Genomic DNA, 72,089 nt, shown 5'->3' with positions numbered 1-72,089 from the left:
CTGCACGCTATGTCTGAACCAGACGATTATAAAAATCAAATGTACATCGGATTTTTTCTCGCTAGAGATCAGTATTTGATCCATATTTTCATAATTGGAAGGTTTTAAAATATTCTGTCGGTGAAATTTTGATTTTTTTCATCTTTCACCTATTTTTCATACTAAAACCCATGAAAACCTCGTTTTTCGGCGCATTTAAGCCCATACAAAATGTATGGAAAAAATTTCACCGATAGAATATTTTAAAACCTTCCGATTATGAAAATATTGATCAAATACTGATCTCTAGCGAAAAAAATCCAATGTACATTCGATTTCAATAATCGTCTGGTTCAGACATAGCGTGAACTGTGGAAGTGCTCTTAGAATACTAAGCTGAGTAGCCGGCTCTGTCCCAGTGGGGACGTTAATGCCAAGAAGAAGAATCATTTTAGAAGATCCATTGTGAAACAAGTTCATTACTCTGAAAGAAATAAATTACATATGAAATTTGATAAAATTTGAAATGTATCATTTTTTTATATAATACATCAATAAGAACAGAGTCTTATGCACCAGAAACATCAAGAAAGGTAGATACCATGTCTTGTTTCCTGTTAAAAAAAGAAGCAGAATTTGTGATGCAGTACAATCACGAGTACCACAATCTTTCCTGAAACCATATTGTGATGAAGATAAAATGCCATTCAAGACTATTCAAAATCATTCTCTCCATGAGTTTACGTAATGATAATAAACTTATGGGCCTTTGACTGTCAGCCAAAGAAGGATTTTTACCTGGTTTCAGTAAACTAATGTCGTTTTTTATTATTCCCGACGGTGCACCGCGCGAGTGTAACAATTGACACCGGAAAATAGAACGGTTTCGGTGCAATGTTTTGATAGCGTATGATGGTGTTTGTGGAGACGTCATTCAAAACGAAATGTCATTTTTCAAACAGTTGCTGTTATTCATGATTTTCTGTTTGGGATTCGAAAATATCAGATTCGTTTGTGCTTTGTGTAGTTTGTTAACGGTGTTTACAGCACTGGCTATGATCATTACTATGCCGTGGACGAAAATGAATGTTCGGTATATGAAAATAAATTAATTTTTCCTGGGAATTGATACCATAATACATGTTTCGTAATTCAATAAAACATGTTTAAAATTCAGAATTTTCTTATTTCAATACTGTAAAGACTTATTTGACTTCATCGATCCTCTCTCTCTCTCTGGGTAATAACTTCGCCAAAACTTATACTTCCGCAATGTTTCTAGCTCACAATACAACAGATGAATCAGTTTTTTTTGTAATAATACGTAAAAATCAACTTAAATCGATCATTGCATTACAACCCTAATGAAAAATCAATGTGGATTCTTGTCAATCGACTTTTTTTTAAATATAGTACTAGAGATTCTGTGATCCCAGTTTAAAATATGAGATGTTACAACTCCAGCCGCTGCTGATTCTATTTTGTTGACACCCATGTTTTTTGTTGGTGGCTGTGCGCAAATTTCGGAAAATTTGACTTAAATAAAATGTTTTTAATGTAGTACTTACTGGTATACATGTTATCCAAATATCTGAAAGAAGAATTCAATTTTCTGACATAAGCTGCTAAAGTTCATTCAAGATAGGACATTGTATTGTATTTTTGTATTATTTATAAATGCTTAGAATAATTCATCTTTAACTGAATAAAAATATTGAATCCTGAAATAAATCCATTTTATCCACGCAGTCGAAAATGAGCATAAATGAAGCATCTTGTTTGTTCGTTACCTAAAACAATCAAAACAAGGATGCCACTGACAGCTAAGAACCATATATGTATTGGTAAAAAGAGTGCATTACCTGCTACACCCATCTCGATCAGGGTGTAGGATTTTCTGCACCGGTGGCGATCGAGTGTAAAAACGGTGTGCTACCTGCGGAATAAAAGAACGGTTTGGGTGCAACTTTTGCTACACCGGTGGGAAAACGGTGCAGGCGGTGCAAATAAAGAAAAACGACATAATAACTTTAACGAAACGCCATTTTGGTGGGAATATATTTTTAAGAAGAAAAGAATTACAGTGATACCTCCATCAGAGTGGATCTAGATAAGAGTGGCGTCAATGTCAAAATTGGAACAGCGGCGAACTGTCATTTCCATACACATCCGCGTTCCAATCGAGCAGGAGACCTGTCAAAACTGGAATATGACGTCACTCTTGTTTACAGCCACTCTAACCTCCATGAGTCGATGTTCCATGACTCGATATCGACTCATGGAACCATATTGAAAACAAAATTTCATGGTTACTATGATGGTCCCCTCAAACGGCTTTCCAAGGCATTCGTTTCCACGACTCGATATTTCCATGAGTCGATGGTCCCTTGAGATATCGACTCAAGGAGGTTTGACTGTATATAATGAAAGTAAATGCATTTTGCCTTCAAATGGAAAATTTTGTAATACAATAAATTTAATTCTATAAATTTCCCGAGAAGTATTATGAGTTACAGATAAAGCCAAATTAATTTCTTCCAAAGAAAATACTGCACTAAGTTCTGGAAAATAGTTGAATGTTTGACGAGTTTTTGAACTAATATTTTGAGGCACGAAGTTAGGACAAATTGTTGATGCAAATTTTTCTATCCACTCTATAGAATATTCCAAAATAGGTTGAGCAGAAAATTCATAATTTCTCAAATTTTTTGCAACCCTCCATAAAGTGGATGATGAAGATTATCTATCCAGATTTTGAACAACATTTTTCCAATAATTTCTTTCCTTAATTTGGTAATTCTAGTAAATTGAGCTTCATTTTTGCAATAGACACAATAATATTCCCTAGATCAAAATCTTAGCAAGTTCTTAAATGCATCAGATTTATTTTTTTAAAGCTAATGAACAATCATTATCCCACCAAAATGTCGGACGTTTTTTAACAGGAGATTTAGAAGTATGTTTTTTCGTTTGTGATTTTAATAATGCTTCTGTTAAAAGCATTAAAAACATTTTATAATTTTCAAGTGCAGTTGTAGAATAATCAAAATGTATTAAAAAAAGACACTAAATCAGAAAATATTATCCAGTCAACATTTTTACATAAGTCAGGAGACTTCATTAAAGTTGATTTAGAATTACTTTTAAAGCCCTGTATTTGAATGAGTATGGGTAAATGATCACTACCGTTTGGATCATTAATTGTTTTCCAGGACGAAATAAAAGATAGATTACTGGAACAAAATGATAAATCAATAGCTGAATTATGAGCCGGAGGAACTGCAATTCCTGTGAATATGAATGATCCATCATTCAAAACATTCAAATTTAATTTATCTATAAGATCCATTATTAATGAACCTCTACCGTCAATTTTATCACTGCCCCATGCAAAATTATGTGCATTGAAATCGCCAAGAATATAAAAAGGAGTGGGCAAATTTTCCAAAATATTTTTAATTTCAGATAATGAAAAGGATGAATGTACATACCTAAAATTGAAAATTAAGATCCATCATATTTGACAGAAATAGCAATAAATTCAATATTTGTATTAAGTGATATATCCAAACAATTAAATTCAATATTATTACGGATACCAATTAAGGCCCAAGTAAAAATGGTGCAAAAATCCAAACTGAAAAAGCAGTTTTCTCTTTTTAAATAGACAAATCGAAGAAAATAAAAACACAAATCCCTTTTATTAGACAAATAAAAAGGCTGTGTGTTTTTATTTTTATCAATTTGTTGTTTTAAAAGGAAAAAAATGTTTTTTCAGTTCTGACTTTTGTGCCATTTTCTCTTGCGCCTTAACACTCCCCCAAATGGTACATTTCTATCATGACGAACAACATGGTATGATGGAACACGGAAAAAATTATCTTCGGTGAGCCAAGTCTCGTTCAAACAAAATATATCTAAATCATAATTTAGCAACATGGCTTTAAGCCTATCAATTTTTGGAAAAATACTGTGACAATTCCATTGCAAAATCTTCAAACCTTCAACATTTTTTAAATCCATTGCGAAAATAGTGGAGACTAAAAGGGAGCAAAAGAGTTAAGTTTCTCAAAAAGATTTGCAATAAAGGGTAAGAATTTATTTATTATTTTTTTTCCAAAAATCACTAATACCTAATAAGTTCAATATTTCTTCTAATATGCTCAAAATGAAAAACATATTGTTTTCACTATCTGAATTATGATCATTACGATTTGCATCATTGTTACATTCATCCTGTGATGTAAAAGATGTATTTATTTTCTGAAATCTTGGAATATTTTTTTAGGTTGATGGAACCTTTATGGACAGATGAAATATTAGGTCGTTTTCTCTTATTTGGCGGTTTGTATGTATACTTGTCATAATTATCAAATGTACTATCGTTTTCAATGTCTGATAAAGTTTCATATGCATTAGGTGAACTAAAATCACCAGAAGTTTTCAAAATCTCCGAATAAGAATATTCATTTTGATTTTTATTTTTTTCAATAAGTTTTTATTATTGGACATGTATACTGAACAATTATTAATTGAATTATGTTTTTGTTGACAATAAATACAACTATATGATTTTAATTTTCATACTGCTGCAGAATGAAAATCTCCACATTTTGAGCATTTTTATTTGTTTGAGTAAAAATTGGGTACACAAACAGAAGACATCGGTTGCAGTGCATTAGTTTCGAAAAATAAAGCCTCACGCAAAAAAAAACATTGTCAATATTAACAAAATCTGGCAAAACAGATCCCGCAAATGTTATTTTAATACAGTTGGAGTGAATGTATTTTGATACTCCATATTCATCAAAAAATAATTTTGACAAACGTTCACATTCCAAATTTTGAACTGGTTAAATCGATTAATTTCTAAAAATACCAGAGCCATGTGATCTAATATTGTCACAACATATTTTTTTTTATTAATATCATTTCAAACATTACATTCATTTCTTATATCTAGGTGTTCTGTGTTATTAGACAACACTATCATCCTTATTTGGTAAAACAAATTTAAGATTTTATTAACATTTTGTTAACAACATATTACATTTCATTTGCCGTAGCAGTTCAGATTTTTAAGTAGGTTTACCTGCTTATAAGAGAAAAAAAAACGCTTTGAATATACTTAACCTAACTTAACTTAAACATATAACGCATTAATCGTGGCAATAGTAATAGTGGCAATTGTAACGATTTTTGCCAGAAATTATTTATTATTTTATTTGACATTTGTTCCAATGTTTCAACATTGGATATTCTATGTAACTCATTGGTACTATACCAGGAAGGAAGTCTCAGAATCCTTTTCAAAATTTTATTTTGAATTCTCTGCAGAGCTTTCTTCCTGGTATTACAACAGTTAGTCCATATTGGTACAGCATACAACATGGCTGGCCTGAAAATTTGTTTGAATATCAAAAGCTTGTTCTTAAGACAAAGTTTTGATTTTCTATTAATAAGGGGATAGAGACATTTTACATATTTATTACATTTGGCTTGAATGCACTCAATGTGATTTTTGAAAGTTAAATTCTTATCTAGCATGAGCCCTAGATACTTAACTTCATCTGACCAATTTATTGGAATCCCTCTCATCGTGACAACATGTCTACTTGAAGGTTTCAAATAAAGAGCTTTTGGTTTATGTGGGAATATTATTAGTTGAGTTTTGGAAGCATTAGGAGAAATCTTCCATTTTTGCAAGTATGAAGAAAAAATATCCAAACTTTTTTGCAATCGACTACAGATGACACGCAGAATTCGTCCTTTGGCGGAGAGGCCTGTGTCATCCGCAAACAAAGATTTTTGACATCCCTGAGGTAACTCAGGTAAGTCAGATGTGAAAATATTGTATAATATTGGTCGCAAAATGCTGCCTTGAGGAACCCCAGCTCTTACAGGAAGTCTTTCAGATCTGGAGTTCTGATAATTAACCTGAAGTGTACGATTTGATAGATAACTTTGAATTATTCTAACAATGTATGTTGGAAAATTAAAGTTTTTCAATTTTACAATCAAACCTCCATGCCAAACACTGTCGTATGCTTTTTCTATGTCTAGAAGAGCAAGACCAGTAGAATAGCCTTCAGATTTGTTGGAACGGATCAAATTTGTTACACGTAAAAGTTGATGAGTGGTCGAATGTCCATGGCGGAATCCGAACTGTTCATTGGCAAAAATTGAATTTTCGTTGATGTGGGCCATCATTCTGTTCAAAATAACCTTTTCAAAAAGTTTACTGATGGAGGAAAGCAAACTGATTGGATGATAGCTAGAAGCTTCTGCAGGATTTTTGTCTGGTTTTAAAATTGGAACAACCTTAGCATTTTTCCATTTGTCAGGAAAATATGCTAATTGAAAACATTTGTTAAATATATCAACTAAAAATGATAAGCTACTGGAAGTTTCTTGATGAGGATGTAGAAAATTCCGTCATCGCCAGGAGCTTTCATGTTTTTGAATTTTTTAATAATAGTTCTCACTTCTTCCAAATCAGTCTCCCAGGCATTTTCGAAAACGTTCTCTTGATTGAGAATATTTTCGAACTCCTGAATAACTTGATTTTCAATTGGACTAGTAAGTCCTAAATTAAAATTGTGCGCACTTTCAAACTGCATAGCAAGTTTTTGAGCTTTTTCGCAATTAGCTAGTAATAATTTGTTTTCCTCTTTCAATGCCGGTATTGGCTTCTGAGGTTTTTTCAAGATTTTAGATAATTTCCAAAAGGGCTTAGAGCCAGGGTCCAATTGAGAAATTTTATTTTCAAAATTTTTGTTTTTCAATCGTAGATGGATTTCTAGAAGAGGAAAAATATGTGGGGCTATCAGGGTATTGAATTGAGAAATATCCTGAAGAGCAATCATCAAATAAAATTCTGCCGTTGGAATTACTTTGAGAATTATTCCATGACCGATGTTTGGCATTAAAGTCACCAATGACAAAAAATTTTGACTTATTGCGAGTCAATTTACGCAAGTCAGTTTGGAGCAAATTAACTTGCTGCCCAGAGCATTGAAAAGGCAAATAGGCAGCTATGAAAACTGTGTTTCAACAGAAACACCTAAAGTTTCAAAAACTTTAGTTTCAAATGATGAAAACAGTTGATGTTTTATACGCCTATGAATGATGATTGCAACTCCCCCACATGCCCCATCAAGTCGATCATTACGATAAACAAAAAAGTTAGGATCTCTTTTGAGTTTAGATCCAGGTTTTAAATACGTTTCGGTAATAACTGCTATATGCACGTTATTAACCGTAAGAAAATTAAACAGCTCGTCCTCTTTACCATTCAGAGAACGAGCATTCCAATTTAAAATATTTAAATTATTATTTGGATCCATTAGAAAAACGTAATCCAATAACAATTTGATTAGTAAATTTTACACCTACTTGGACTGCTTCAGTCATAGTGGTGGCTTTAAACATTGCATCAATCATTAGATTCAATTGTTCAGTTAGAAAATTAAAATCAGAGGCAGACATGTCATGTGATTTCCCATTGGAATTTCCGGTAGACGAAGAAGCGGAGTTACCTGTGGCGGTAGGGTTTTTTCCATTTGATTTGAAACAAGTAGAATGGGTACCCATGGATCGAACAGGGGAAGAGTTCGAATTTCCTGCTACGATATCGGATTGAAAGATTCGAACGGCTACCCGACGGATTAAAATTAGTTTGTGAATGAGCATGATTATGATCTTCCTGATGGGTATGATTCATGATCAAGCGATCGTTAACTGAAAAATGAGCATTGTTCGACCAGGCAAATTCCGGAAACGACCGTTATCGTAACGGATATTATCTTTCATCTGCCTGGCACGAGCCTCAATGACCCTTTTGCGTGAAGGACAATTCCAAAAATTGGACTTATGGTTAGCCCCGCAATTACAGCATATGAACTTGGTGGTATCTTCCTTCACTGGACAAACGTCTTTGGCGTGAGAAGAACCTCCGCAAATCATGCATTTAGCATCCATGCGACAATTTTTTGTACCATGACCCCACTTTTGGCACCGACGGCACTGAGTGGGGTTCTGGTAATTTCCTCCAGGTTTCTGGAAATGTTCCCATGTCACACGGACATCAAACAAAAGTTTTGCTTTTTCTAAAGCTTTAATATCATTTAGTTCTTTTTTGTTAAAGTGAACTAAATAAAATTCTTGAGAAAGCCCTTTCCGAACAATGCCAGATTGGGTTCTCTTTTTCATAATGATTACTTGGACTGGGAAAAATCCAAGTATATCATTTATTCCATTTTTGATCTCTTCAGGTGATTTATAGTCACTTGAGAGACCTTTCAAGACAACTTTGAACAAACGTTCAGTTTTGTCGTCATAAGTGAAAAATTTGTGCTTCTTTTCTTCAAGATGTTTGAGAAGAAGTTCACGATCTTTAAGAGTTTCCGGCAAAACGCGACAGTCTCCTTTCTTTGCGATTTGGAAAGAAACCTTGATTCCCCTAATGGAGTTCAAGATCTCCTGCCTAAATCCCTCAAATTCGGAACAACTGACCACGATAAGCGGCACTCTTTGCTTCCTCACTTGAATCAAAGAGCCTGGGCTAGAGGCTGCTTCGATTTGGTGTTCGGAAAATTTGTCTAGAGCATCGAACTGATTGCTCATTTCGATACAATTATTCATTTCACCCTTGGAAGAAACTTCGCATTCCGGGGAAGCTTCCTTTCTTCCATTCTTGCCACGTGTAGTGACAGTTTTAAAACCCACTTTTTTGGAAGGAAGTAGTGAATTCAGAGATTCACCCTTCCTTTTGTTAGTTGTTGATACCATGTTTAGTTAATAAACGAGAAAGACGTGACCTTCGAGAGGTTTTTTCCCAAGACGGTGTCCAAGAAGGATTACCACCGCTAGCTTTCGCCAACGGGTCCAACGAAAAATCGAAGGCACGGGTCCAAACAAGGATCGTAAAGGGATCAATAGTAGAAAAAATAGTACTGAAAAGTACTGTTTTAGTAGCACTGAAAAGTACCGTTTTAAATTTTAGCACTGAAAAGTACTGTTTTATTGCTTTACAGGGTGTCCGCAAATTATCCGAACAGCAAAATATTGGAAAGATGATCTCGCATTGAAAACAATGAAAAATCAATGTCCATGTACCTTTTATAATACATCTATATGTTAACACAAAATACAACTTTAAAAAATTTCGAATGGATTGCTTGTTACTGAGATAGGCAAATTTATTTTTTTCGGAGACGTTTTTCCTGAGGGCCGCTAGTCATACTGGAGATGTGTTATCCCTAAAACCTAAAAGAGATGAATCCAAATGTCCTATTATTATTTGAAGTAATCTACAGGTTAGTGGCTTCAAGTTAGACTGGAAATAGAAAATTGTATGGTTCAAATCCAGTGAGTTATATGGACATTTCTCTTCCACCATAAAGCTCGGAAAACAGCTCCTTTTAAGACACCTTAATACATTTGGGTTTATTTTGCAATTATTTGAAATCGGAAATGTGTCAAACTTACTTCTTAAGAAGATAATAAGCCAATGTTTGAAACCATGCAAGGAAATTGAGTTTATTATGCTTGATTGTATAGAGCCAGGTCTTCAAAGTTTGTACGGATAATTTGCGGACACCCTGTAGGTAGTTTTTAAGAAAACTTCCAAGAGCAGAGAGAATTCGTGTACGCACAGCACGAAGGTACGATGCGCACTGAGTGAAAATAATTGGTATATTAAACTCAGTATGTGAATAACCGCTTTAAACTCATGCGTAAACCTTTGAGGCCATTGAGAACATTACGATAGGTAAGAGATTTCGGAAAATTTTCAGCCATTATTGCATACTAGAGCGAAAAATCGTTAACCTGTCAACTATCACTCCGTAACAAGTTGGCGGCGTGCAATCTTATTTCAATATTTTCCGCGGATAAAAATTGCGGAAAATAATTTTCTGTACCACCTCTAAGTTGTCCCCTCTGACAGTTTTCAACTGCAATAAAAAAAGTTTTAGAATTCATTCGACGTAGACCTAAAAATAACTAAATTGAAACATCGTCGATTTTGTAATCACGTGGGGCAAGTGAAAAGTTTCTCTTTAGAAATTGAATTTGTGTTTTCTCTCTAGGTAGCTATAAGTATACAAGGTTCGCAATTATCATAGAACAACAGAAAGAATATACTCAAAGCGTTAAATGCTATTATCATGGCCAAATCATGGAACTTCTCTAAAAAAAAAGGTTGCCAAATATTACGATATTAATATGTTTACTTCGGACAGCCGATTAAAAGGAAGACGTTGATTGAAAAGTCCTAATATAAAAGAACGCATGTAAATCTCGTGGAATGTCTATGTAAAGCTAGTTCAAAACATAAAAAATGGGGTATAGGTGTATCCACATGAAAAAGTTTCTAAACACTTTATTGAAGGATTCCGTTTGAATTCCCCCGATGAGTTATCCGACGTCATATCCGATTTTCTCAACAAATAACGAGCGGTGTAAATTCTACAGAGTAGAAATTCAATTGCTGTCCCATGAACTAACATTGGAAATGTTGCAGTTATAATGTTGTCGAATCATTCCAACAAACATAACTGAGCAGAAGAAAATTCAAGTAACAAGAATAAAATTTTCATTGTTTACATGTTACTTATGTTATTGTTCATTGGGACGCCTTTACAAATGTTAAAGGTAATAAAAATCCTGAATATAACTGTTAGTTTTTGAATTTATTGTTCAAAACGATAAACTTTTCACTTGCCCCACTTGTGGGGCAAGTGAAAAGTAAGGAGCACGGTGCCCCGATAGACCGTTATTATGCAAAAAAATTGTCCATCAAATCTGAGCACAGGGCTCGATTTCTGAGGTCATTCTGCACCTCTGAGCCAATTTTTAAAAAAATCCCCAGGAGGAATCTCGAGAAATCTTGATTTGATGTTTTTGACTTAAAAATTCAATATAATCCTTAATAAAATTTTGCATTAGCACTGAAAAAACCTACAAAAACGCTCAAAAAGTTGGCTAAACTGTTCTCAACTAGCATATAACTGTTACCATTGTTATAATTAGAAATATTTAAAACTGACTTAACATACCAGAGTGGATTAAGTATGTTTTTACATGGCTTAATCCAGTTAGCTTAGTTCAATAGAATGAAATCTAAGCAACAAATTCTTATATACAATTGATATTACGTTTGATAAACGTGAAACATTCAATGCTGAATATAAGTAATTTACAGCTTATTTTTCGACTTTCACACTAAGTGACCAGCCCACCAAAGTCTGCCGGATTTATTTTGCTTAAAAAAAATGTTTCTACTACTTACTACTCTTGATGTTTACGTCTAGTTTTCCGCCGAGTTCTGCCCTCACCATTCTGTGTAAAAATATCCTTTTCAATACTCCAGTCACAACAGGATTATAACTACACGGGAAACATGATTGTCATATGTCACAAGTGTTCGAAAATTAACAAAGTCTTTAACAACTTCAAACAAATCCTCAATGAGTATTTAATACTTTAAATTAGCATCACCAGGAATTCCACTCTATATACCTGCAACAATCTTCGTTTTATTTTTTTTTTCGGAATTTATCGTCAATCTGTATATTAATTTCTAGATCACGATCGACTCAGTAACGAAATTCTGCTGCAGGTAATATCAAAGGCTTAAAAATAAAACATAAAGCTGATAGGCTGGCAAATACAATGAAGTGTAAGAATTGTAGACGAGGAGCCTATTTTTTTTTTTGGAAAATTACATGGAATGGAAGGAGATGAGTTTCAGAATTTACTGTACAATATTGCGTTGTGTCGCATATACTCCTTGATTATGCAGACGATGACTTTATTGAAATCGTCCGCAGTACAGTAAAGCAGAGTTTCACTATTTTAAAGGTGGACAACTAGGATAACCTTGTCATATCATGTACTCTACCCAAACGTATATGGTTGCATGTAGACAAAGAAGGAAGTTCAGATTTGATGGTGCTGAAGCAGTGCTTGATGGAGATGTACAGTTGTGTTCAGAATAATAGTAGTGTAAGCCGATTTCCATACAAAATGCTTAAATTTGGCATTCTGTTACTTTCTTTCCATAGGAGCAATCGGCATGAAATTTTGGCAGTAAACTACAAATATAGCCAATTTCATTATCACATAATTTGTTAATTTTCACACTACCGGTAAAAAAGTTAAGCACCAGGCGAAATCGTTCAAAATAATAGTAGTTTTCATTATTTATATATCTGCTGTATTTTGAGTTTTTGAATTTTTCTAAATTTAACGCCGATTGCTCATAGCGAAACAAAGTAACAGCATGCCAATGTTGAGTATTTTGTAAGAAAACCGGCTTTTACTACTATTATTCTGAACACACTTATGACGCATGATAATAATGATAACACACGTGTACTAGCTGTGAATATCTCCTTTTGTGGACTATGTTACCAGCTTAGGGACCTACTTGCTTGATAAAGGCTTATATAATTACATAGATCAATTATTTCGTTAACAACTTCGGCAAAACACCTCGCGACCCTTTATCGCAGAACACTGAAAAGTGTTTCGAAAACTAAATCAGTTTTCAATAAAAATGCAAACAGAACAACGATGAATGCAATTATGCCTAAATGAATCACCATTGTCAATATGCCCTGTATAAAACGCTTATTATTGGCTCTAAAAGCACATTTATTTGAGAACAGGAGCGAAAACTATTGTGTGAATAAAATAGGCAAACTTCAGTGAGCTGGTCATTTAGTGAGAATGCCGGAAGAAAAAGTTACATCATTCAGGTGGAAGTCAGCGGCCCCGTGAAATACATTCGTGTATGTTCATGTGTATTGTACCAAATTATTCCAGATTTGAAACAAATGATTGATACTAGCTCTAAATCGACTATACAAGTATAAAAACTATAGAAATCTATGAAAAAAAAAATCTTAAGTAACTCTGGTAAGTTTAGTTAGTTGTTAATGTCTAATCATAAAAACGGTAACAATTTTATACTAGTTGAGAACAGTTTGGCCAACTTTTTGAGTGTTTTTGTAAGTATTTTGTAATATTTTAATGAGGATTATATTGAAATTTTAGATCTAAAACTTCAAATCAAGATTTTTCGAGATTCCTCCTAGGGACTTTTTTAAAAATTGGTCCAGAGGTGCAACATAACCTCAGAAATCGAGCCCTGTGCTCAGAATTGATGGACAATTTTTTTGCATAATAACGGTATGTCGGGGCACCGTGAGGAGACGTGTTTCAAAAACTTTTTCTGAACTTTTTTCTTCAATTTTACATAAAAATAAAAATAAGCATACTGCTTATATTTGGTGGGAGTCAAGCTGAAAAATATACACGACCTCGTTTGTTTTAATTTAAAGCCTCTAGGATTTGAAGAATCCCAACTATGCGAAATCCATTACCCACTTGCCCCACGGTACCTTAACATAATTAATAATTTCAGGCAAAAAATCGTAACAATCTTCTATTGCCACGATTAATGCGTTATATATTTAGGTTAAGTTAGGTTAAGTAAATTGAAAACGTGTGTTTTTTCTCTTATAAGCAGGTGAAATCAACTCACCTGTAAAAAATCTGAACTGCTACGGCAAATGAAATGTAATATGTTGTTAACAAAATGTTAATAAAATCTTAAATTTGTGTTACCAAATTAGGATGAAAGTGTTGTCTAACACAGAACACCTAGATATAAGAAATGAATGTAATGTTTGAAAAGATACTAATAAAGAAAAAAAAACAGGAATAGGCGTGATGGGAAACCTACGCTAATGGCTACAGTACTTGTAGGTAAAGTTTTGAATTTCGGTATGTTTTCTATGAAATAAATGCAACACCACAATTCATTGAATGTTCACAATATCCCTCTGTTTTTTTATTTACTGTTATTACTGATTTCTTACACATATTAATGCTTTATATTCGGTAGTATATCGTAATATGTATATTTTATATTAGTTCAATATATTAAACAATCTTATTTCCAGTTGTCAATAAATACAGAATACAATGCATCCATAATTTCGTCGGATTCACGAGTTTAGATAGTAAAGATCAACGAAAAACAAAAAGAAGGAAACAATTGTTGTTGTTGTTGTTGAATATCTAAAAACAGCAGCAGCTCCTTCCGGCTCGATGAAACAAGAGTCACTGTATATTGAAATAGTGAGATGTTGCTAGCAGTTTGAGTTGTGTGGAATTACTTTGGTTTCATATTTATAGCATACGGCGCACCATGGCGCCGAATCGCCTTCAAGTTTTTCAATTTTCTGTACAGTGAACAAGAAATGCTGTTGAAAAAAAGAAACGACTAGTCTAACCTTTTGTTTGTTTATGCAATTCTGTTTGTCTTTTGCTTTCTCTAAATCTGTGCGATGAAATGTTTTTATTCTTCTTTTCTCTGTGTTTGATATTAGTGTCGTTAAGTTCTCAAGTTCGTTCAAGTGCCTTAGACTCTTATAAACGTTATATTTAATTTAGCTTCAGAGATTTTCTGGAAGAAGTGTCGTATGATCAGTGTAATTTTGTAGAGTGGATTGAAGTATCGTCATATTTGTTTCAACATGTTCATATTGAAAGCCATGGTTTGATTAAAACATGTTAAAAAATGTCATAACGTTTGAATAACGAACGGAAACGAAAATTTTTACTGAAGTGTTTGAAAAATGATCAAGAGTTTCACGGGTCAGGTCTTTTAGTTAGGTTATTTATATTTCACAGCAATTTGACCATAGCTAAACATCGGTTTCTGAATTTATGAACTTATATCGTGTAGTGGGATTACTATTTTACAGTACAATAGATTAATTTCAATAGTTTCCATGTCACGTTAAAGGACTCGGTGTGTCAATACATGAACAATGATAGATTAGGTAAAATGTTCTTTTCCTCGCCGAGAGGAGAATGTTCACCAATATGAGTACCGTTCAACATTTTACTATTATTAAGTTGCTAAGTCTTTTTTCAGCAATATAACTGTAGAACCAAGTGAGAAAACTCTGAATACTTATTGAAAGCTATTTTGGAAGAAGTATTGTTTAACAATCGATTCGAATAATGGCTGCTGGACAGTTGTACGTACGTACATCCTAGAAGATTTTAAAAGAACAATTCGTGAGAAAAAAAAAGTACGTGTTTTATGCAAAAGAACAATGAAAGATGAATGTCGGCATATTTAACTTGGTTGCTTCCATCACAGTCTCATGAGTATTGAGTACCAGATGAAAGTTCGATATTTTTTGTTTAGACCTGATTTCTTGCTTCTTGTGGATCAATTACTTTGTAAAACGATGTCTTCCGGAGCAGTATTTCATGAGCATGCACAGATAAAAGTACATTTCCAGAAAAGAAATCAACACTAGTCACGACTGACTGACATAGGCAGTCAAATTACAGATAATACAATTAATTCAACCGAAATCAGTTTTATCAATAACTTGTAAACCAAAATGGAAAGATTGAGGTTATTTTTTAGAATAATAAATAAACATTTGAATCATTTCGCACGAATGTCAAACCGAAAAATTATCTACAGCAAACCTCTCAGCTATTCTAAACACTGACAAACAGACACCCAACTCTACTGATATCCCACTATTCACGTGTTTTTGAACGGGATTTTCAATAAGTATAGGTAAGTGGACCATCAGATCGTTCATATCATTTTTGCTGACAAACAGACGCAACGTTTAGAACAGTTACCGATTCAACACAAATATGACGAAAATTATTCAATTGTTACGTTTGTTTGTCTATGAACACTGTAGCATTGTGTGGTTTTATACAGGTGTAGTTATACGCATCTCAATAGAAAACGAGAGTACCACACAAAAATTGCGAATTTGTATGTATGTTTCTCACAGCGTTTGAGTTGCATAATGCCACTGATATTCTGAGCGATGCGTCTGTCTGTCTGTGCACTGAACAATATTAACTACCAGACCTTATTCACCTATTTACATTGCAGTTCATCACGTTACAAAGCAACTGATTGAAACATTCATTTTATTTCAAATCAGTTTCGTCGTCCAGCAGCTCGTCGACGTCTTTCTCCCAGTTGGTGCGATCATTTCCATCGTTAACCACTTCGTAATCCTGCAACTCCGCCTCCAAATCCTTTTCCCATTGCTCTTCTACGAGTGAAGTGTTCTCGGCGTTGAAGGTCCATATCGTGTTTTTATAACAATGGCGTGTATTCGGTGTAGATTGATGGTGTAGATGTTCGAAGAGGAGCAGGAAAACGAAAATTACAAGAACGAAACAAATTGAGTAAGCAAGTCTTAACCGATAGCCCACAACGAAAATCGTCCTTTTCCAAAAGATTCAACAGCAAAGCAAAGTGGGTTTGAAATATCTCGTTAGATTTGTTTCCTACTGTGGCTATAAAGCACTGTCCTGCGGTAAAGCATCCATTATTTTGTCGTCTATTATTGTACTATTTAATCTATCCGTATCTACGTTAACGTTATGAACCTAAACGATTACCAGAGTTACACACGTTGTTGGCTTAAATCACGATCAACTAGTTTTCGAATAAATAAACCTTTGAACTAGCATCACGCCCATCTATTGCCATTATAGAGGTATCACATACAAACGGATGCAACTATTGAGATTCATCGTTTATTCAAACGTTCGAGAATTGGCAACACTGATGCACCGAAAGAAAATAACTCTCTTAATGCACATGACTTTGCACATCTTGAAAAACCTGATAGATTCTTGTAGTTAAATCGATACTGCTATCTACTTTCAGTGTTCTAGTGCATGATTACTTACATCACATGCTGCATCCGTTCATCTATGACAGTCGACTAAAAATTAAAATATTCTTTGCGTTTAGCGCTGTGCTAAATATTAAATGTATAATAAAACAATCGTAATTGAATCTTTCTCTTTTTTTCTCTAGAACTGTGTGCCGTAAGTGGAAGCGGCGATGTATATGTACACATCTACACTTGGATGCACCACATTTCCCGATGCATTTCGCTTCGTTTAATATAACTTTCTCTTTTGTGGTTAAAATAAGTGATCTGCTAGCTTCGTCTGCCGACCCGGTAATACACTCTCTTCATTGTAGTTTCCAATGTTTAATTAATCACAGCTTATTTTTAATTGCCTTAAAATTTATTTGTCTATACAGATTATTGCGTTACATAATTTTGCTATGAAATTATACGACTGATGGTTTGGTAGGCAAACAGAGGAAAAGCCGCGTTGAGAGGAAAAGGTAAAATTACACAAAAATCATATGCTAAACTAAACACGTTGTCGGGATTAACTGAAAGCTGATATTTGCTTCAATTTAGGCGTCCGAATCTTCTGTTTTTAGGGTTCATAAGTTAGAAAATGTTAAAAGTTTGTGAAAGTCACAGCAATTTATCACCGTTAAATCGTAAAAAACGAATTGATTTGTTAACTATTAATACGAGATGTATACAATAATAAAATGCAAGATTTTAATACAATTCTGCATGAAAAACTTACAAAAACATATACAGTGAAACCTCCACGATTGTACGCGTCATTTAACGCTTTGATGAAGAGAAGATCATCTTCTATCGCATAATGGTTACCCATGATTTCATGACCAACGGGTGTTATTATAGATTAAGTGAGATTTCATAGCTCCTATGATGGTCCTATACGTAATTTGAGAGCACTACGCATTAATGCTATTGAACAGCCTACCAGTAGGCGCAATCTGAGAATTTTTCATGTTTGTGAATGCAGATTGCAGAGGTTTTAATGAATACTGGAGTAAAATTACTTTGACAATATTTTCACAACATTCTGAAAAAAACCCTAATAGCTTATCGCATTAGCGTGTTAATATACCAAAAGAGTTCATCCTTGAAACAACTGCAACAATATCATCATATCATTTTCGAAGCTAGGAGACTGTAGGTAGACTCTAACTCAGATATACTAGAAATAGTATCTGTTTCTGTTGGCAATGTTGTTCAAACCTAACGAAAATCAGACGCCTGAACTCGGAAACAAATCAGCCTCCATTCATCTTATTTTTGAAATACAAGTCCGGTATGTGTTCGTGTGTGTGTGTGTCTTTCTGTATGCGTTCGCAGGAAAAACTTCAAATAAATCGACAGCAGACAATTGCTAGTTGCAACTAGTGATCCTTTATAAATCCTTTATAAAGGATTACTAGTTGCAACTGAACAAAAAAAAAAAAAAATCTCAGATATTTCTACTTCTGTACACTGCATGCCGATCGGAAAACATCACCACCGTAGATATCTGTTTCGATATATCAACCAATCTGATCGTCAGCTTTAGTCGTCTCCTGGATGCTTTTCGCTTCGTTTCCACACAATTCTGACAGTTTTATTCACCTATTTTACTTTGATTCATCTTGATGCTCAACGACGTTGTTGGTTTTGTATTGTCTTTTCTCTTAAATTACGTGTGGTTTCTCTTCTTTGTAATTGAGTTTTAACGAATTAAATATTTTCTTTAAATAAGTACATATATTAATATTTGTATGTTTAATATTTCCCTTTATCAGTTTCTTAACATCCTACACCCTTGAATAATTAGTTTTAGCTTTCTCCTCTTTTAATGTTTTTGTATATATTATTTTGTCGTCAAAGATGTATAGATTTTAACGAAATGCACAACATTGAAAAAATCTTTACTTTCATTCCCTTTTTTTCGATTTGTTAGTTTAAATATGAATACTGCTATTTAATGATAATCTTTCGTAAAGTTCAACGCGAAATATGTGATTTTTTACAGACTAATCTTGGATTTTGTCATAGCTTAGCGTCTTGAAATGGCATTCACGCGGAGTTTAATCCGGGTCAAAACAAGGAATCACTTATTCAAAGAAAATATATTTCAAGCCCGTTCTATACATGTAACCGATTACAGGGAAATGTCTGCAGCTTAACAATATTTAGGTTAGGTTTGTTTGGAAGTTTAAACAGGTGCATGTGTCAGACAAGTGGTGGCTCCAATATATGAAGATAAATTAGCGCAATTTTTTATACGAGAATCACGGCCTCGGTGGGTTGTGAGTTAGAATTAAAATATTTTTGTATTTTTGTTTATCGGACTTTCAATCATGCCGGGATATTTAGGTGTCGTGAATAAGTCAAGCCACAGCCAGATAGAGGTTAGTTCACTGGAACTCCTAAGATGTGCCGTTATGTGGTAAGCCATAGATAATTCGCATAGCCTTCCTAGCCATAGCTTTCTTCTGGGGTTAACATTACTCTGAGGTTACGAGGAAAATCACATCAAGACAGAAAAGTACACTTATTGTGTTCGATAGTTTACTTTGAATAGTTTAAGTATGGAAACGATACTTGTCGGGAATAAATATCGGTGGTCTCTAGCACCGATTACGAAATAAACTTTATAGAATTTAGAATAGAACGAGAACACTTTTTGATTGATTCAAGACTGGTTATGGCTCCTCCAAATATACATACTAACGTAACCATGCTTAACATCAAGATGTGTGTTTTGACTTGTACAGGATTATACTAAAATTTAAGGTATGGCATAATTGATTCTGATTTATCTTTGTGTGCTCGTATGATCGTGTTATATGAAGGGAAAAATCCTCCTGCTCCATCCGTGTGTGTTGCTGTATATTAGCTGAGATGGGTTTACGGTATGAAACTAGTGGTAATTATTTTTACTTTTGGAGTTAGTTACATATCTGTTCATGAATATTGTAACGTTTTGTTTACTGTCTCGCTTAACCATCTCTTGATACGGGCGTAATGGGTCTATGCTTTTAAATATTGTAACTACGTCTTTAGGCTGTTTGAGTATCAATTGTTGGTTGAAAGCAAAAGGGAATAAGAAAAGAATACTGTTAGTCACATTTTCGTTGCACATAATATTAGCTATAAAAAACAACTGAATATGGAAATAATCTTTGCTAAGCGAAAAATTTGTTGTTATACACTGAAAGCTTGACTTAAGTAATGCGATATTTAAAAGACATTTAGTAGGGTTGTGCCAACATTCTATTACAATACGCTACACAAATAAAAAAATGATACTAAAATTATAGGAACAAGTGAAAACAGAGTTGCCAGATTACTCTCTTCCAACCGTTATCTCTATCACACCGAATCAGTGCAGCTATACACACATACACATATGTACTACAGTCGATTCAAACAGCCTAAAGTAAGTAAGAAAAGTTTCACAAACGTTCTTTTTGTGTCAGTAACTATATAGCCACAGTAAGTGAATCTGGCAACCCTATTTACATAATTGGTTCGAGACTCTACATTTGCTGTAGCTGAATATGGGCGACTATAAAACAATATCCGTTATTGACGGATTGAACATATGATTTGTTAGGTATATGTTTAGGAATTTGATCATAAACCACGGAGACCTTCAATTTTAATCTTGAAATGAAACACAAGCAGTAGTTCATCATGCCTAGTAGTTGACGTGGTTTATGAGCAGTGTCTAGATGAGTGCTAAAACAAAATCTTATATCTAATTCATAGCGAAGTAACGCAGTGAACATAAGAGAACGCACGATTTATATATTTAAAACAAAAAAAAAAACAAATAAATCAGTATCTGTAAAAATAACAATGGCATGAATCAAGTGAAAAATATCATTGCTTTTCGTGAACAACAAGTTATGGGATACGAAGTACATTGGAATATATGAAAAACATCGGACAGAATTTGTTTGTTATCGTAGGATCGAACTCGAACAGTCGCTGTAGTATTTGCTAGTGTGAAATCTTAAAATACAATTTTTGAGAATCTATGAAATTTTATTTGAGAAATGAAGGAGTGATCCCTGGATGAAATATTTGAGGATAAATTTGTCGAATTTATTTCGGAATTCGTGGACATGTTTTTGAGCAATTAATGAGAAAATCGTGGGGATTTTATTTTAGGAACTCATGTAGGATGTAGATCATGTTTGTGAGATCTGAGTCATTACTGGGAGAATTGGTGGGTTAGTCTCTGACAAAATATTCAAAACTTGAAAAGCTCTAAAAAAAACAGTAGAAAATAACGTTATGATATTAATACTTCACAAGTCGAAACTGACTTTTAAGATATTCAAAGATTTTTTGGACAAATCCCTGGATTTTCTACTTCCAGGTATAAAGGCAGAAGCAATTTTGATGAAACACCAGGAGGAATTTTCGAGAAATCACCATGGTTAATCATGAGGCAATTATCGATAGTATTCAAGCAATGACATTTTTGAAAAATACTTGGAGCCCAGATAGCTGTAGCAGTAAATGCGCAGCTAATCAGCAAGTCCAATCTGAGGGTCGTGTGTTCGAATCTCGCCGGTCGATGATCTTTTTGTAAAGAAATCTTCTCGATTTCCCTGGGCATAGAGTAAAGGGTGTACGGAATCAAATTAATTTGATATATTGTACCACTTTTAAATGGTTGTAACTTTTTACCCGTTGGGTATTTTCTATTGAAGTTTTGGGTTTAATTTGATCAATGTGTATTTGTTTACGCTGTGTAAGTTTCGCTAGCAGATGTGCAATCGTTGTGAAGATGGAGTCGGAAGAACAGCAGCGGCGCAAAAAAAAAAATGCGCACGTACCTCTGAAATTCGGATCTATCTCATTGTGCCATCAGCAGAAAGCTGGGAGTGGTACATTCTTCGGTGTCTCGTGTTTTAAATCGGTCCCACGAACGTTTGACCATCGATCGGTAAGGAAAAAGTGGCAAAAATGGATTTCCGTATAGTGCTAAGGATCACAAAAAAAGTAGTTCAAGCTTTCAAGAGGAATCCTAACAGGTCTGTTCGAGATTTGGCGAAGCAACTGAATTTATCCAAAACTTTCTTGCAAGGTGCGAAAAAAGTGAAGGACTACATACGTACAAAGTCCAAAAGGCGCCTAATCGCAATGAACGGCAAAATACGATAGGATTTTGATGATACGTATGTAAAAGCAGACTTCCGGGGCCCCAATTTTCCACTGCTCATCATAAATTCGATGTCCCTGAGGACGTTAGAAAGTAGAAGATGTCAAAACTTGCCAATAAATATATGATTTGGCAAGCAATTTCGTCGTGTGGAAAGCGAAGCACCCCATACGTGACAACTGGAACGATCAAAGAGCAGGTGTACCTAAAGTAATGCCTCCAAAAGCGTCTACTTCCTCTTCTAAGGTCACACGATGGTCCTATCCTAAGGAAGTAGAATCGGAGGGAGATATGAAAAGCAGTGTTAAGAGAAAAGTTCATGGAAAAATATTTATAACATATTTTATTTTACTCCCTGAATGTTTGAAGATGATTGGTTGAACGCCGAATTTTTCCAAATATTTGTGACGCAATTTGATTCCGTACACCCTTTGTTGACATGGTTATTTAAATTCATGGAGATTACGGAACGGAATGATTTTCTCATAGAACGGAAATGTCCTCAAAAAGGCTCTGGCGGGACCTGTGCCTATTTGAGGACATTTCCCTAAAAAGCTACATTGGCATTGATTTTTTATTGGTTTTGATGTGTGAGATAATCTTTCTCATACTTTGCTGTTCGGATAGTTTACGTACACCCTGTAGAACAATAGAAATCCAGAATTTATTCTGGTAGGGTTTCATGTAAAAATCCATAAACAAAATATTGCTGTTTGCATTTGAGATGCAAATCTTGACTAAACGTCTTCCAAATGCGGTAACACAAAGCAATCAAAGGACACCTAGCAACGATTATAGAAATCACCGCCACCCTAGCAAGAAAAATCTATATTTGACATCGCATTTCTTGTGAAAAATCTTACCGCGTTTGGTGTTCCCGCATTTGATATTTGCATTTCAAACGCACACAGCAATAAAAAAATGTGGAGCAAACCTTCGAGGATGTTTTTTTTTCCTGTAGGGGTCTTTGAAAGGTCTAAGTGTTATCTAAAGTAGTGAGAGGAATTCAGACTAAAATAGTTAAATTTTCACATATTTTTATCGCTTGCAAAAAACGATGAAAATGTTCATTTTACCTGCACTATGTGGGTAAAATGAACAGCTGGTGGTGGTAAAATGAACATCATGCGAAAAACGTGAGCAAAATACATGTTTTTGGAAATTTTCGATGCATTCCCGAAAATATATCCATAAATGATTGTAACCCATTCAAAAATAAATTTAAAGGTATCAGATTCGACATCATATCATAACGATATTCACCTCACTGAAAAACCTCAAGACCTCCGTGTTAAAAGTTACGTCAGCTCGTGTTTTAAATCGTGGTTTTCTAAAATCTTAGTTCTCGTGAATATATTCACTTCAATCGACCCCCGTATCAACTCGAACACTTCGATTTATGCGCTAAATCGTCCGCGCGTGATAAAAATTCATTGAAATTTGTTTTTTCTCGGAAAAAGGCTTGGTGTTTGGAATATTCAGAGAAAATCTTGACAAAAAGTATACATTCTCACCTACAACGACGACGCGAGTCAAAATTTAAAAATTAAATTTTAATTTAAATAGGGTGCAGAGCTACTTGGGCATTACCATGATTCACTTTGGCATGGGAGGTTTTTTTTTTCGGCCGAATTGTCTGAAATCTTTGCAAGAAGAAGTACTTCAATAGCACGCAGCATATTGTTGCCAAATATGAGATCAGTAGCTTTAAAAAAACCCACTGCCGAAATGAATCAAAAGTGCCAAGAATAGAATCCGGCCCTAATAAATAAAATGTTATTAACCTCTGTAATATTCATTGAAAACAAACATGAGATTATTCTAAGTTATGTCTCTGCATAGGTTTAAAAATATGTCATGTAGTCATGTTAAAATGATTCCAGAAGACTCATATACCTAAATAAAAAAAAAACATTATCAAAACATGCAGAAATTGTATTATTTTTTTATATTTCGTCTAATATGATATAAATGTTATGAATCACAAAATAGTTCAGTATGTTTTCCAATCTGAAATATAAATATATAATATATTTTAGACATTAAGCTTGTTCATTGAACCGCATAGTAAAACATAACATAAAATGAAAAAAAAAAAATCAGATAATAAAGAAAATAATAAAGTTAAAAAACAATCGTCAGGAATATTTGTGTATTGAATGCCAAACTGTCCATAAAAGCATTACTGTCCCAAACAGGTGTCTAAAGTTGTATTTTCTACAATATCATTTTCATGTTTTAGCATACAATAAAAATGTTACACTTTATTAGGAAAAAAATAGATTATATACATTTGTACGGTGCAATATTGAAATAGTAAAGCTTATTAGTTTAAGTAGACGATAAACCGAATTTAGTACTATACCATTGAATTCCACTATAGTTTGTATCTTTTGACAGATACGCGTATTTCGAACTCAACTGTAAGGTCGAAATACGCGTATCTGTCAAAAGATACAAACTATAGTGGAATTAAATGGTATAGTACTAAATTCGGGTTTTCATCTACTTATAGGTATTCCACTAAACAGCTCGAGGATTTATTATCATCTTATTAGTTTACTTTTTTTGTATTTTTGACTGGGAAAAGTGCTTTCCATTATTTTTATATAATTTCCTACGCTTATGCATTTATGAACAGTAATGGTCTGTATAAATCAACGAGTTATACCTTATATACAAATAGAAATATTTTTATGTTATTGGACACCAAGAGATAAGTCATAGGAAATTGTAACACGCATTATTCGTCTTATGATACACATTATAGACTACATTTGTACTTTACCGTACTGGTGCATCGAATTGTTTGCAAACGTACTCACACATGTCATCGAAAGAAAGAAAATAAAAAAAAAAATGCTAATGGCGCAAGCACTATTTGCTACCTGTGCTTAAGTTATCCAGAAGTTTAAGAATGCATTGGAGAATGGTGCGTATCACATTAGACAACATAAAAACGTTATCGAACCGTCATTTTGAGACAGGATGCATGTTGAATGCTATTCAGGAGAAAACCATATAAAACTGCAAAATGATCAATTGCTACAATAGCCACCAATCATCATCGGATAAAGTGTGCATACCGGGATGATACGTTTTTATGTGGTTTCGATAGGTTTATTACGGAAACCGAATGTTACAGCAGTTTCTTAAGACTGGCCCATTCGCGAAGAGATTATCTGGAAATGGCAAAAGGATGACCACGTGTATTTTTTTGGGGGAGCTAGAGAGGATTAAGGATTTTGCTACGATCGGATAGATAAAAGTATATATACAAACTAAGGTTCAAGGAGACAGCAATAGTAAGGATAAGATGAACGGCTTGAAGTTTCGTGTTTCATCTGTGGTTATATCGACACATCTGTTTGTTTGAAACGAATTTCAGCTCTATCTTTATTGTGCCTCAAGATACACTATGCTAATCCACTGTGTTGTTAGCAATATTGTTATTGATTCTAGATATATCGTTATGTTCAGAGTAATTGTGGTTTGAAATAAATTTTAGACAAAAACAATATTTTTGACCTGCTCTACTTAATCTTTATGTGAAAAATGGCAAAAAGTTCCAAGTATGAACAGGTTTTTTTTTTAATATGTGAAAGTGGAAAACGGATCGGTAGAATCCATTGCTTCGCTATTGAACGATGGTTATCTAAAAACTTTATTAAACTTGTATATCTGAGTTTAAAAGTCCCTTGATTTGTTGGGGGAGAGTGTTATCTGTTCATAGTCTATGCTCCATGTAATTGCAAAATGCAGTATTTTCAGAATCGATGCGTTCTACAAACAACCACCTATTATGCACATTTTTAATAATTTTGTTTTTAGGTGTAGTCTGAAGTAAAGTGTATAAATAAAGAATTTGGGTTCAATAAAGCTCAGGGTAGAGTCATTTCGATGACTCTCGAAAGCTGCAGGTTAAAAACGTTTTGAGCGACAAAAATCAATGTTTGGATTAATTATATTGTTATTTAGGGATTATACGTATTTAATATTAAATTGAAGTTGTTCAAGAAAACCTACCATTTCTAGAACTGTTAATGAGGGTTTGAGAAGCTGAAATGATTGGTATATTTAGTACAGTGAGAACTAGACTTTGTGTTGTATGATATCGCCTTCTACGTTCTCTTCTAAACTAATATATGTTATAGGGAATTATGCAATATCTCGACCATAAGGTAAATAAATATTTGAAATTTGTTTTACTTTAATCCTTGTTAATTGTATTATTTTATGGGTACTGTTATGTGGAAATAAGCCATTTGGATAGTACACAAATTATGTCACGCTAAATTTCAACTTTTTGACTCCCTGTCCTTTGTTTATCACTTTTTGGGTATGAGTCTTCCGAAAATTTGGTAAGGCTTGTCACGCTTGCCTTGACCATTTACCCTTCTCATTGGAGCGTGACATAATTTGTGCATGACCCCATTGGAAGCAATTATAACTGGAGACTTGATCGTTCTTTGCGATATGAGATGAAGTAATGATTTAAAAATTTAATGATTATTAATTGTGAAAATATCAAAGAGATATACCATTTTAAAGAAATTAGATATTTGAAAAAAATAATGTTATTTGTGGCCAAGTATGGACTATGTAGCTTAAAAAAAAAACTCTGTCGAAGTGAATCAAAAGTGCAAAAAATGGGATCCAGTTCCCTATTACACAACATTAATTAGACTATTATTGAAAAAATAAGGTCAGATTAAGTCTCCAGGGAATCTGAATTAGCCAGTCTTCTCTACAGTAAGAACTGTTCAATTTATACACCAGACAACTTTGGCCCATTTTTTTTTTGTTTATTCATAAGATCACATGTTTTTATAGCACTGGTGACGGGTGAAGAAGTCTGTAAGTCGCAGACAATATAGACCTATCTGTAAAGATAAGCAACATATTAGAGTTTTAAAGGTATTTGCTCGCCTTACTAGTGATTTTAGTGTTTTATTTTTTGCAAAAAGTGAAGTGTTAAAATTCAATTAATGTTTTTTTTTTTCTTTTAAACATACCTACTCTAATAATCCCTCCCCTAAATTTAATAAAACAGTGTAGATTCAAAGTGAAAAAAGTGAAGTTTCTCAGGAAGTTGTTTGGAAATTTTCAATTTTCGTTGAGGTCTCTTGACATAATATCATCATAATTGTTTTTCAGCTACACCTTTAAGATTTCTTCAAGTAATCTCTCCAAGAATTCCTCTAATGGGGCCTTCCTTAGCCGAGTGGTTAAAGTCCGCGGCTACAAACCAAAGCCATGCTGAAGGTGTCTGGGTTTGAATCTCGGGTGGTCCAGGATATTTTCGTAATGAAAATTTCCTTGACTTCCCTGGGCATAGAGTATCATCGTACCTGCCATACGATATACGAATGCGAAAATGGCAACTTAGGTTACTGTAGTTATCTAGAAGCACCGGTTTTGGCCATAGCTCCAATTGTAGCCATAGTGGATTACACACCATTTTATACAGAAAATTACAGAAAATTTGGCCAGGGTATTTCTAAGTTGGCCACAGTCATAAGAAATAAATGCAATTTGCCAATTGAGGCACCAGAGTTAAGAATGTGGTCAAAACAGGCTTAGCTGCCCTATATTGACAAACTTGATTTTCAATGCGAAAATAAGGGTCATGCTCAGTTTCGATATTTTTCATTCATGATATGGATTGGATGCTTTCATTTGGCGTATTTACAGTACTTGTAGGACTTTCTATACATATTTTCTTGAATGTTTTCTCTTAGGCTGACCAAAACTGCTTTTACCCTAGGTTTATGTCCACCCTTCAAATGTTATTGAAGTTTGAGAGTATGCTTCAAAATTAAAGTTATTTGCACTTACTATTCCATTTTTGACTGAACCTCAGTCAAACATCTGCCATGAGATTTGCAACATGATTTTGTGACATCCCGTTACTGATATTACAAAAATACACAACTTTGCCGAATATACCAATGCTGTGAAACCATCATATCGAAAGATATAATGAACTTATGGTAAAATTTACATAATTTTCGACCATTTTTCTAGGCAAGTTTTCCTGAATCTGCACTTTTCGGTAGCCATATTTAGTATACTTTTATGCCTTATCAGTTAAAGCCTCATGGCAATAGAATGATCGGGTCCCACAGGGCACATTGAATCCAACCATTTTTTGAAGAGCTTGGAATTTCGATCTTAAATAGTTTTTTATTCTTTTGTGTGCTCAGTGCGCAATCATTGAAGTTGGGATACTCTGTATTTGTTATATCACAAATAACATATTGAAACAACACCTTAGTCACACTAAAACTGTTCAATATCAGCATCAAATCGTAGTATCCGACGATCATTCGTTTTCGAGAAAATTTTAAGAACAAATAATATGTATTTTATGATAAAAAGCAAATAAAAATAGAGAATAGAACAAAATATCTGGTCGACCAAATTCCTCTCAGTTTTCAAGCATTTGGTTGTTGTGCCAGCAAAAGTGAACTTACGCCCAAACTTGCTGATACGTGAGAAACCTACCTAGTAAATTCTCAAAAGTAGTATTAATTTAAATAAAAAACCTGATGTTTTTCGATGCAATACTTTAACAGCTTGTGCACATACAGATGTCTTCGACATAGTTGTTTAGTTTTGTGATCTAAAATATTACAGAACAACCCAAGTTTATTGTTTGCACTGTGAGCACAAAAAAGGTCAACATACTATTTGAAGTCAAAATAAAACTACACGCTTGTCAAAAATTGTTGAAATTAATGTGCCTTGTCAGACCCGATCGTTCTATTGCCATGGGGCTTCAGCTGATATAATGAGGCATCAAAGTATACTAAGCAAGGCTGCCGAAAAGTGCCGATTCAGGAGAAACTTGCAAATAAAAATGGTAGAAAATTATATAACTATTACCATAAATTCATTATATCTTTCGATATGATGATTTGGTATATTCGGCAATGTTATGTATTTTTGTAATACTTATATAAAATGTTGTGAACATGTCATGTTCATAAATTTCACATTGAGCATATAAATGGTCAAAGAACTGATATTTATTGTAAAATTGGTTAAATTTGAAACATTAACCGTGAAAACTAAGTCAAAAATATCAAGTATGTTCAGCAAAGTTGTTGAAAATAAAAAGATCTAAAACTTTGCTGAAATAGGGTAACGTATATAACTTGGTGATGCATATAATTTGGACAGGCTGGTCGTTCTATGCTCATTTCCAATGAGATGGTGACAAATCGATGTACGGGAAATCATGTATTTCACTATTAATACACTATGCTACTTATTAATGGTGACCATTATCATAACAATTACAAACTAGCTTCAGAAATATCAAAATTTAAAATTGTATCAACAGAATATCTATGAAACCTACGAATGCAAAAGGATGTACATTTCCAGAACATACATTAAATGCAATAATGACGCTCAAAATTGGCATTCCTGAAAAGTTTGAATGTGGCAATATGATAAAATATGTCTAAAATTGATGCTAAGTTGATCTAAAATCTTAACATGAGTATATAAGGCATAAATCAGATGATGTCCAAAATAGATTATGGTTTTTGTTCAGTTGATATAATTTGGCCATCTGATGAAACACACTGGATTGTCGCATGCATGCATACTTGCAGGCGTATTCCGTGGATCTGATAATATTTAAATTGAATTAAATTATTGATTATCACTAATATACACATCCAATAGGCGAAAAAATGTAGACGTTACATGTGAACTCTAAAAATTATATGATATGACAGTATTTTTAAGAAACCATTGTATAGATAATGAGATAACGCCCCTGTTCAAATTATATTCACATGAGGGTGTCCAAAATGTATATTTGGTGTCCGAAATGTATAACAGACAGGCCGCTAAAAACGCTGTTTTGGAAGCTTGCAGTTTGTAAGCATTTGCTCCCCAGAAACTCAAAGTACAATGACACATTATGCATATAAGTACAATGACACATTATGCATATAAGTAACATCTAATGCAGTTAATCGATCGCCGTTTATAGACATATACTTAGCCTGTCCAAAATACATAATTTACCCTATTGTCGTCCTAAAAATTTCGTTCAAAAAATATGTTTTGCTCGGGTGCTCTATTCAGTTTAATTTAAAATATTTTTTATTAATACTCGGGATGCTAATCCAAAACAATGTCTCGAAGACACTTATAGGCTTAAACGCCTCTAAGAGGTTTTGGCCGTCAATTTTCAGTTTCGTCACACTGTGCGACGATCCTCATTGGTTCATCTACCGAAATTACTACACATACTAAATTGGGCTCCCTGAATACGAATATGCTCGCCAAATTGTACGAATCTTGATAACAAAATCTGTGTTAGAGATATATTTTACGTATCTTCATAAACTTTTTGGCTGACGCCATGTTCAAATACGTATTTAGAACAAGAAGTTTATGGATGATTATCCTTACCACACCGAACACAATTTTGGCATTTCACATTATTTTTTAAAGAAATGAAAGTTCTTTAACACAGAAAACTTTACAACACACAATTCAACAATAGTTAAGACAAACAACATTTATTTCCTACAGGTTATATTGATATTGGTGTACTATTAGTAAGAAATAAAGTCGCATGGTACGGTCCTGAATTTTCATCAGATTTTCGATATACCCTTTTTGTAATCTATGTCAATGTGTCAGAAATATGAAAAAAATAAAAACATTCATGAGCACAAACTGTGTTTATTAACTTTTCAGGAAAATTTAAGTTTTTTTCAACAAAAAATCAAGTCCCGATATCTGTTCAAAAATAACAAACATTCGGTGTACCTTTAAATAAATAATGTTTTATGTTACTCTAAGTAGGTATCTCTTCCTTTTGCATGTTGCGGGTTTTTGAATTATCGCTATTGTGGTTTTGTACATGTTTTGCCACATATTTTATAGACAACTCTAAAAGCCTAATAATTGCCAAAGGAACCATTTTCTCCACGCCTGCTATGGCTCCAAAATGTCAAGGATAAAACCTGTATTAAATTTATTTTAAATTGTCGGTTTATATGAAAATTAACAACAATTTTAGACAAATATTCCATATTGTTTCTTTTGTAAACCTTATGCTCAAGATAATGATCTTTTTGATTTTATGTTAAAGATAAACATAGCTTTACACGCTTGACATTTTTATTAGACCATTATTTACTACTGGAACTGATTTTAACTTCAGGCATGTTTGCAGTTTTACCAGCTTTTCAAAAATTAAATTGTGAGTAGAATGGTACATGAAGATTCAAAATATGTATAAAACCAAATAACAAAGTTGTGCGCTTTACTGAAGGTCATATTTTAAAACTTAGAAATTCACATTCACGCTGCTTGCGCCACATCTAAATCGTAATATTTTCGGCCAAAACTTTAATGTTTCTCATTTTATGTGATTTGTATTCAGAAGTGTGCTCTTCTTTTGCTGAACCTTTGTTTTTAAGAACTTGAGAGAAATAAGCCGCACCCTATCGTGCAGTTTTTGGCTACTTTTGATGCCTCAAAGTATGCACTAGGCGCATTAAGGAGGATGCAATCCATAAAGTTAAGTTATACAAAAAACAATGAATATTATTCGATGAATATTAATGGAATATTTTGCATGTTTTTCGAATTAGATCACAAAAAAGTTTGATAAAACATACTTCAAATTTTATGTAAACATCAATTAAACCAGTGTTTTATACAACTTTGGCGACCTGTAGCTAAAAATTGTGACGTACTGGGACATTTCTGAGATCGGCATCAGATTCACCGACCCCAAATCTACTAGAGATATAATTTAATCCTTGAGACACGCAAAAAGGTCATTTTTGTTACGCTGTGTTACCGTAAAGTACCCATATTTCACGTGCGCTCCTGATTTCGCTCACTGCACTTACATTTGAAACTCAGTCTTCTAAGAGCATCCTTCTGCTCCCAGATTTAAACAAGCATGCTTTGAAATCATCTCAATGCGCGGGATCGTTTTGAATCCTGATTTTTCCAATCTCAGCGTGCGGGATTTATGCAAAGATTCAATCCCACGATTGAATCTCTGTCATTATGCTCATAGTCAATCGATTGAAGGTAAAATGCTCTTCGTATGGAATATTTGAAGTTTCGTAGGGGATTGGGACAAATAAAACCTGACTACCGAACAAGAGACAAAGTAATATGTCAGGCAATGAAATTCAGCAAATAAAAATAGAGTAGAAATGGTATCATACCACTGCAAATTGGAACTACTTGTGGTTATTTTCACTCAAGGAGAAATTAATTTAGACAAAAATTCGAGCGCCGGAGTTTCGTTGAATCCAGAATTGTTTCAACGGAAATTCAATCATTTGCTTGTGATTCATATTTTCAGCTCAAGAGCTCGGAGTCCCGTCTACATGATGATTCATTCCGTCAGGTCAGAATACTACCAAAAATTGTTGCTAGTTTCCAGAAACTGTTCACTGGAAGCAGCTGTGCATCATAAAATCTTTCAGATACATTCCAAATGAGTCCTGTCAGACAAAAGTTTTCATCCGATATTGAATGAAATATCAATGCTTACTCGATTCATTTACGCGGCCAACAATCGATCAAGGATTGAATCCTGGGATTCAATCCTCTCATACACGTGGCATGATTCATTGCATGCCTGGATTTGAACAAAAGGTGCGCGCGGAATTAATCTAGCTCTGATGGTTTTCGATCTTAGCAGCTCTTGGAGTGGGATTTTTTAAAGACTGTTTGAAACATGTTTTGCAAAATATTTTTTTGTTGGCTAGTATTTTGAATAATTCTACTTCAGTTACGGTTCCATAATATGTAATTATATAGTCCAATATGCATCAACAAATATCAATAAAATGTCAGTGAGCGAAATTAGGAGCGTGCGCGAAATATGGTAGCATCAAGATCGAGTAGTGAATCCTACTTAAATAAATAGCTCCTGATCTTCATGAAAAAATATCTTGTGTCGGTTTAAGATAAAACAGCGGTGAAAAGTCACTAGTGCAACTATAGGGGTCGTCTCTTTCGTAAAGATTATTTTTAATAAGCGAGAAATCCAAAGTTTCTCAGGACGTGTCTATAATGTTTGATTTTTTCTTTTGAGCACACGGTTATACTAAATCCACTTTTTATCTAACACCAAACCCGCCCGGATCATAAATTGAACAGTCTTTAGTACGATATGAAATCTCATCGAGATAATGCATTTATTCGCCATGCTGATGATGTTCTATCTACAAATATCAATATCGATCATCGGTTGCAAAATAGCTTATTCGTTATAGGTCTATAAAAAGCTGTTGATCCATATTATATTGTTTCAATTCTGGATTAGGCATATTACACAGTGGTATGTTTTATTCAAGCCATGCATTTCACATTTGGGACTGTGCAATCGATGGAACTGTTTTGTGCGATTTTGCCACACACGTACACACGTGCTCAGCTGTATCAAATAGTGTTTCCTTGGGAAACCAAATTAATTTCAACCCTTTGAATCATGCCATCATTCTATGTGATATTTGAAACATATGTGTAATATTTAACGAAACATAAAACATGTAAAATCATTTAAACTCATATTCTCAGAATCAAAAGTGCTGCAAAGAACCATCAGTAATAATTCCGATTTTCGTTGTCGCTTTCCGCCGTAATTGACCATCACATGAAAATCTTACCACTTTTCTCGGTAGCATTGCCAATGCTTTCGCTAGCCTGCTTGACAAGAGTATCAATTCCGAGCTTTTTCATATCCGCTCTTACTTCTTCAAGAGCTTCTTGACTAGCTTTGAAAGATTCCGATACAAACTCTGTTTCATTCGCTGCCGGTGGCACAGTCTTGTCAGCATTTTCGCTACTGCTCAAAACAGTCGATTCTTTCGCTGTTTCGCGACTTATTGGTGGTTCTTATCAGCAGAACATAAGAAAAAGAAAAGAAATAAATTACGGAAAATATAAACTGAACTAAACTGGTGAAACATACATAAAACATCGTTTATAGTCAATATGTCCTACGTGAAACGTATAGAGCTACTAGACACCGAATTTCAGCAGAAAGAAATAGCTAGATATGATAGGCAATCTACTAATTTAATGGTACATTACCCTCTGTATCTTCACTGACTCCTCGCCTGACAAACTCGTTTTTGTCACCTAGCGTACCCAGATCTCCTGCTTGACATATCAGGGAAACGCGGTAGAAGTAGTTGCGCCAGAAGTTCTCTTCCGTGATGCTGAAAGTGAGTAGAGTAGATTTGATTAGATAATTTTGTCAAAAATGATTATAAAACAGTTACTTCCAAATTATCGTTATTGAAATGTGACAAGGTGCTCAATAGTCTAGCTAGAGATGAATTAAATATTACATATGATATTATTTTGGGAAGTTTACTGAAAAGCTAATACAAATTGAAAACTATGTAATTTTAGATTCACTGTAGATATAACATTATTTTATAATATTTCTAAGTTTAGTGTATTTAGACCTATTAAATGTTAATAAGGAGATGCTTTTGATCCATTTCTCGTTCAATATTATTTTAAAACTAGTAGGTTTAATTGTTGAAAAAATAAGTCAATTACTTACATTTTAGGTACTAGCTCAAATCGCATTTTCTCTAGCTCTTTGTCTTCATTCATGATGGCTAACGCAATGGGATAAGAGACATCATAATCGAATTCAAATTCAACCCCGGCTGGTGGTGCTCGCACAAAGTTTCGACGATCCTGTACACGAGGGAGGCACAGAGCGGAAAAAGTAAATTTAATTAACTGTGTGCTTCTTTAAAACCATAGCCGAATGCTTACCGCTGACAGACTGAGGATTTCTTCTTTGATTTTGGCTTCGTTCGCATGACCGGACCATGGGCAAGCACCTGGACCGCCGCCTCCCTGCTGGTTCTTAATGAATGCTTCCTGCTCTTTGTTGAACTCGCCGAGAATAGTCTAGTGAAAAATGGAAACAAATGAAGCTTTCATCATTCTTCATACTAAACAAACGCTAAATGGTGCAAACTAACATTATCCTTTAGGTGTTTAATTTTATCGCCAGCCTTATTGAACGACGAATACAGGAACGACCCGATCGATTTGGCTCCAGCTGTGACTTTGTGGGTAACTGAAATGGATATTAGCAATTGCAACATCAACATCATCGTGTGTACCAAACTGAGCGGCTATAAAGAAACAACGTGTTTGTTTGTTGACTTGTACCTTGACCAATTTGTCCGGCATTTTCGTCTGTTGGCGTTCCGGGGCCTGTGGCAGGACGAGAATCAGCTCCTCCGGTAGCACTAGCGATGAAAATAAAACATGAAATAAAAACCAAAGTGTTATTTTTCTCTGCCTAGTCAACTTCGGATGCTTTTGGTAATCAGAAAAAACTTTAAAAATAACAAAGTACAATTTCAAATCCTTAAACTTTAGAAACTAGTTTACTTTTGTTATAAAAAATATCTCAAAAAGTTGATTATACGGCAAAAATGCGAAAAAGTTGTGTTCATATTAGAAAGTTGTAATATCTAGGAATAAGATTCGTGTACGATGTGGAGTAATTAGTGTAAAAGTGTGAATATTCAAAACTATTGTGGAACAAGTAAATATCTGTGAATAATCAAAATACTTCGTACAAGTTTACTACAATATGAACCGGAAAAAGCAAAGCTTTTGCAAAAAGTATGGCCCTATTTTAATAAATGGTAAGCAGCATTTTACGATAAGGTATAGAGTTTTATTATGCAGAACAGTTGATTGTATTATTTTGATGTAATTATTTTTCATGATTAGTATAGATTTATAAATCACAGATATTGGACCCTACGATTTCAATTTTCTGCAAATTGCTTTGCATTAGGAATAATCTGTGATGCTCGATTCACCTTAATCATTTCTCTCCTTCCGTTATTACAAAAAAAGAGTAACTTTTCAAACATTCTTTCTGGCGCCGATAATGGATCACTATATATTGATTCATAAGCAAGAAATATAGCACATTTCTTTACTACTACTATCAATATCAACTAAAAACCAGATATCTGCCAAAGAAGAAATTCACAATTTCGGAATTGCCCTCCTTCCCCAGGTCCTGCTACGGAAATAATATTTGTGTTTGTATTAAAAAAAACAATATCCTGTCATTTATACATACTGAACTATTGAGTTATGATAGACCTTGAAAAATTTTTGGAGTCCACCTTACAAACATCTAAACAGAAATCATTTGAAGGTGTAATCACGAAGAATCTGGCAGAAATCTGTTGGGAACCCAGAAGGATTTGTCAAGGGTTCATTCTACGAATCGGTTCTTGGTGTATTTACTAAGCTGTACCTCAAGGTTTTCTAAGATTTTTTGCAAGTAATTAATCTATGAATTCCTCTATAAGACCACTACTGGAACTTTATCAAAAAAAAAAAAAAAATAAATAAATAAATAAATAAATAAATAAAAATACTACATGAATTCTTTAGAGCAATTTGATTTGAGTAGTTTTAGATATTTTCTCAAGAATGTCTTCAAGAAGTGTTTCTTGAGTTTTTTCAAGGAAGTTTACAGACAACTACAGATTATTGGAATTTGTTGAACAAGTTTCCCTATATATTCTGCCAAGTACTAGTTTACAGAATATTCTAAAAATTACTCCAAGTGTTACATGTTAAGGATTCTATGGCAATTCCTATGAAAATTACTGCAGACAATTTATCGGAGAATAAAATCTATAGGTATTCTTCCAGGGCTTCCTGGATAAAAGCTCCAATCTCTTATAGATATTTTGAGCATTCTCAAGAGCTTCTTCAGAAAATAATCCGAGAATTTAACCAGATGTTCCTAGAATCTTGCATTGGTCGTCCGATAGATTTTGCCCACGGTTTCGCGCGTGTTTTCGTCGCTGGAAATTTTTTTTTCCTGTTTTGGAGCGTCTAGCTGGGTAGTGCTTCGTGAAACCCAAGCAGGACAGTTCGGTTTTGCGTCGTCCGATAGATTTTTCCCACGGTTTCGCGCGTGTTTTCGTCGCCGGAGAATTTTTTTCCTGTTTTGGAGCGTCTTGCTGGGGTGAGTATTTGGGAAGGCCCAAGCAAGACGGTTTGTTTTCGGGACGCTAAGAAGTTTTGCTGTCAGTGTCAGTTTTGTGTTCAGTCGAGAATGTATTACCAACTGGTGAGTTCGTTTCATGCTTATGATAACACATTTTTTCTTGAAAGCGTAACTTTTATGTAATATTAAAACAAACTTTGTATGATTCGTCACTACAAGTGTCGGCATTATGCTTTTTTTATACAATTTCAATATACATATATTTTTCTCTTTTTGACATTATTAAAAATTATCTTTTGAATTGTTCGACATTGTGAATGTTGACGTATTTTCTAAAACTTCTACCATATCGAGACAAAATGCACAGTAATACTCATATGTAATTTTCAAACAAACTATGTATGGTTCGTCACTACAAGTGTCGGCATTATTCCTGTTTCATATAATTTAAAATATATACATGTAATTTTCAGTTTTCGTCATTAATAAAAACGTCTTTTTAATTGTTCGACATTATAGATGTTGACGTATTTTTTAAAGCTTCTACCAAAAACTTGTCGAGACCAAAATACAAAACTAGCTTTAAATATAAGCCGCATATTTACCCCTTGTCCATGGATCGCATCACCGACCAGAGGTGACTCCCAGATCTTTTCCTCCCTCACTAATAAACACCCTCCCGTGGTGATTGTGGAGATGCAGAGGTATTCTCGGTCTCTAGAAGCAACAATCATTACACCCTAACATTCCTTCCCCATCCCAACTGGCTGTAAGGACTTGGCCGGCAACGTTATTGATCAATAATATTAGATCTGCTAAAATTGCACTTCGAGAGTAAGCTGAAACTCCCATCCCTTATTCATTTGGATCGTAGTGCAATTCTTACCAGTTCCGATCAATCACGGAGTAGCAATCATTGACATGTACAGTCAGTCTATGCTATGCTATGCTATGCTAGATGTTCCTAGAATCTTGCATTGATTTTCCAGGAATTCATCCTGTGATGTTCCTAGGGAGTATTATCTAAAATTTTTCACACGGTTCCTCTGAGAATGCAAACAGAAATCCTCCCAAAGATACATAAGGCATTATTTCATAGTTTTTTTTTTCTTCATGCTCCCATTTATCTAGGAATATCTGTGAAAATGTGCATATGTAGATTCAAAAAGGATTTTGTCAAAATATCACTTCTTAGGTTCCATAGATTTCTGCAAATGATATTCTTAGAAAAAATATTGGACAAAACTATAGAGGAGTACCGTAAACCCGGGTGAAATTGATCACCGTGACAAACGATTTTTTTTCTTCCTAATGGAGCACAAATATCAATGTAACCTGCGTAACTTGAATTGTGTATTGTGAAGTTTTTTGCGTTAAACAATGCTTATTTATTTATAAACATCCATAGTTTTGACAAACATCTATAAACTTATAATTCTAAACAAAGTTTTGAATATGGTATTAACTTGAAATTTTGTGAGGATGCTTAAAATACATCCCCAAACCAGATTTCATCATCAAAACTCGTACCAATTTGTTCATTCGATTGAAATAATTGAATTTCTGTTAGACATCAGGAAATTACTTAGCTAATAGCATACATTTAGTCGTTTTCTGCGTAATTCTTAAAGTTTAACTTTTTTCTTTAAATATTGTTTTGTTTAGAATACAGCAAGTATATTCGAATCCAGGTAGCTCAAATTCAGTATGTAGAGTTGTTTAAATAATTAACAATAATGACAAGTGACCATAATTACATATGTTAGAAAACTTCGGTACATGAGCCAATGAAGCTCACCGTCGTACTTATTTTCCTACATTCGGTTGCTTGACATTACCAGGTTATAGAAACCAGACAAGAAAAACCGTGAAGAAGGATAAAATCACGGTATCTAAAACAATTTCTGGAGTATCTCTAGATTCAATCTCTATTTTTTTTTGGCAAACTGAAAGAAATTTTTAGGTTCTTGTAGTAGCTGTTGGAGCTAATTCTAAAAAAAATCCTAGAATTTCTTCCAGGAATACAGGCAAAAAACCTTGGTTGAACTGATTTTTAATCTCCAGAGAAATTCCTTATGGAATTAATGGAAAATTGGTTCTGCACCTATCCAAATTACCAGAAGTAATGCCTTATATAATAAACTGAGGAACTCTCAAGAAAATAAATCTGATTTGGGGAAATCTTTTAAGAAAATCTTGAATTGTTTACTGAAAAATAATATAGGCAGTATTTATGGAACAAATATTAAAGGATTTTCAATTGTCATTACTGAAGAAATTTAAGAAGAATTATTTGGTGGCATCTATTGCGAAACTGAATGGTTGTCCCCTTTGAAAATAAAACCTTGAAATATCTTTGGAGTGGGAGGAATCTATAAGATTTATGAATTATCTTGTGTCTGAAAGCAATAAATTCGAAAAAATACATTCTGAAAGAGATCGTTGAACAATGCAAAATACCCGGAGGAAAAATAAAAACCAATCCTGTGAAAATTCCACCAGGAATTCCGCAACAAATTTCTGAGGAATTTGGGAAGGAGCAATACTTCGGGAATATTTTCGGGATGCCTAGAGAAATTCGAGAAGTATTCTTGGAAGAAATGCTGGTGGAATCTATTTTGGGCAATTCTTGGCGGCACTGTATGGAATTTTAATATATAGTGGCCAGGTTTAAATTGCCGGTCCTTATAGTGTAACGTTTCATGCAAAAATTGTACATAGGTAATGATCGTTTTTGCGTTAAATTAATGAATAAACTTTTCAGGTCGCTTAACACACCTCACCCCCATGATGGAAATCGTGGCTGCAAGACGCTATTGAGCTAAATTTCGTTCACGCTCACCAGTACCACTATCAGGAAGAGCTAATCTTTCTGATAGTGGTGTTAGTTGGCGTGGGCGGGCTAAAAAGGGCTCAACAGCAACGTTTCTGAAAAAAAGGCTCAAGACCTCTTGGGCCCTTTTCAAATGTTTATCCAGAGTTATCGACTGCGAACTTACCTCTGTCAATAGAGCATTTTTGCATTCGTATATCTTGTGGAAGGTACGATGATACTATGCCCTGGGAAGTCAAGAAAATTTCAATTGATCCTTGAACAGTTGGGTTTGAAACTGATCATAATGGGTCACCATTAATTAGAATATATACGAAGGTATGAAAGAAGAAGCAATGGATATGTATTAGTAAAAAAGTAGATTAAAAAAACCTCACTAATTTACACGGCTTTCTATGGGAGCTCGCACGCTTGTAGTTGTGAAACATTCTGCATCGTACACGGATGTCCAGCACACTAAATGTCTTCTTCCCCAGCTCATATATATTCGCATTGGATTACCATCACAGAACCCATGACCTTCAGCTTGGTCTTGCTGTGCTTTTACCGCTACGGTTATCAGGGCCTCTTTTCGGTTATTCTACACACTTATATTTCTTCACCGACTTGAACAAAACGGTTTGCAGAGACTCCAACAGTAGAGATTTCTATAATTTTCAGTGCTAAATCTCGGAATTTATTTTATCTGTACATTTCAGGCAATTCAATTTATTCACCGAGATCTTGGAAAATGTAATCAAATTAATCAAGTATGTATTCAATCGTTTCCCCGTTTCTTTCCAGAATGCCAATGTCGAAAGTATCTTAAGCTAACTAAGTAGTCGTGAAAATCTTTCATTCTGTTGGAAGAATTTAACCTTCCAGTCGTCGCGCAGTTTGCCACCGTGAGAACCACCACGCTGCTGTTGTGAGCGAAAAGCGTGGTTTTTTCAACAGTGTTGTACAAAATACAACAGCGCGACGACTGAAGTGTTAACTATATTTCACGTTTCAAAGTAAAATTGGATTAAACGAGTTTATTATTTATGAGAGTTGTGAGAGAAGGGATGAAAATTTGAAACGTTATCGAAATATATACTCGTTTGTCTTATCAAATTCACTTCTTTTGTAGAAGGATATATCGTTCTAAATACTGTTGAGAGATTTGCAATATCCTAAAAGCTAGCTCATTAACCCTTTAACGCTCATGATGTCTGTAAATCACTACCACTTTTCGACGAATGAAACATAAACTAATTCACGTCGATATTGTACCGTGTGTATTGGATTAATATTATAAGTTTATCAGAAGAGTCATACAATTTACTTGATGATTTAATTGAGTAACCATTGTTAAACAATTAAATAACTTTCGATTTATAATCAAAAGCATACCTTCAAATTTTATCATGCAGTCAGCCAGTTCAATATCTTGATGATGAAAGTTTTTAAAACATCAACGATGGAGTGAGATTCTTCACAGGCCTAGTCTTCACCATTCGCCCATATCAATTGATAGAATGGTTTCATACCTGAAGCATTGGAGACTTAAACATATTTTAGAAGAAAAAAACGGCTCATTCTGGAGAGTCGTGAAGGGGCCTACCTTAGTCGAGTGGTTAGAGTCCGCGGCTACAAAGCAAAGCCATGCTAAAGGTGTCTGAGTTCGGTTCCTGGTCAGTCCAGGATCTTTTCGTAATGAAAATTTCGTAAATAAAATAACTGAACAAAAATGATGTTTTTCAGTAGTGTTAAACACGCTGCTGGGAAAGTCGAGCAAACCTGCGGGGCAAGATGGGCACTCCCTTAATTAACATTGATTTTTTTTTTAACTATCAAAGGTTTCTCATTGATACGCATTGTATATACTGCAACTGCATCAAGCTAAACATTTTAAATTTTGTTTGAGCAAAAAATTATTGAATCATTTCACAGTGTGGAGATATAAATGCATTATCAATTTTGTTTTACTAGAAATGGCTCAATTTATTAATACAAGCTAACCAACATATGTAATGAAGCTAAAGCATCTAGTCCATGTAATGTTAAGCGTATTTGATTGTTTTTGCGAAAAAAGATCTCACTTCCATAAGGTGTGCTCATCTTGCTCCGACTTGTAATAAATATCTAAATCAAGTAAGGTATCGTAATCCGGAGTCAAATTGATCACTGGGGCGAATTTGATCAGGTCGGTACCAAAATGCATTTCCTCCCAAGGATGTTGAAGGTTTCGTTGGCACCACAGACATTCCATGTATTCTAGTTTATAGATATCTAATGATGATTTTGAACTATTTCATTTTTGTTAGGGTCAATTTTGCATAGAAATATTCGCACATTTTGAAGGTATAAGAAATACAGTTGGAAATGTCGGTGCTAAACAATCCACTGGTACTATGCCAACATGTCAACTTTAAGTGTTTAAAATGTTGTGTAAGCTTTAGTATGAACTACTGCACTCATTTTTGATATCGTACAGCATAGCAAGTATAGTTTTTTGCTCATAAAACCGTTTATTCTCAAATATTATGCTTATTTAAAGGAAAATTGCCTACATTTAGACGTATCAGGCAGATTTCCAAAGTTTAATTTTGCAATAAAATTGTCAAATACTCGAGTTGTAAGAATTTTGACATCATTTTCAGATTCAGGAGACCCAAATTTAGTAGAAAGTGACATTTTATTTTTTTGAGATTAAATCTATTTTTATGATATGTTAAATATTATTTTATGAAAAGTCGATAACATAAACTGATAAAGATTAATGAAGCACTGATTTTGTCGAAATTTATCTGACAATATTTAAATTCCAAAGGATAACACAAAAAAAATGCAAAATAGTGATCAATTTGCCCCCGGATTACGGAACTGTATTTTTTTCAATGATTTTTTCCTTTATATACTAAAAGATTACACAAAGTCTTGAAATGTTGGCTGAGAATCAGAAATTTGGTCAAAATATTGTTATACGAGTCTTATTTTGTTCTGGTCATTTGTTATAATAAAAAAGTTATGATAATTTACTAATATTTTCAAATTCATATTATTTTCAATAAATTTTATAAAAGATAGTAGTTAGATGCACCTTAATTCAACAGTGTATATTCCAATAGTGAAGGTACTAAGCATGATTCAACTTATTTGATTACTCAAAATTCAAGAAGTGCACTTAATGACGGGGTTGGTGGTCTAATGGCTACCGCTTCTGCTTCATATGCAGAAGGTCATGGGTTCAATCCCAGGCCCGTCCCTTTCCTCGTACTTTGTAGTTGTATATCTCTCACTTGCTTCTATCTTCCATTCTAAATCTATCACACTCAAACTATTCATAGCAAACGCTAGAACCAGAGACGGACTAGAAACCGTTTCCCTAACGCTTCCTACTTCCACGCGCACGCCTTTCTTACGCCTGATACATAGGCAGTCTGCTAACCACAAAAGCAAACCTCTCTGCCATGCCTTTCCCCCAATCCATACACTCCCGCATGAACTGACGTGGATGCAGTGGAATAATACGGTCTACGTGGGAGTCAGTTCAATGCATCATCAATTCCTCCCCCTTCCCCTCATTGGTCTGCATTCTGACGTGGCAGGTGCCATTGTTGCCTAAAAATAGAAGATCACCAGCACTTATACACTGAGGATGCCTGTTAGTCCCAAGCAGTCATTCGGTTGGTTCCTTGTGTAAGTGCAGCTGATCTGGCGATACTGGAGTGCATCCACGGGCGGCCAATCAAGCTCAAGCAAGCTCAAGCTCAAGCTCAAAATTCAAGAAGTGCACTTAATGTACACATTATTGTTGTAACGGGAAGTAATGACCATTAGCTTATTGAGAAAAATGATTTCATCGCAGGAACCAACGGCATGTCAGTAAAAAAAAATACCTCCACTATTGGTACACTGTTCCTTTAGCTGAGGTATATTTTTAATTTGTGTCCCTATAATTGCGGTATCCGTTGTTTTCTTATGGGATCCTCCATTATAGGAACACATTACCGCAACTATTGGTACAAGTGAGTTAAGTTTAAGCAGTTTTGTTGTATTTTATCAATGTTGAAGCTATTTAAACGATATTTTAACTATTTCTTGTATCAACAAGTCAATACGTCGAATGGCAGTGTCCGTTCTGTAGTTAACACAATGGAATCAGCTAAAATTGCACTACCGCAACTATAGGAGCACCAGCAACTAATGGATCATTCACCCTAACGATATTAAAAAAAATAATTTGATCAGTCTCAAAATTGAGGGGTAATCATTTTCTCATCTTGCCCCAGGTGGCAATTTTGCCTCATCCTCCTCTATTTATCTAGACAATAATCTTATTAAAAATATACCGAACGAGTAGGAGAGACGCGTATCCGAAAAAAATGGTAACCTATGGCTTAGACTTCACTAAAAAACTCCCGCAGAAATTGAAGTAATGCATATAATAATTACTGACAAAACTTGAGAAGGGATGTCCTAAAAAACAAATGTAATGCTTACAGAAATTCCATTTGTCTGAGAAATTATTGCAAGTTTCTAGGGTATTCCATGCATATCTGGGCAATACAAATGGAATTTAAAAAATTCGTAAAATCAATGTAGAAATTTTGTAACTTTTTCAATTTTTTTTTTTAATTTTTTAATGCAAGTTTAGTTAACTAATATATACATATACAACAAAACATTTGCAACTTTTTCGATTTTTCGTACATAGTAATCAATTTTAATTGATTTGAATGAAATGGTTTCAGTACGTTAAAATTGAAGTTATATCTACTTCAATTTTAACACATATGCTTGAACGATTTTTTCAATTACTAGTTCAAAAGAAATAATTGTTTGATTAAAATGAAATTTTTGACGAAAAGTTATAATATATTTATTTGAAAATAAGAAAGCTTTACACAAAAACTGTCTTCAGCATATTTGTTCATCTTGCTTTGCGTTATTGTTTTTCTACTCGTGATTGGAAGAATCGCTCCAACATTTATGTTGAAATTCAAGTAATGTCTGACGTGCTGCGAATAGTTCATTAAAATCGGTTTAATAATAACTAAGATCTCAGGCTCCGAATTTGACCATTTTGTATGAAAAATCGAAAAAGTTGCAAATGTTTTGTCCAATACTGTGTGCATTGTTATGTTTTTGTGCACAAGGTAAGTTCAAAATTCAAAACACAAATCAAGTGCCTTCAGCAACGTGTAAAATTGGTATAAAATATTACAATAACATTCATTCATTCAACAAATACGCAAAAATGAAAATATTTTTTTTTATCGAGTGATAACTTTTTCACACTGTATTAACAAATCTATAATAAATCTGGCTCTCACGTTCTAAGACTATTTTGAAACAAGTATTAATCACGAAATGATTCATAAGAAACCCGATTCAGAACAAGTCTTTTATTTCGATTTTTGAACACTTGGATGACGACGACACACATTTTATTGGATATGTAGATTCTAACCACCCTTAGTTCAAGAATTAAATAAAACATTTTCCCCCTTATGGCTTAGTTGCTGATTAAGTTTTTTTTCCACGACGAGCAATGTGTTATTTTAAATGTTAGGACAAATAATAGCGAGATTGCAGCAGATTGTTATTATTGTAGCTCATAAATATTAATAAAAAGGAAACAATTACAAGTAAAATACAACACGATTTTTCTTTCTCAGTAGTACATTACGTATCACAAGCCATTCTTATTTCTATTAATCTTAATTTTTTAGATAGAAAATATTTTCAGAGTTCTACAAGGCATGTTTCGAGTAGATGAAGGTGCTTATCGAATGACCGTGTATGTACTCAATTCTACTAGACTGAAACATAGGAAATGCGGTGTTTAAGATTCTGCATAATAAATCAACTTACCATGTATTGAGACTAGCGAAAGCTGCCGAAAGCAAACTTGTACGAAGCTTCTATGTGAAAAACAAATCAAAATATTGATAGTGTCGAACTTCAATAAGCAAACATAACAACAATATTATGAAAAAGTGGATCAAAAAATGTAAAGCTGAAACAGATTATGGAACAAAAGTGTACCTTTCCTGTGGTCTGTACAAATTACAATATAAGTAGACGGGATGAGAAGAAAAAAGATAATATATTGTATACCACTGTATGGATAAATGATCGTTGTCATAGTTCATGTCGTTTGCTTGGCGTTATGCTACTCGCTGTATTCTCAAAGTGATTGTCCTCGTAGAATCAGACAAGCTAAAATTAACCAAAACTCAATCATATAAGCCCTCTGAGATAAACTCATCGTTCTTGATATACCCTTACGTAGGTTTTACCTCTTATAGGCATCCCTGTGCTTGACGTATCGACATAAACGTGAAGGTTGAGAGGCGTATCAAGTGGCACATATTGGACAAAAATCAATAGGCTATGTGCTTGTAGAACCTAAATTTAATTAGACCTCGAGCTCGTCTTTCTGCTCTTCTGGTCAGGCATCCTCCAGTGAGCTGGGGGTGGTTTTCGCACACTATCGACAAATTGGTACGTCAAATTGTGACGATATTAGCGATTATTGCTACCGTGATGCTCGTAGTACTTCAGGGAGCGTCTATGAATTACGTTACGCTTTTATTAGGGAAAGGAGCTTTTGTCAAGTGCGATGATATCAAATGTTTAGACCTATGCAAAACTTTTAGAACTAGGGCAAGTCGCCAATTGTTGAACAGCCCGTGTATTCCTTATGACGTGTTCAACAATTAGCGAGCATTTTGACCGTTCAAAAGGATGTTCAAACATGATCAAATTAATGAATGTTACCTCAGATCAGATGAATTAATGAATGTTATCTCAGATATCATTATTATTCTTTAACATAGTGGCTTTTCGCCCATGGCGGATTTACCACATTTTTCAAATGATAATTTCCACGAATAAGTAATTTTGAACAGATGGCATATCAATTTCATGATTTCTATGATAGTCTCCTCGAACAGCATTTTAAAGCATTTCTATTGCATGATGCGATATTTCCATGAGTCGATGTTCAAATATCGACTTATGGAGGTTTGACTGTAATTTCAATATATATTACCAAGAAAAACGATAAGAATTTCCTGATGTAAATAATAAGAAGAAGCGAAAACATTGCGGTACCAAATATGACGGTGAACTTCGATCAATTTCATGACTTTTATCATGGTTTGAATTGATTCTTATCATTTTTGTCTTTCCTCTTTCAGAAAAAAATGCTAAAGCTTGGTTTAATTCAAACCAACACTGTGATTTTTTTTTTGTCTTAATAATGGTTATAATGGCCTCCAGATCATAAGACCAAAAAAAAGAGCTATCGATAAGGCTGTGGTGGGAGATTCATGAAAAACAACTTTCTTTAAGAAAATGTTCAATTTTACCGAAATCTTTCATTTATGATAACTGAACATTAAACTGAAGTATGGGTAAGGTTCAAGAATCCATCATGCAATCATCAGAAATAAAAACCCAGTTTTTTGTTCAAATTTCAAGAAATCTTCATGAAAATCTATCATTGCGTTATAGTTAGCAAGTGTAATGCAATGATAGATTTTCATAAACATTGCTTCGAATTTGAGCAAAAAAAATTGGTTTTGAAAATTTGTAAAACGACAATGGTTATATTCCTCTTAAGGCGATCATAGAACTAGATCGATAAGATTTTAACATGGTTTGGAGAACAGTCTATTGCAATCATTGTCCTATAACCGTTTGTTAGAATATTTGATTTATTTTAAAGCATGATAAATTCTACTGAAATTCGTTGGGATAAGTGAATTTTATGCTAAAAATGACTACAGCGATCACAAAGTAGTCAAAAGATACATTTTTTTCAAAAGAGCGACAGCTTGATTAATAAGATTTGAAGTAAGGACAACCTGTAATTATTTGTAACACAAATAGTACTAACTAATAACTATGACTTTTCAATTAAGACATTTTTTTAACTACAGACATGTCATCATAAACTACTCTTATAAAAAATAACATATATCGGCGTAGTTACAACTTAGCGACCAGTAAGAAAATTGTGATATTTTCGTCTATAAAACAATTGATAAGCTTCGACAGTGTACCTTAAACTACCAAGCAAACGACATGATGTGAAAACGTCGGTACGATCTATTTTAGTTGTTGTAATGGATGTAAAAAAGTGGCAGGTTGTGGAGAAAACTGTTTTCGACCGATACCAGTGGTCATGTCCCCATAAGTTGTTTCCTGACTTAGAGTTATGATGAGATATATCAGATTGATTGTGGGTTACATGTGTATTGGTGACGCTATGAATACGAAATAAAACTGATTGATACCGTTGCGGAAATTACATGGAAACAAATCGATACTTGATAAACGGAATGGAATCGAAAACTACATTTATGTTCAAATTATATCACTTAAAACTAGATTTCAAATGGGCCATACACAAATGAAGAAATTTTTGTGATCTTCTATCTGCATTGCAATATTTTCTACATTACTATTGTTTAGTTTTGGAAACATTGTTGTCGTTTTTTGGAATATCAATTGGTTATGTGCGTAAGTTACGTATTGGCGAGCTATTTCGGAAAGTTATGATACGAAAGTGCATATAACAGAAAAGCGATGTCCAGAGGATAAGGCGATGAAATGAGATGTGCAAACATGGAAAAAATGCCGTGAAGCAGTTGTGAGAATGATTATGTTATAGCTGGATGTGGATCCTTGTGGTCAAGCGGAGTTTACGAAAAAATAGTTGATCTTAATTGAATTATTAACTATATGAATAGGATAATTTTTTCTCGAAAACCCCAGTAGAGTAAAGTGAGGCAAGAGTTTATTTTTGAGATTTCTAGCTCAATTTAAAACAAATGTTATAAATTTCATGGTGGTTCAAATGCTATTCAAGTAGGGGACTTCCACTCCAAATATTATAGAAATCGATTGAGATTTGGAAGAGTTATAGCTTTTTTTTATTGTCTTAAGGCATAGAAATTGTAATTTTCAGTCGAACTTTCATGGAACATGCATGGAACAATATCAAAATAAAATCTTATTCAATTTTTTTGTTTAAGAGGGTTTCTAGATCTATCATAAGGATGCTTTGAGTCGTATTAGTTTTTTCATAAATCCTTGGAAACCACTTTTGGCCTATAGTGGGGCAAAAGTTCGAATCAGCGGGGCAAATGTTCGACCCATACATTATCTCGCGGAAATAATTAAAAATTGCCTAAAAGCTACATATAACCTTTAATTTTAGCGAAATATGCTTGATCGTGTGAAAAAAGTCATCAAAATGTCTCCTTTTTAGTTAGTTTTGCGAAAAACTGATATTTTTCGGTATAATACATTTAACTCTGTTTTGGGCAATTTTTTGATGAAAATTTAGTTTGTATTTTTCAATAAACATAAGTTTACGGTTTGTATAAAGTATACATGTCACAAAAGTATCGATAGTATGTGTTTCAGTCAGCGAACTATTGCCCCACGCTTGATTCAAACTCTTGCCCTACCGGTGGGGCAAAAGTTCGTTCAAGACAATCAATTTTAGAAATGGGTAAACATTTAGGCAAAGTTTGTTCAGCAAAATTATAGCCAATATGGTGAAGGTTCACCGTGTGGTATTTATTTATTCACAACTGCTATTGTTTTTCTGAAAATATTGATTGTTCCACTAAGGTCGAACTTTTGCCCCACCTTACTCTACCTTACATCGGTGTTGCTATGTTAGAGTGATGACTGAACTATATTACGCATTTCATACAAAACTGTCAAGCTTTGATAATACATTAGGGTGGTTCCAAATGATATAAAGTTTGGAAATCCAATCTTCCATATCTTTTATACCATCCTTACCATAAAAATAGTGTTTTGTGAAATTTTCGGTGGAGATTTAATTTTTGGTTTTTGGTGGAGATTTAATGGGTTATCAAAGACGATGTGGGTTTATATGGAAATTACTATGGATAAATTTTGAAAATAATAAAGGAAGCTGTTGAAAAAGTGAAACTTTTTTGAAGTATAAGTTTTGTTTGAGAAGTTTGCATAAGTTTACCGATCTATAATCACACATATAGTTAAATAATAGCAAACAAAGTCATTAATATCTCATCTCCCATCTGTTCGATTATTCTCTTCAGCAACTTCTTTTATTATGGTGTAATGAATAAGTTTTTACTATGGAATGATAAGTTTGAACTTACAAGTTTGTTACAATTCTAACGTGTTTGGAATGTTTTTTTCCATAGTAATTTTTATACAAACTTAATTCTTCACCGGAAAAGCTGAAAAGTGCACAGAATCCTATTTTTATGGTCAGGATGACATAGAAGATATGGGAGATTGGATTTCCAAACTTTATTTAATTTTGAACCGCCCTAATGTGATATCAAAGCTTGACCGTTTTGTAGATACGGGAGATTGGATTTTCAAACTGTTTTTGTTTAATTTTGAATTGCCATAATATAACATATTAAGCTTATTTTACAGATTATTATATGTTTTACTAGATAAATCAACATATGTTGGTAAATTAGTTCCATTAAATTGATAAATTATTTATGAATTCCGGTAATGTTTTCATAGAAATAAGTATAATTCAACAATAATTTATTTCTTAAGAATCCCGGAAATTTCAGCTGTGTTAGGAAAAGTGAAAGTTGGCCATAATCCGTAAAATTAGCTAATGAACGAAAAACGATGGAAGTAATTAATAAACCTAGCTCCTTATATTTTAGCCCAAACGGACGTAATTGTTTGATAAGAAACTCAATTCATCAATGTTGCTAGACCGACATATCTTTTACTAAGCGAGCCACACACTTAGGCAGATCGCTGTTTTCGTCGATTAAAATCTCTAGTACTCTCGAATCCTAGAGGTTTGGTGTTTTCGACAAAATATTTTGAAATAATTTGTGCTACATTTTTGACATTTCTTCCGAAGACACCTATGCTCTAAGACTGAAGTGAATGGCGCGGCTCCACTTTTCTTTCTTCGTGACAATGAAGCTAATGTTCTTGATTAGTCGTAGATAACAAATTATCTGCTGCGTCATGAGCTACCCAAGATTTTGTAGAACACTGTTTTTGGACTCTTTTTTACTAAAATCTCAGAAAAACAGACGAAATAGCTAGAACAATTATTAATTCAAATCATTGTCATGCGAACATTAACACCCAAAGCTGAAAATATTGTATTTTGCCAACAGGCCAGTAGGTGGCGGCAGTGCATGTATAAAATTCGAACAAAAACGATACGAGCGCCACGATTGAGCCGTCGGCCAACTACCAAATATTAGAATTGAGCGTTGTTTCGCTGTACGATGAAAATAGTCCGAGTGTAACGTCGCTTGTCTGTGCTAAAAGTATTATATAATCTGGAAATTTTGCCAGCAAATAATGAAAATTTTCTTTGTTATTGTTATGTTTAAAAAAATTTACGTGAAAATTATTCAAATAATTTTTTTAACAGTTTTTGATGAAGTGTCATACAACGCCATCCACATCAGTGATAGAGCCATAAGTGTCTTCGGAACAAATGTCAAAAATGCCTAAATGAACAACTTTGCAGAAGAAAGTTTGTTGATAGGACACTTTTGTCAAAGGATAATACTGATTTAGATCAGTTTCAACTTATCTAGCTAAATGCGAATGAGTTAAAATGTGATAAAATTCATTTCAAAAAAACTTTATCTTTGACTTTGCTTTATAGCTGTTTGCGTTTGAAACGCAAATATCAAATGCAGGTACACCAAACGCGGTAAGTTTTTTCACAAGGAAGGCGAAGTCAAAGTTTGATTTTCTATGCTAGGTTTTCGGTGGTATAAATCATGGTTGCTAAGTATCCTTTCATTACTTTGTGTTACCGCATTTGTAGCCAGGTTCAACCCGATTTGCACGTCAAAGGCAAACAGCAATACTATCTTGAATCGCAAGTCAGTCCCATCTCTAAAGATTAGGCATTGGAAAAATTTACTGAGAAGTGTTTACACTTCTTTATTTATACAATTTCTGCTCGTAATCTGAGATGAAATTGCCTGATTTCCTGCACTGAATTATGCAGGGTCGTTAGGCAAATAACTGTAATGAATTCTTATACTACGCTTTTTCATACCGCACTGTTTTGAATTACACAATGAATCGTTGCGCAATTTTCATAAATTTCAAAATAATGGTAAATCGCAGCCCGATTTGAGTTTTGATATCCTCGAGCGGTCTTTTTCGAAATTGCAAAAAAAAAGTGGTAAGCTACTAGGTGAAGAACCAGCCATATGTCAATGTACTAAAATTCACCTTAATAAAGAAACAAAAAAAAATCTTGTAAGCAACTCGCTGCAGAACTCAATTTATATAGCACTCGTCGCAACTACCAAACTCGACAAGTGTTATTGAATACACGCACGAGTCGTGTTGTAAAAATGATAATTCTGCGACTTGTTGCGTAATCTACTTTTCATCAGTAGGTAATTCCACCAATCCGTCATGAAACAACCTACTTTCCTGCACCATATTATGAGTTTTGTAAAAACTCATTAGCCAACTGATATTTGTTGCGTTGCGAATCATTACGCAACGCTATTTTATTACGTAACTCATTTGAGTTACTTAACGAATCCATTATACAACGATTCAAGGAAATTGCAAAACTATATTGTACGTAAATCTATATGATTTCTGATTTCGATGATGCTGTAAAAGCTTAATTATCCATGAGGGATATCCGGCTATTTGCCCAAACGTTGTTTGGCCAAACACTATTTGATCGAATGTATATTGACATGTTATCTATAGTTTCTTACTAGTGTAATTGTTCAGCCAAACGGCATTCGGACAAATGACCCAATCAGCCAAATGAGCCGCCCGTTAAGGAACGTCGGGTTAAGGTGAAGATGAATCGAAGCCAAAGTTAAAATTTTCAAGAGCACGGATCTGGAGAACCGAACATCCGTTCAAGCAGAAAACTTAATCGATTGGTCCCTAGCTGGTGGTGACCAATCGATTAGGTTTTCAGCTCAAACGGATGTTTGGTTCTCCAGATCCGTGCTCTTGAAAATTTGAGCTTTGGCTTCGATTCATCTTCACCTTAATATGCGCTAACTAAGGAAAAATGCCTACATATTTCGTCAAGAAATCCACCTCATTCTAATTGGATTTACAGGAAAGTCCAAAAAATAACTAAGCAATAACTAAAAACAGTCATGGGTAATCAAATCTGAGGTATTGAATTAAAATCAAATGAAACCTAAAACATTGTTTTTCAAAACAGTGGGGTAAAATGCGCCAACCAGTTTCAAACAAATTTTGTGCGGCAAAATCAAGCTATTTACGCAATTCTAATGCATGCACCAAATACAAGACCGTTCCATATTTTATTTGAGTTTCTGCGTCATTATTTCAATTCCACCTATGATATTTAATCAACAATTGGGTCCTGAAATATTTAATGAATTCTTGTTTTTATTTAATAATACGAAAGAGCATGTTCTAATTTAGCAATTTTTTCAGCTCAAATAACGGCTATAACATATTTAAATTTTAATCTTAAAAATGGTTCCCAATATGAACCTTGACACTTGACATGTTTGACGTTCACTTTATCGACAAAAATGCCACAGGGCTTTTAGATTTAACACAGAGGTTGTTCCTTTCTGACATTTCGGAAGGGACACGGAAAACAAAATATACCCAACATTTGAGTTTAAACCAAGGGGTGTGACAGCTTCTCCGTAAATAAATGTTTTTTTGGGCTTAAACCAACGAAAATCAGTTAAAAATATAGTAAACATGTGTTTCTAGCCTAAACTAAACCGTTTGGTACTAAAATTGGCACAGGGCTTTAGGACCCTATTATGTACCTAGTTCCCCTACAATCAAGAAATCGATGTTACGCACTTTATCACGTCAGTGCATTTTGCAACTTTTTTTTATTTTAATAACCTTTATATACATTATAAGGTCATTTCAACGTTTATCTTTGAATTGCTATTTCTTCGCAATTCCGAAACCAACTCTTAGGAAAACATGGATTTGATAGACGGTGGAAATATGATAGCGAACAGTATTTTGATGATTGTACTAAACACTTAAATAAAACGAACGAGCAGAGCACATGCGATGATTGTCACGATTGATAAGTAAATCTGTGTTTTTTTTTCATGAGAGCTTATCTACATTCATCGATTTCTCTTCATCGTTGCTCTCTTTGGATTATTGCAGAAAACAGATTCTATTTTCGTAACATATTTTTGTGCTGTAGGATGAAAAATCAGTTCTTGCTTCATTAACAAGAAATATTACAGATTTATTTACTTTAGCGAAGTTATTAGCGAAAGAGAGGATCGATGAAGAGAAATCGCTTATGTCAACACAGAAATATTCAAAATATGTGAATGTTCAATTCAAACGAAACTAAAATAGCGATGAACTGCAATCTAGAAATTATTAAACATTATTGATTATAATAAAGTACACAATGGCTTATTTTCATATAAAATGGTCAAGTTTGGATACCTGTAACTATGCTTATAGCAAACCGATTGATCTTGAATTTGAACTGTATGTTGCAAATAACTTCAAGTTAGGCTTTAAATTCTATGCAAGAATTACAAAGTTATTAAAAACCAAAATTGCAAAATTTTAATTCTTAGATATTTTGAATACGAACAATTTAGGATATATATAATATTCCACAATATTTTGAATTTCTTCTAAGTCGTTAAATTTGCAGAAGCAAATTTTCTTCTAAATATTACCATTTTAAAAATATTTCATTCATTTTCAGAAAATTTCAGTATTTTTTTCAAAATACACACTCAATCAGACTATGCGCGTTCAGTAAATAAAATTATCGAACAAATCAGAAATTCACAAGAACAATTCAGCAGCCTCTGACAGCTCATTACGAACTGAACTACCGAAATACGGTGAATTCTTTACCGAATAATCAGTAATTTTAATGTTCAACTGAAGCTTCGGTAAAATGTCTATTAGATTACCGACTTCAGTTATTTGAACAAATAACAGCGTCAATCAATCGTGTACGTTTCTCTCAGGGGCGTTGCAGTAAAATTGTTCATGGAATGTCTGAAAACGAAATTGTGCCAGTATCTCATAGATTTTCTAGGCAGATAATTATGATGAAGGTGAGTTTTTGGTAGCGTATAAACGGTTCACCTATAAACTAACGTCAATGTTTGCAGTCCTGTTGTCAGTGTTCGCAGCTACCGTTGAAGTTTCTCGTGCGCATCCTGCTTTGTGTTTCCGACAGAAAATGTGGCATCGATCGTCTATGTATTATATTCATGAGTGTAACTATATATGACGTCTATTTAACTTATGAAATAAAGAAGCACAATCACGAACGTCCATCTTCGTTGTTTTTATTCCTTACGAAAAAACAAGGTTCCAAGGAAAATAATCTGTGTACCGTGGCTACAGTTTTTCGGTAAACGATTTCCGACAATTCGGTTGTTTTGATAGCTGGGCACAAAAATGCGGATTACTGAAAGATCTGTAATCAACTCGTTTACCGAACCGATTACCGATCGTTCAGCTGTTGAGATTTCGTTAAATGGATTAACGAATTTGGTAATTTGATCTAAGTGTGTAGTATTTTTTAATAGCGTCAAAACTTTTGAACAGAATTCAATTAATTTCTCACATATCAAAGCTCAAGTTATTTCTGAAACGCAGTCCAAACTTGAAATCAATCGGTGAGCTATTTTGTACCATTTTGTATGAAAATCGGTCTTTGTGTAGTACCTTCCCCTTGGTTATGCGACCTTGCCGCGATGGGAGGGCATAATCCATTAGCCCATATGATGGAAACCAAAGGCGTAACCTGTAGTGGTGGTATCACATTTTGGCATTTTTTGCTTAAAGCCGCGTCATAATTCATATGGCATAGACGCATTAATATCTCGGATGTGATCCAACGGACATTCTGCGTCATTGATAGAATTGATGCCCATTTCAAATAATTAATCTATTCGAAGTGGACATTAATACTATTGGTGACGTTCAGTTTGCCTTTTGCTAACCAGAATGATCCGTAGCCACTCTTACTATTAGCTAGCTAGATACATCGTTATCATATACGACGTAGGGAATACTTAGGAACTCTTAGGAAAATGACTAGTAGATTCACTGAGTAGAAATAAGTGGCGACAATCTTATTTTAATATGGTTTTTACATTTCCATAATAAGAAATACCTCTTTTGTAACAGCGGTATAAATAATCTAATTCCAGCTTCATTTTCGCAAAATTTACAAGTAGAAAGTAGGCGTTGTGAAGCATTGCATTTGCCACCGAAAAGTGAATCTTGTAGGAGACTGTAATAGAAGCCTAAGGTAACTTTACTCTTCAATATTCACTATAAAAATGACTATGGAAAGTAAGACGCTGAGATCGCTTATTAGGGTACACTTGCTAATTCCGAAAAATTGTTGAACAGACAAGGAAAGCGACTTTTTTCTTTAAGGATATATGAACGTAATGACCAATTAATACTTTTAACAACAAAAATGAAATTTACTAGAACTACTACTAAACAGCCTAATTTTGTTAAGACTTGACGACAATTGACATTTAAGACTCTAATCTTACGTAAAAGACAGGAGTAATCAGAATAGCACTTGAATGACAAATTATTCAAAACCATTTCGATTAGACAGTATTAGTAATGACACTACTACACTACTATTTCAAACAAATTCTAATGGAGCTGCTGATTTTCACAATGCTTCCTTTTCTCAGAAGCAAGGGAATATGGGTATTTTTCAAAAACTACCACGTCACAATACGAATAAAAAACAGTGTTCATGTGGGCGCCATTGCCTAGTCCGTCTGAGTATTGGTCCTGGTAGAGGGGAAACTTGGCAAAAGCCAGACCGAGGGTTCAGCCTTGACAAGTTAAGCTGTCAGGCAGCTCCAACTGAATACCATACAAAAAAAAAAAAAAAAAAATCGGTCTTTGTGTAGTTTATTCTGGCCAGTACTGTATTTGAATGAACATGTTTCAAGCATATTCTAAAGAACCTTTTGGTTAATATTGTCTTAAAATAAGTCATCAACGTTACTTGTACCTAATTATTGTTAATCTCTGAAATTTTCAATTATAGACGACCTGAGTGATTTGGAAAATTTTGCCGATACAATTATTTTGCCAGCTTTAAGTCCCACTGCCATTCGGCTGATAAAAAAAAAAACAAATAATTTGTAAAGTATAATAGTTGATCGATTGTGCGGCAAACTCGCCAAGGGCGTAAAGCCACCAAAAGAAAGACAAATAATAATAATAGTTGATCGAATCTCATTAAAAAAAATCAAAAATCTCAAGACATACACCAAAAGGTGTATTCATCGCTATGTCAAAAACGTCGTGAATAGGCATACTGAACTAGGGGAATGAGGACAACAATAAAAAGGACATTATGGAAGAGTGAAGAAAGGCCATGTACTGTAATTCTACACATCACGAAAATTTCTTTTGCGTACATCATACAACTGAAAATATTGAACGAAATTTGAAAATGTTTTTTTTTTCAAATAAAACGAACGAATAGAAAATTATCGAATGGTGAAAATCTGCATCAAAAAATATGATAAACTGAATCAACGTTACATGATAGCATATTTGATCACTTTCATAGTTCATAGGGGAAATTATTGATAGGATGATCATTTTTGTTCATTCGTATGGCACAATGAGGAGAAAATATCGTAAAAGTTTCTACATCGCTTCCAGCAGACATTAAAAATGTACGAGAACAGCTAAAATCGACTATGGGTAAGGCTCGTTAGAAGAACACTTCATAATATAGAGAAGCATACATGTCATAAATGGTAGCAAGCATTAGCGCAGAGAAACTGAATGCAACTATTATACTTATATATACTTATAGAACATGTCGAGTCAACTCAGCTTTTTTAGAAAATTGTTCGCTTTGTCGCGTACCCAAGTCTCTACAGAGATCGATTGATTGAAGAAGGATGCAAATAAAATTTCGCATATTTCTCTGAGCTATACAACATTCTCATTTCGTTTCCTCTTTTCTTTACGAGTGTTTCCTTCTCACTAACTAGCATAATTTCAATCAATTATGTATCGGCCCATTTACCTAATATACCTGGACCGGTCTTCGTCGTCGGCTGCATCCGTCGCTCCTGCAATACCTTGATTCGTATTCTCTGGCGATGTGGCTAGGCCCTCATTCGTGATGCCACCGTTTTCGTCCTGGTTTTGCTTACGGAGTCCGGGTATTGAGGGCATGGAAGGCATTGCAGGCATCGCTGGCATTGAAACCGTTGGCATGGATGGCATCGCGGGCATTGACGGCATTGATGCATTTCCGAGCCAACCTGTCACCTTTGACGATACGCCAGAAAATACACCACTTTTGGTGGGACTGTGGAACAGAAGATAAAAGACGATTATTAGCCAAGTACAGAAAGCATTACATGGTATAATAAGGAAGCTAGGACTTGACAAATCTTGAAGAAGAATATCAAAAGCCTATGGGTGCAGAGCTACTTGGGCACTTCCATGATTCACTTAGGCAGGGGGGTGTTTCTCGGCCGATTCGCCTGAAATTTTTCAATAAGAAGCACTTCAACACGACGCATATTGTGGCCAAAAATGGGCTCCAGTAGCTATAAAAAACCCCACCGCCGAAGTGAATCAAAAGTGCCAAGAATGTAAAATGTAAAAATGTAAAATAAAGACTCTGCACTGACTGTGAACTTAAATTAGACAACTTACAAGCATGAGTCACAGGTAAGAAATATGCGTTACGAAAATTTTCATGACTGAATCGGGAATCACACCCACACTCCATAACACGATATGCTTCACTAATGTGACCAGATGTCCCGAGAAGTGTCCCGCAAAATGTCCCGTATTTCAAAATCTTTCATTATTATTACCTACTTTTTAACCAACATGTATTATATGCAGTCAAAGAAATATATTAGCAACATAATGAAGTTTACAAGTTTCTTTCGTAAAATTACCCACTGTCACTGGTAATTACTTTATACTTTCTATCATCTATGTGATAAGATTTAAGGCAACTTCGTCCAACCTTTTAGATAGACGAACTAGATCTCAGGAACAATATTATCAAGCAATCTAAAAATTTTAATGCACAAGCAATTCAACATACAATTCTATAGTAATCAGTGTGCATTAGAAAGATGCAAATTTCGAAATTTTTGCTACCCTATGCTTAAACAATTTAAATTATGGTAAAAAGCATCCTACCAAAATTTAAAATGATTTGGAATAAATTTGACTGTGCACACGCCATTTGAAGTTTATATGAAGATTACTATGGAAAACGCCAACCGTTTGTGTTCAGCCCTCTATCTCTTCGTCATAATATTTTATGGAAAATTGAATACAGTTACAACTTTGCCGAAGACCACATTTTGATTGGACATCAGGAAAAAATGTTATTCATATTAATGAAAAGTAACCGCATATCAGTCCCACTATAGATTTCCGCACCGTGTAACGCAAAAATTATTCTTGTTCTGATCATTTTTATATTTCTCTTGGAAAGATATCGTAGTGAAAGTTTCATAAAAATTTGATCAAAAAAGCAAAAATGCAGTGTTGCTCTGAAAGTAATTGAATGATCATCTCAGCATGGTTTAGACTTTGGAATCAAGAATAACAAATTATCCTTACGTCCCAACAAAATTTGGTCTTCGACAAAGTTGTAGCTGGGACGATTTTACATGGGAAGAATGTGTCCGCTTTTTCATATATTATTATGACGAGCAGATAGAGGACTGAACACAAAATGTTTGGTTTTTCCATAGTAATTTCCATATAAACTTCAAATGGCGTGTGCACAACCAAATTTCTTCCAAATCACTTCAAATTTTGGGAGAATGATTTTCATCATAATTGACACCGTTTGAGCATAGGGGAGCATTAATTTCAAATTTTGCATCAATCTAGTGCGCATCGTACCTTTGTGCGTACACGAATTCTTCCTGCTCTTGGAAGTTTACCGAAAGTCAGTACTTTTCAGTGCTAAAAAAAGTACTTTTCAGTGCTACAAAAACAGCACTTTTCAGCGCTAAAATAAAAAAAAAAGGTACCTTTCAGTGCTACTAAAATTATTTTTTCTACTATTGATCCCTTTACGATCCTTATTTGGACCCGTTGCCTTCGATTTTTTGTTGGACCCGTTGGCGAAAGCTAGCGGTGGTAATCCTTCTTGGACACCGTCTTGGGAAAAAATCTCTTAGGAGTTCTCGTCTTCTTTCGTTTATTCACTAAAAAGGGTTGCAACTACAAACAAAAGGAAGGGTGAATCTCTGAATTCACAACTTTCTTTCAAAAAAGTGGGATCTCAAACTGTCACTAAACGTGGCAAGAATGGAAGAAAGGACGTTGCTCCGAAATGCGAACTTCCTTCCAAGGGTAAAATGAATAATGTTGATAATTGTATCGAAATGAGCAATCAGTTCGATGCCCTAGACAAATTTTCCGAACACTAAATCGAAGTAGCCTCTAGGCCAGGCTCTGGTAAGTTGTTCAGAATTTGAGGGATTTAGGCAGGAGATCTTGAACTCCATTAGGAGAATCAAGGTTTACTTCCAAATCGCAAAGAACGGAGACTGTCGCTTTTTTCCGAAAACTCTTAAAGATCGTGAATTTCTTCTCAAACATCTTGAAGATAAAAAGCACATTTTTTTACTTATGACGACAAAATTGAACGTTTGTTCAAAGTCGTCTTGAAAGGTCTCTCGAGTGACTATAAATCAATTTTTGAAAAGATCAAAAATGGAATAAATGATTTACTTGGATTTTCCCCACTCCAAGTAATCTTTATGAAACGGAGAACCCAATCTGGCATTGTTCGGAAAGGGCTTTCTCAAGAATATTATTAGGTTCAATTTAACAAAAAAGAACTTAATAATATTAAAGCTTTAGAAAAAGCAAAACTTATGTTCGATGTCCGTGTGACATGGGAACCTCACTCAGTGCCGTCGGTGCCAAAAGTGCACGGATAAAAATCTGATCCCCACACCATGATTTACAAATCATGAAATTCATAAATTGGTTAGGTCATAATATCAGGATCACAAATCATGGTTCCTGGAGTCATAATCATGATTCCTCATAAGCGTAACATCCAGTGTGAAAACACTTAGCGGCGCACTTTGCTTCATCTCATTCGTATCGATCTCTTTACATTCAAGATGACGAAATGGTTAAGTGGTAGAGTACGTGGCCCACAATCGGAAGGTTCTTGGCACGAATCTCAATGTACGCTATTTTTAACTTTTTTTTTATTTTGTCGATCATAAACGGATGCGGCTCAGCATTTTTGGCATTTGAATCATGATTCCGAGCAATCAGCTACAAAAACCTAACGTGTGTGTTGCGTTACGGCAATCTGACTCATGATATCATGAGTCCAAATCATGGTGTATTTTCATAAGACGAAAACACGCTGGAACCATGATATCATGAGTCATAATCTTGTTTTTGGATTCTGATTTCTACCCGTGTGGGGTCATGGTACAAAAAAATGCCGCATGGATGCTAAATGCATGATTTGCGAAGGGTCTTCTCATGCTAAGGACGTCTGTCCAGTGAAGGAAGATACCACCAAGTTTATATGCCCGAATTGCGGGGGCAATCATAAGTCCAATTTTTGGGCTTGCCCTTCGCGAAGGAGAGTAGTCGAGGCTTGTGCCAGGCAGATGAAAGATAATATCCGTTACGATAACGGTCGTTTCCGGAATTTGCCTGGTTAAGTATCGAACAATACTCATTTTTCGGTTAACGATCGCTTGATTAGGAATCATACCCATCAGGAAGATCATAATCATGCTCATTCACAAACTAATTTTAATCCGTCGGGTAGCCGTTCGAATCTTTTAATTTCGAATGTATCTATCCACTGAAAATCCTTTGCTGATATCGTAGCAGGTAATTTGAACTCCTCCCCTATTCGTACTATGAGTACCCATTCTAATTGTTTCAAATCAAATGAAAAAAAAACCCCGCCGACACAGGAAACTCCTACTCCGCCTCTTCGTCTAACAAAAATTCTGACGGAAAATCATCAAATGTACCCACTTCAATTGATATGTCTGCCTCTGATTTTAATTTTCTAACTGAACAATTGAATCTAATGATTGATGCAATGTTCAAAGCCACCACTATGACTGAAGCAGTCCATGTTGGTGTAAAATTTACTAATCAAATTGGTATAGGATTACGTTTTTCTAATGGATCCAATAAATAATAATTTAAATATTTTAAACTGGAATTCTCGTTCTTTGAATGATAAAGAGGACGAGCTGTTTAATTTTCTTACAGCTAATAAAGTGCATATAGCAGTTATTACTGAAACATATTGAAACCTGGATACAAACTAAAAAAAGATTCTAACTTTTTTGTTTATCGTAATGATTGTCTTTATGGGGCATGTGGGGGAGTTGCAATCATCATTCATAGGCGTATAAAACATCAACTGTTTTCGTTACTTGAAACTAAAGTTTTTGAAACTTTAGGAGTTTCTGTTGAAACACAGCTTGGTAAATATACTTTCATAGCTGCCTATTTGTCAAACATCGCTCATGGAATAATTCGCAAAGTAATTCCAACAGCAGAATTTTGTTTGATGAGTGCTCTTCAGGATATTTCTCAATTCAATACCCTGATAGTCCTACATGTTTTTCCTCTCCTAGAAACCCTTCTACGATTGATTTGGTCTTAACCGACTCTAGTCATCTTTGTAGCCAACTGATCAGTCATGCTGATTTTGATTCTGATCATGTCCCTGTTACATTTTAAATATCCAATGAAGCGATTCTTAATCCTATCAGCTCCACTTTCAATTATTTTCGAGCCGACTGGAATATATATGAAACGTATATCGATAGTAATCTTGATGTTAACATTTCTTTACAAATTATCTAAAATTAAAAAAAAACCTCAGGAGTCAATACCGGCATTGAAAAAGGAAAACAAATTGTTACTAACTTATTGCGAAAAAGCTCAAAAACTGGCTATGCAGTTTGAAAGCGCACACAATTTTATTTTGCAATTTTTTTCCAATTGAAAATCAAGTTACTCAGAATTTTGAAAGCATTTTCAATCAAGAGAACGTTTTTGAAAATTCCTGGGAGACTGATTTGGAAGAAGTGAGAAATATTATTGGGATAACAAAAAATATGATTCCACTGGATTTGGACTTCCAGAAAGTAGCTTATCGTTTTCTAATTCATATATTTAATAAATGTTTTCAGTTGGCATATTTTTTTTGACCAATCGGACACTGTTAAAGTTGTACTAATTTTTAAAACCGTCTAATCAGTTTGCTTTCCTCCATGAGTAAACTTTTAGAGTATAGCTCATTTTGAACACTATGATGGTCCACATTAATGAAAATTCAATTTTTGCCAATGAACAGTTCGGATTCCGCCATGGACATTCGACCACTAATAAACTTTTACGTGTAACAAATTTGATTCGTTCCAATAAATTTGAAGGCTATTCTACTGGTCTCTATTTGACATAGAAAAAACATTCGACAGTGTTTGGAATAAAGGCTTGATTGGGATTCCAAAGTTATCTCTCTAATTATACACTTCAGGTTAATTACCAAAACTCCAAGTCTGAAAGAGCTGGTGTTTATCAAGGATGCATTTTTTGGGCTCAATATTGTACAATATTTTTCCATCTGATTTACCCGAATTATCTCAGAATAAGCTTTTGATATTCAAACAAATTTTCAGGTCAGCCATGTTGTATGCTGTACCAATATGGGCTAGCAATTGTGACACCAGGAAGAAAGCTCTGTAGAGGATTCAACATAAAATTTTGAAAATGATTCTGAAGCTCCCTTCCTGGTTTGGTACTAATGAGTTACATAGAATATCCAATGTTGAAACATTGGAACAAAATTCAAATAAAATAATTAAATTTAGACAAAAATCGTTGCAATCTTCTCGGCGATAGGTTCGTCATAGAATTAAGTCAGGTTAAGTGAATTGAAAGCCCTTAATTTTTTCTCTTATAAGCAGGTGAAATCAACTCACTTGTAAATATTTTACGCTACGGCAAATGAAATGTAATATGTTGTTCAAAAAATGTTAATAACAGCTTAATTTACTTTAACCATTTTAGGATGATATTGTTGTCGGTGTTATAACACCAAGCACCTAGATATAAGAAATGAATGTTAGGTAATTACATTAGTCCCATTGATTACTTGGGGTGATACTATTGGTGATTTTGTAATTTTCCGTGGCTCGGAAATCAACATCAACATTTACATTGGCAAAATAAGCAAATTTTAGATAAACATTAAAAGATTTTAGTTTCTGGATCTAGACAACACAGATGCAATATCTAGAACAGTTTGTTAAAATCTTGCCTTTAGAAAGGCGACTGTAAGTCTTGCATTTGTTATCAAGCACAATTACTTGATTATCATAATTATATCAGGAATCATAATTACATTAAAAAAATCGAAATGTTAATTATTAATCAGCTACTGTGATAATCGCCCATTTAAACTGAGACAACAATATTAGTGATAATGAATAATAAGCGTAAATTAATTATTCATCGAAATAGGAAACAATTATTGATCATGAATAATTTTCTGAAAAATCATCAATCATCTGCTGAAGAACATATCTAATTTCACTTACGATACTGACGCTGTCCAATAATTCAGTCTCGGAAATGAATTTTTCCTCAATCCAAAGCATGTAGTTTTATATGTAAACCTATCCCAACGAGGTGTGCCGGGTACAAATACAAGGCTTTCATTTTTGAAGCCTACAGACACGTTCGGTTAGAATGTACAGCTGATATATTTGGTACACTGATTAAAAACCTATCGTATATAACAGAGTTAATAAAGGTTACAACAAATCTGTTTCCCACAACAAACTCTACTGGAATGATGGAGCTGATCACAATTTTTTTGTTTATATTTTCTACGGTAAAATAACATATGAGATATTCGATAGATAAAAAGTTCATGAATTGTTTTGTTTCTTTATGTGTTTTAGCTTTTCTCTATCTCTGAAGCTGTGTTTAAGCCACTCACAAAGGAAGAAATTCGTGGTATCGAAGCTAAATGTGTGGAATTGCAACAGACACCGGACATATATTGGAACTTGTTTCTAGAGCTACAATATCTGGACGATCCAATTACTCGCCGACACGTTCGATGTTTTGGTATAATGTGTGATTTTTATAGCGACGCAACGGGACCCAAGTTGGATAATTTGTATGAGCAGTATAAAAATGTTACCAGTCTTAGTTGTGATGAGTGGTATCAAGAGAAACTCTGTTGCATTGAAAGTGTTTATGCTAATGGTATTCCACGTGACCTTAATCGAAGAGTGTTCATGGCATTCTCGTGTTTTATAGATGAATTTAGTGCTTTTGTAGGATATTGGTAATTACGATAATAAGTGAGAAAAAACAATGCGATGTGATATCTCAAAAGTGTGTTTGTACAAAGTTGTTCGTTATATAATTTTGTGAATTCGATCATGCTTTATTTTTGTTACTATACTTATCAATAAACGAGCTCTTCAATAAAGATTGAAACTTAACCCTATTAAAATTGAAGACTTCAAAACGTCTAACAACAACCGAAATAAATGAATGAAGAATTTGCGTTACTGTACTACGAGGTTAGCACTTAATTAAAGAGAAAAAAAAGCAACAGTTTACCAGTATGATTGAATTTTGTATATTATGTCCTTTGAAGAACAACAAGGACGTAACAGTTGTTGGTAAACACATCGCTAAAACAACCGTGGATCCTGTAGCAATTCAAGAATAGCTAATAAACTTTCCCTAGGAAGACCGTTTGTCGTAGACAAAATATGTTCTCATGGTTCAAAGACACAATATCTGACGAGGAGTGGCAACATCGACATGTGCCTCTCTATCATTACCGGATGCTACTGCAGTCCATTCCTCACGTAGTAAATTCCGGTTTGTTTACCACCAAAGTTAATAGGAGGCAGATTAGTAAAAACAAGTGAAAGCCATAACAATTGTGTCTGCTCAAATACATTGCATGGCGGAAGAAAACGGAATAAACCTGGGTTCTCAATCGCTTCTCCTTCTTCTTTTTCTTCTTCTTCTTGGCATTACGTCTTCACTGGAACAGAGCCTGCTTCTCAGCTAAGTGTTCTTATGAACACTTCCACAGTTATTAACTGAGAGCTTTCTTTGCCAAAGTTGCCATTTCCGCATTCGTATATCGTGTGGCAGGTACGATGATACTCTATTCCCAGGGAAGTCAAGAAAATTTCTTTTACGAAAAGATCCTGGACCGACCGGGAATCGAACTCCAACTGCGAAGTCATGATAGAAAAGTGTCCAGCGTTGCATAAGTATTTTTGTACAGTTTGGAAATGAAACTAAGATTGCTCTAAAGCAAATGCTAGACATACTTTCAGTTCAGTTCTTCGTAGATTTCATCCACTTCCTGGCAAAATCCTCTAACAAACTATTGACGGAACTGAAGAATTTTGAGAATTTCTCTCAACAGTATTAGCAGAATTATAGAACTTATACCATGGCTCCACAGTTATGGATCGAAAAGTGCTCAAGATTTATGCTGCTCAAGATTTATGTTTTTGGAGATTTTTTTGGTGATACTGCATTGCAGTAACTAAAACATGAACTGTTTTTTGCTTCTCACCAAGTATTTCACCCACACAAATCATGCTAAAAATGAAATTTACATACCTTGATGTTTTATGAGTTTTATCCTTAGTGCTATTGCCTTAAAATGTCGAATCTAATGATTTAAATGACAGAAATCTACATTCTTTTCAAGTGATCCATAACCGTGGTAAACAATCATTTCCTGGACCATATTTTTTTTTTAGTTTCTTCATTAGTATCATTCCAAACATTACATTCATTTCTTATATCTAGGTGTTCTGTGTTATTAGACAACACTATCATCCTAATTTGATAAAACAAATTTAAGATTTTATTAACATTTTGTTAACAACATATTACATTTAATTTGCCGTCGCAGTTCAGATTTTATACGGTGGGTTGATTTCACCTGCTTATAAGAGAAAAAAAAAAACGCTTTGAATTTACTTAACCTAACTTGACCTAAACATATAACGCATTAATCGTGACAATAGAAGATTGTAACGATTTTTGCCTGAAATTATTAATTATTTTATTTGACATTTGTTCCAATGTTTCAACATTGGATATTCTATGTAACTCATTGGTACTATACCAGGGAGGAAGCTTCAGAATCATTTTAAAATTATTATTTTGAATTCTTTGCAGAGCTTTCTTCCTGGTATTACAACAGCTAGTCCATTAGAGTGGTTCAAAAAATCGTTTTTGCTCCACACCACTCATTCGATTCTAGATCAAATTCTGGGTGTCCTCCCAAAATTTGAGTTCATTTGGATGAAAATTGAGACTGCACAAGCCCTTTAAAGTTTATATGGGTATTACTATGAGAAAAGCAACGAATTCATTCAATCGGTCATAGTGTTTGCCCATGTGCTCTTGGGGATTAGAGCTACGTTGATAATGTGAGATACATTCATCAGCTACAACTTAGCCGATGACCGTTTTCACATCGGACGCCTCAGTAATTAGTTATTGATTTATATCCAGTAACAAATTCTTCAGCAGTGCTCATTAAACTTCTGAACAGGCAACATTGCTGCATCTGGAGCGAAAGATAGCACGCACAAATCATGGCTACTATGTTTTACTGCATATATCCAGTGATGCCTGCAGAACAGCCCAATAATTATAGCCAAAGTTTCACAACTCATTCAAAAATCAATAACTAATTACTGGGGCGTCCGATTTAAAAACGGTTTTCGGCTAAGTTGTAGCTGACTATTGTATCTCACAGTATCAACGTAGTTCTAATCCACAAGATCACATGGGCAAACACTATGACCGATTAAACGAGTTGCTTGCTTTTCCAATAGTAATTCCCATATAAACTTCAAAGGCCTTGTGCAGTCTTTGTTTTCATCTGAATGAGCTCAAATTTTGGGAGGTCGCTCAGAATTTGATTTAGAATCGAATGAGCGTGTGGAGCAAAAACGACTTTTTGAACCACTCTATTAGTCCATATTTGTACAGCTGGCCTGAAAATTTGTTTGAATATCAAAAGCTTGTTCTTACGACAAAGTTTTGATTGTCTATTAATAAGGGGGTAGAGACATTTTACATATTTATTACATTTGGCTTGAATGCCCTCAATGTGATTTTTGAAAGTTAAATTCTTATCTAGCATGAGCCCTAGATACTTAACTTCATCTGACCAATTTATTGGAACCCCTCTCATCGTGACAACATGTCTACTTGAAGGTTTCAAATAAAGAGCTTTTGGTTTATGTGGGAATATTATTAGTTGAGTTTTGGAAGCATTAGGAGAAATCTTTCATTTTTGCAAGTATGAAGAAAACATATCCAAACCTTTTTGCAATCGACTACAGATGACACGCAGACTTTGTCCTTTGGCGGAGAGGTCTGTGTCATCCGCAAACAAGGATTTTTGACATCCCTGAGGTAACTCAGGTAAGTCAGATGTGAATTTTATCATCTGTGGGAGCTTAAGAATGCTGACGGCACCTCTTACAGACGACCATATGATGATAGCTGTGTGGCACCAACTAAACATTTGTCAAAAATACCGTTATTTAACGATTGAATGTTGTGCTTACCATTACAAATGGTAGAAGACAAATAGTATGACCTGGCAAAAATATGATTTACGTCAACGTTTTTGTTTTTAACGAGTTATCCGATGTTGAACGTCAAAGTGATCCGTAACTGTGGGTGATCCGTAACTGTGTGGGCATGGTATCTGTTGAACAGATCCTTGATAGTGTTTAGCGAAGCTTATTTAGGAATGTATGTTAAGATTTTCAAAGATGTTCTGACTTAATTTTCAACGATTTATTCCTACAGCCGACAGTTGACCCCATGTATCTCATTTTAATGTGTCTTAAAAATATTCATAACTACTTCCAACGGTAGTGCTTGATGAGTACCTGACAATATATGAAAAACTGTTAGGTGAGGTCTTTGCAGATTTCTGAATAAATCCTTCAGTATATTTATCTAATCTCGTGAAAATCTTGTGTACTCATTCTTGGGGGAATTATTTAACTCTCGCAACAGTGCGATGCTGAAAATAAAATCTCTCACTGTTGTTCGTAGGCACGCTTTAGAGTGTCGAATTGGGCATCTAAAAGAGCCGAAGGAGATGTAGGGTTGTGAAAGAGAATATGGGGTCGTATTGAGAGTAGAGTTTCATATTTCTAAGGAGCACATAAATGTACTGACGAGTCTCCAACCAAACCGTCTCTCAGCTCATCGGAATCCTAGTGTGCTGCGCTAGCCAGAGTCTCACAAAAAATTTGAAAGCGCGCGCTAGGTGATGTGCTCTCGAGGAGACTCGTCTCATGCGCTGTTCGGCGCTACAGCTCGCGATCGGTGTCCAAGTTGTGTAACAACTGCTTAGTAACGAAGAGCCTCTACAACTATTTTCGCTTCATTATGCAGGTGTCTAGATGGTCTACATGACATGGTCGAAGACTCCCGATCCGTAAGTTACAATTTCGATTCTCGTTGAAAAATGATATCTTCACTTCAATTATTGCGCTGAATTTTAAACAGCACATGTGACGAAGCACATGAGACCGCAGTGAGACACATCTCAAGAAAAATGAGACACACCAAAAAAGGTCTCACAATGTAACTCTAATTGGGAGTCATGGGATCGAAGCCCACTAGAACGATTCGATTATTTTTCACAATTTTGCATCTCAATTTTTGTTTACGACCTTCAGTTTTTTTTTTTTCAAAAACACCGTCAACTGGTTTAATCCGTAATATACATGACAAACCTAGTTGCACACAACGTTGGCTAATAACTTTACGCTTCATTTCTATTCGTTACTTTTTCAATAAAGTTTCTTCATTTCAAGTAATTTACATTTTCTACTAATTTGTATGCGTTTTGACTGTTTTCGATTACCATGCTTGCATGAGATTGTGGTGAAAGCTTGAGAAATTTGAGAACCGAGTGTATAGTGGATATACAAACAACAGTGTCGCCGTTCGGTTTTCAGTGTGGGAAATTGAACGTTGATGCCAACTGTTAGAATTTCAGAACGATGTAAACAAACTTCGCCCTATTTTGGAAATGACTATCTTTTTTCAAGTTCAAGAATGCTTACAATAAGGGGGGGGGGCACCCCGAGCAGAAGAAAATAACTACTGAATACCAAATTGAGGTATTCCATACCAGATAATTTCCAATACTTACAACCTGAATGAGGTATGAATTAGCCCTGCATAAAAGGTAAAATGCCTCAAATAATACCTTCTGCATATTCTACAAATACCAAGCTGATAATTAGATCAGGTATTGTAATATGTATTAATATGGATTATTTATGTATTTATGTATTACAGTGCCTTACCGATTTTGGCAACAAGGCGTGATTTTTATGTTGCCAAAAAGGGGATGTTGCTAAATTCGGGAATTTTGAAATGCTTATGTTTTTTATCATTCTAATCAAAAAAGTATCAGAAAATGCATGTCAACTGCTAAGAATGATGTGAAAAATGTCTGGGAGCCTTCCTCAGTTCAGTTTTTGTCTCAAAATCAGAGAAATCATGTACTGATTATTTGCACCATCTTGTTGTCCACAGTACAAGCGTGGTATTACTTTCAGCGGCCATTTGCGACTGTTCTTGAGTGCAAATGTGCAGTTTTAAAACCAGACCATATTGAAAGTAGCAGATTTCGAGCACAGGTTCAGTTGAAGATCTTTTCTGGAGGGTTTATTTTTTGGAATTTCCTGAACATAGAGTGCAATTTTGGTTACCACACGTCTCAATAGTGAAAAAGGTACTAAGCCGAAAATAGTGGAAGATCTTATAAATTACTATGCTAAAATCCATGTAATCACAGTTTAAATGTAATGTCAGGGATGAATATAAAAGATGAAAGATATCCATCAGATATTTATAGTAAGTCCCGTTAAAAATCTACACGGATGTTATGGATCATAGCAGTTTTTCAATGCTTTTTTATCGAGACTGACACCGTCATGCACTCAGAAGTTAATGACAAGATCTCATCAAGCATTATGTTGCTTGAGATTCGGGAAATATTAGTTGTAAAATAAATGATTAGATGATAAGAAGAAATCTCTTGAAAAAGTCATGTCGAAGAAGAAATGTGTGGCGGAGTTGTTGAAGCAACTTCCTCAAGCAACTCCTCCTAACATTCGAATTGGAAATTGTTGAAAGTTTTGCGGCTGAAGTTTCAAATTTCATTCATTTCATCGCGTTTCCTTTTTCACGAGAATACCCTTAGATTATTTTCACAAATTCTTGAAGAAATTGCTGGTAAAATCTCTTTTGTACCTATTAATTTTCTCAAGGATTACACCAATTGATGTTTCTGGTAAAAATACCATCGGTACAAGTAGGAATAAAATTTTCGATTTTATTCCTGCGGGATTTTCTTGGACATCCGTAAAAATACAAATGGATAGCAGAACAAATGTAGATTAGATTTTGTGAAATCAGTGGAAAAAAAATGGCATTAATCATTACTTCTTTCTACTTCTTCTTGCATAATTATATATTTTAAACTTTATTCTTGATAACAGTAAAAAAAAATTGGTGACATTTTTGTAGAGGTGCCAACATATATCAGAAGTATGCACTCAAATATTCTACTATACCACTCTCATGATGTCGCAAGGATCTGGTCAGAAAAACTTTTGATTGTTGAAGAAACATCAATCCGATTGATGAATCTGATCAATCTGATCAAATACTTTGCTAGAGAAAATTTCCAAATGTCTGTATTAGATATATGCGACAAATTTTAACAATGACCGAAGAGTTTTGAACATGGGCTCTTCTTTTACGCGCATTTAGAATTCCTCTATAAACGTTTTCAACGACTATACAAAACCCATTCTCAATATTTTGCTCAAATTGTCATCTAGAGTTATGAACAAAATTTGTCAATGTTTTCCTTGACAACTGTTACTACTGGTGTCTTCAAAACTGAAAAAAACACCCAGCAATAAATTGAAAACCTTTTTAAAGCTTTTCAGACCGCAACACACAATCCGATTGTTTAAAAAAAAAATTAAAAGCTCAATAACAAAAAACAATTGTAATCAACACAGTCAAGCTGATCATTTTAACATTTGATGCTTTTATTACACTTGCTTTTGAAGTCGATTACTATCCTATTCAACAAATTTATAATACCTATTAAACAATGCAGCAATAATTTGTACAGCTTGCCTGCTTTATAAGACTTCTCCTATACGTTGAACAATAACTTTGAAATATGCGAGTGCTACTCATAAGAACGTTCCACAT

At 34.3% G+C, this 72,089-nt stretch overlaps 1 protein-coding gene across 5 annotated transcripts; it reads right to left on the bottom strand.

The window, feature by feature from the left end:
• Positions 1-13,807: 13,807 nt before the first annotated feature.
• LOC5568671 (synapse-associated protein of 47 kDa) lies at positions 13,808-58,094 on the bottom strand. Of its 5 annotated transcripts, none has more exons than XM_021856786.1 (9): positions 57,784-58,094; positions 45,741-45,752; positions 35,074-35,153; positions 34,881-34,978; positions 34,669-34,806; positions 34,448-34,587; positions 33,967-34,094; positions 33,540-33,767; positions 13,808-16,097 (listed from the first exon to the last, which is right to left on the bottom strand). In XM_021856786.1, exons 1-9 carry the CDS (start codon positions 58,002-58,004, stop codon positions 15,970-15,972), a joined length of 1,173 nt encoding a protein of 390 aa, XP_021712478.1. In that variant the 5' UTR covers positions 58,005-58,094; the 3' UTR covers positions 13,808-15,969. The 5 variants fall into 5 exon arrangements, with proteins under 5 accessions (XP_021712478.1, XP_021712479.1, XP_021712482.1 ...); XM_021856787.1 differs by having other exon boundaries at positions 57,793-58,094; XM_021856790.1 differs by lacking the exon at positions 33,540-33,767.
• Positions 58,095-72,089: the final 13,995 nt, after the last annotated feature.

The sequence above is a fragment of the Aedes aegypti genome, unplaced genomic scaffold, assembly GCF_002204515.2.
Source record: "Aedes aegypti strain LVP_AGWG unplaced genomic scaffold, AaegL5.0 Primary Assembly AGWG_AaegL5_hic_scaff_235_PBJ_arrow, whole genome shotgun sequence".
In the NCBI taxonomy this organism is placed as follows: Eukaryota; Metazoa; Arthropoda; class Insecta; order Diptera; family Culicidae; genus Aedes; species Aedes aegypti.
This window is presented reverse-complemented; position numbering and strand designations above follow the sequence as displayed.

What these genes read in the sequence shown, in the direction of transcription:
- LOC5568671 (XM_021856786.1), bottom strand. Translation starts at nt 58,004, where the DNA reads ATGCCGTCAATGCCCGCGATGCCATCCATGCCAACGGTTTCAATGCCA. An exon ending in TTAAACACCTAAAGGATAAT is followed by an intron (nt 34,807 to 34,880) that starts GTTAGTTTGCAC and finishes ATTTTTCACTAG; the next exon opens with ACTATTCTCGGCGAGTTCAA. An exon ending in AGTCAGTGAAGATACAGAGG is followed by an intron (nt 33,768 to 33,966) that starts GTAATGTACCAT and finishes TCTGCTGATAAG; the next exon opens with AACCACCAATAAGTCGCGAA.